This window comes from Bos indicus x Bos taurus, chromosome 23, assembly GCF_003369695.1.
Source record: "Bos indicus x Bos taurus breed Angus x Brahman F1 hybrid chromosome 23, Bos_hybrid_MaternalHap_v2.0, whole genome shotgun sequence".
Classification (NCBI taxonomy): domain Eukaryota; kingdom Metazoa; phylum Chordata; class Mammalia; order Artiodactyla; family Bovidae; genus Bos; species Bos indicus x Bos taurus.
This window is the reverse complement of record NC_040098.1, coordinates 18,311,093-18,381,843: the sequence shown is the minus strand read 5'-3', so window position 1 is coordinate 18,381,843 and position 70,751 is coordinate 18,311,093. Positions and strand designations below refer to the sequence as shown.

Below are 70,751 nucleotides of genomic sequence, written 5' to 3'. Positions count from 1 at the left end.
CCCATCTGCCTCCCCAGCCCTCTGAGGGATGGAACGGTCCCCAGTGCTCATTAAGAACTAGTCAGGTGAGGCGAGTGCTCTCAGATGAGGTCCTCACCTATTGCGTCCCGCCCTGGGCCAGGTGGGCATTGTGCATCAAGAAAGCACCATCCCATCCCTGCCCTTCTGATGCCCTGGTGGCCCCAGGAGCAAGACACAACCTGTCAGCCCAACCAGAAGGTCCCCCCTTCCCAGCACCTAGATCCAGATCCCTATAGTTTCAGGGAATCTCACTACCTTCACTCTCTTTAGGGATAGACATTCCTCAAAGGCAGAAACTTGGCCTTCAGGATGGAGTCCAGCCTCGCCAAGTACAGCAGACACCTCAGTAAAAAAGAGGGCACTGCTTAGCCACTCCCAAAGGCGCTAGCTACTACTGCCTTTCCCAGGGCTTGACTTGGGAAAATAAGTTCCAAAGTGACTGCCATTCCTGCCCACTCATTACTAATAGAGATACAAAGCATACTTTTTAAGCCTAATCAAACTGAGCATTTAAACCACTCATAGCATTTCATATGGGAGAAGGCATTGGCACCCCACTCCAGTACTCTTGTCTGGAAAATCCCATGGACGGAGGAGCCTGGTAGGCTGCAGTCCATGGGGTCTCTAGGAGTCGGACACGGCTGAGAGACTTCACTTTCACTTTTCACTTTCATGCATTGGAGAAGGAAATGGCAACCCACTCCAGTGTTCTTGCCTGGAGAATCCCAGGGACGGGGGAGCCTGGTGGGCTGCCGTCTGTGGGGTTGCACAGAGTCGGACACGACTGACGAGACTTAGCAGCAGCAGCAGCATTTCATATTGATTCCCAAGGGCTCCGAATATGTGTACTTAATACTGAACACAGAATTCATCTTCTGGTTAAATGTAACAGGGTGTCACCCCGGAGATAGTCCTCCCACTTGCCCACATTCTCACCTGGTGGCCCGCCTTGCCTGAGGCCTCATCTGATAACTCTGCACTGCCACTGAGAAGCCTGAAGACTGATGCCCTCTGCAGGGAGGGCTTGGGCCAGCTCCCCCTCCCCAACCCTGGGGAAGCTCTCCAACACTCCTGTCCATCTCTGCTCCCACCAGTCAAGCCACTTGTGTCCCAAGAGCCATTGTGTTTGTCCCCAAATCTGCCTGCCAGTTGCACTCATTATTATAATTACATAATTTAATTAAATATGACACAAAGCAATGCAATATGACTGTGAAAAGAAAAAGTTTTCTTTTTTAATTAAAAAATACAAGTTGAATGCTTTGGAAGGTTTGGTAATAGCAAACCACTGAAAAAAATTGCCATTGAGTCAAGTGGAAAGCAGACAGACGGTAAAGAGGGGAGCTGGCAGGCTGTTGTGGGGGAGAGGGCTATTGGGAGAGCAGGAGGGTCTAAACATCTAGAGGAATCTTGCCCTCAACTGGTTCTTAAGAGGTATGATATTCTAGCTCTACTTTAAATAAACCAGAACTGGAACCCAGAGAAGACAGAGAGTCATGGGGAGGTTTATGCAAGAAAGATCATTCAAGGCTCAGGAGGGCCTGGGCCCAGGGGAGGGACCCAGTCACACATCTAAATTCAGGCCAATGTTAGCGCATCCATGAGTCTCCAATCAGAATGAAATATTTGCCCTGCATTCGTCTAATTATTTTATGATCCCCATTCTAACCAGCCAAGTGTAAGCCTTGATGTTATTAGATAGGAGGGCTTCAGAGCGCCAAGTCTAAACCCTACAGCAGAGGGCTTATCACTCTACGCCTCCGTTTCCTCATGGATTATCATCTGACCCGCCTCAGAGGGCTGTGAAGATTAATTGGGAGAGTGAAATAGCAAATCGCTCAGCACATGGGAAACACTCGATTCACCAGCCAACCAATTAAGCAACTCGGACATTTTGGAGTCTCTCCCAGCACCTCCCTCTCCCTCGGCTCCCAAACTCCTTCAACTCAGCCTATCCTGGTAACCCGGCCAAGTCCCCTGCTGAGAAGGCTCCTGACTCTGTCCTAGGAGCTCCATCCTCATAGCCACCACCCCAGGCTGAGCCACCTCCTCGCTGGAGGAAGGTACCAGGTCCCTACCCAGCCCTGCTGTTTGCCCTCTCAACCCAACACCAGCTCCCTCCGGCAATGGGGAATATTTGTAAAACACAAATCCAATTATGTCACTCCTTTGCTTGAAACTCTTCAATGACTTTGTGAACTCCTTCAAATGACTGCGAAAGCCCTACACACACACACACACACACACACACACGCATGCACACACGCACAGAGAAATCCAGCTGCACCAGCCACCTGACAGCTCCCAGAATGCATTCTGCCCCACCTGCCTCAGGACCTTTGTACATACTGTGGCTGCCACCTAAACAGTCCTTACCCCTTGTTGGCCCGGTAAATGCCTCCTCACCCTTCAGGCCTCTTAAATGCATTTTCTCAGAAATGCTTTCCCTTTCACTTAAAATGTATTTCTTCAGCACCTTCTACATGCCAGGCACAGTTCTGGGAACTGGAAAACAACAGTAAGCAAGGAAGACCGAATAAATGCCTGCCCTCCTCAACATTATATTCTGGTGGGAAAGAAAGATAACAAACAACTAGACTGAAGGCAAAAGGAGAAGGGAGTGGCAAAGGATGAGATGGTTAGATAGCGTCACTGACTCAAGGACTTGAATTTGAACAGACTCCGGGAGATGGTGAAGGACAGGGAAGCCTGGAGGGCTGCAGTCCATGGGGTCACAGAGAGTTGGACACAACTTAGTGATTGAACAACAACAATCAAAACACGAATCATTTTCTTATCAGAAGATGTAAATTATTAGAAAAAATGGTTTACATTTTTAATTGTTCAATGAAATTGTTTCAATATATATCAAAGGCATTTATTTTGATATATAGCAAATATATATAGTATCAAGTAAGACACATGTGTATATATGTGTGTGTGTGTATATATATATAAAATGGGGACTGTTAGTATTTAGTTCTAGAATGCTGTTTCTGTTTGTGTAATTTGGAAAATGTGACTCCAGCATGCTCCCTCAATCAAAAAATAAAATAAAATACTGTGGCACAGCTCATGGGAACACACACCTCAAAAGTGACACACAGAGCCCATCACAGGCCACAGGCTCACACATGTTTATATACACGAAGATAAACCATGCTTGAAACAACACACACACACACTGACACTCATAAACACACAGAAACCACCCCCCAAAAGCCAGCCCTGCTGGCTGGAGGTATGATGACTGAGGGTAACAAGTCTCTCCCCTCCTATGTCATCATCGTTCAGATGATAATCAGCAGCTGGGGCGGGGGGGTGGTGGCAATAGGAGGCCCTAAATTCTACCCCCATTCCCAACAGTTACCCAGCAACCTGACCCCAGCAGAGGCTGAGGTTAAATTAAATTAAATTAAAATAGAGATCGAAGCACCTTGTAATTTTGTAGTCACTCTCTACAGTGACCTCTGCTTAGCCCCCCAAGTCTAGAACCAGTACCAACCACGTTCCCAACACAGACCACCCCACTCACGGTACAGGCACCAGGAGCACACACTCTGCCCACCCTCCACGTCACCCCACTCCTCACATCCCTGCACTTACACTTAGACCACACACTCATGCACAAGCCCGCCCCACTCTCATGAAGATGCAGGTCAGCTACCGGGCTTCTCAGTAGATGGGAACATCTGGGGTGTGAACCCAGGTTCCACACCCCTTCCACACCCCACATACACAGTACCCATGACCTGCCCTCTCTCCTCCTTGCTGCCTGAAAGTTGTGACTCATGGCTGTTACACACAGAGCCACCCATGCAGGGCCCATGCCAGCCTCCAAGCCTCCCCATCACCCACTGGCGCCTGACCCACCAGCCACTCTGCCTACGAGCATCAGAGGAAAGACCAAAGTCTTCAGGCACAAGGTTCCTCCGGAGTGGGGAGGGGCGAGTCACAGGATCTGAGTGACGTCAGGGGACTCGGGACCTCAGGAGCCCAGGGAGTGCTGACCCCTGGGCAGAGGGCACAGCTGACTGCCCAGGTCCACGTGGGCCTGGCATCCTGGGGCTCAGCTGACTGTGGCAGCAGGACCCAGTGAATGGAGGGCAGTGGGGCAGCCCGCAGAGAAGTCTGTCCCGCTGTCACCAGACCTGGGGAAGCATCAAGGCTGTCCCTCCACCCTCACTCTAGGGCTTGGCTCCCAGCTGCCTCCACAAGTAACAACAGTGCCAAGGAGATGATCCAAAGAATCACATCCTGGGCTTCCCTGGTGGCTCAGTGGTGAAGAATCTGCCTGCCAGTGCAGGAGACATGGGCTGGATCCCAGATCCGGGAAGATCCCGGATCTTGCTGTGGAGCAGCTAAGTCCACGCACCACAACTACTGAGCCCGTGCTCTAGAGCCCGGGAGCCGCAACTACCGAGGCCACATACCCAGAGCCCAAGCTCCTCAATAAGAGAGGAGCCCCTGCTCGCTGCAACTAGAGAAAAGCCGGCACAGCAACAAAGACCCAGTGCAGCCAAAAATAAACAAGTCAGTAATATATTAAAAGAGTCACATCCTAGAACCTCTAGAAGGAGACAAGACGTCTTTCAGAACATCTCTTCTCTCTGATTCTCTAGTTCCAAGAGAGAAACCAGGCAGCTGGCAAGCCACACGGAGAACAGGCGTGGAGTGGTTCAGGTCTCTCCATGGGGATAGAACAGCCCTGAGACTGTGACTCTAGGACCTGGGGCAGGGACACAGAAGACAAATGGAGAGAGGCGGCCCTCTGCCAGCCTCCACTCTCGTAACTATCACCCAGTCCACCCGGCCCCAGGCTCCCTCTCTGAAGGACTGAGAACCAGTTTTCCTTCCTAGAGGTCCTTTCCAGGGTGAATAGAGACCAAGACTAAGCTGAGCAGCAGGACCATAAATAACAGGACTAAGAGTGTCAGGAAGATAGCAGGAGAAACTAAGGTTGCAAAGAAGGACTGCCTGGCGGACAAAAGACAGTTTAATTCAGTTAATAAATACTCCACGAGCACCAGCTCTGCGTCGGGCACTGTGCGAGGTGCTGGGGCCACAGTGAGGTAGGGAGTGTGTTCTCTGCCCTCAAATTGCTGAGACTGTGGTGAAGTAATAATAACATCCAGCGCCTGTATAATGTTTATGATATGCTAAGCCCTATTCTCCGGGTTTTACAAGCCATTTGATTCTCATGACCGATCTTCTAAACTAGATACTATTTTTACTCCCATTTCAAAGACGGCCAAGAGATTGAGGCCTAGAAGGGTTAAGTTACTGCAACCAATAAGAGAGGATTCGAACTGGGCACCCAACTCCAAAGTCCGTGCTCCTCACCGTCTTGCTCTCCTCCTGTTGGCAGCAGCAGGCTGTCTCGTGCCTATTTCTTTTCTTTTCTTTTTTTTAATTTCTATTTATTTATTTATTTTTATTTTTGGCCACGCTGGGTCTTCATGGCTTTGGGCCGGCTTTCCTGCTCTGGGGCAAGCTGGGGCCACTCTTCCTTGCAGTATGCAGTTTCGCATCGCAGTGGCTGCTCCTGTTGTGGGGCACAGGCTCTAGGGACCCGAGCCGCAGTAGTTGGAGGACACGGGCTCAGTAACTGTGTCTCACAGGCTCTAGAGCGAGGGCTCAGTAGTTGAGGCGCACGGGCTCAGCGGCTCCACGGCATGTGGAATCTTCCTGGACCAGGTATTGAACCTGTGTTCCCTGCACTGGCAGGCGGATTCTCACCCACTGTGCCACCAGGGAAGTCCTCTTGTACCCATTTCTCCATAAACGCTGGGGCCCCTCGTCTCTCCTGCTCCCCCCACCAACCCCAGCCTGAGTGATCTGTCATCACACGTAGGTCATTTTCACCCATTCACCAAACATACACTGGGCACCTGTTACGTGCCAGGCCCTGTGCTCAATCAGGCTGCAGCTCGGCCCCAGGCAGCTCCCTGTCCGTGAGTGAGGTCAGCAGGTAAACAGGCCATCAAGGCAGGGAGACAGGTCTAGAGGAAGCTTGGATATGGGCTACTCTGGAATGCCATATGAAGGAGCCTACCAACAGCACCAAGAACTACTGGAATTCATGGAATTTTAAAATACTTTGTGTATCAAAAGATACTATCAACAGAATAAAAAGGTAACCCACAGAATGAGAGAAAATGTCTGCAAGTTATATATCTGAGAAGTGATTAATATACAGAATATATATATAGAAAAAAACAGAGTGTATATATATATATATATATACACACACACACACACAGAACTCCCCAAACTCAACAACAACAACAAAATCAAACAACCCATTTCAAAAATGGGCAAGGAGGGACTTCCTGATGATCCAGTGGCTAAGACTCTTTGCTTCCACTCCAGGGAGATGCAGGTTTGATCCCTGGTTGGGGAACTAAAATCCTATATGCCATGTGGTGTGGCCAAAAAAGGAAAAGAATTTTAATGGGCAAAGGACTTGAAGAGATATATTTCCAAAGAAGAGGTACAAATGGCCAATAAGCACATGAGAAAGTGCTCAACGTCACAGTTCGTTAGGGAAACACAAATTAAAACTACAATAAGATACCACCTCACACCCGTTAGAATGGCTGCTGCCCAGAACACCCCAAATCACATATTTTGGGATGATGTGGAGAAATTGGAAATTTTGTGCTCCACTGGGAAGAATGTAAAATGGTGTAGCCACTATGGAAGGTACTAAAAAGAGAATTGCCATATGATCTGGCAATCACATTTCTGGGTATATACCCAAAAGCATTGAAAGCAGGGTCTGCAAGAGATATTTGTACACCCATGCAACCCACAGCAACATTGTTCAGAACAGCTAAAATATGGAAGCAACCCAGGTGCACACGGATGGATGAACAGATAAACAAAGTGTGGTCTATGCATACAATGGAATATTATTCAGCCTAAAATGAAAGGGATTTCTAACATAGCCTACAACAGGGGAACACCTGGAGGATATTTTATTAAGTATTGTTCCATTCATGCAAGGTATTTAGAGTAGTAAAGATCATAGAGACAGAATGTGGAATGGTATTTTCAGGGGCCGAGCAAGAGAGAACGGAAAGCTGTGTAGTGGGTCCTGAGTTTCAGTCAGAAAAGAAAAGTTCCAGAGACTGTGCTGACCATTGCACAACGAGATGAATGCTCTTAACACCACTGAACTGGACTGTATCTTACATGGTAAAGACGGTAAATGTTATGTTATGCGTGCCTTAGCCCAGTAAAATAAGTCAAAGAACTGGAGGCAAAACATAACTGCTAAGCCAGCCAGAATGTGATGGGAAAGTTTCCCCGAGGCAGGGATACAACTGAGGCCACGATGGAAGCAGCAGGAGGGTCAGCTGAGCGGAGGTGAGGGCAGAGCTGACCTCTGCCACCAAACCTTGCTGTGTCCAGTTACTTCCTCGTGCAAAGGTTCAGTTTCCTCTTCTGTCTAGTGGGATTGGAAAAAACCCTGCTCTGCCAAACCCATAGGAAATTGCCTGTGCAAAGGGTTTGGGAAAGGATAAACCGGCAGCTTGTATTTGAGACAGGTGTTCAGCTCAGTTCAGTTAAGTCTCTCAGTCGTGTCCAACTCTTTGCGACCCCATGGACTACACCACGCCAGGCCTCCCTGTCCATCACCAACTCCCGGAGTTTACTCAAACACAGGTGAGAACCGTTGAAGGCCACAGCCCGGCGTGGAAGGCGTTACGTTTACACACCTGGAGGAAGCTTTCCTGAAGAGCTCCGTGAACCAGAGGTAGGACAGGAGTGCGAGTTTGAGGCCGTGCCTTCCCAGAGGTAGGGACAGGCCTTTCCCCAGGGGGCTTTCCTGCAAGGGTCATCTTGTCCATCCCTCTGCCTCCTCCAGGCCTGTCCTACTTGACAAGCCCCTCAGAGCCTCTGTCCCCCAGGGCAGCGGGGAGGCCGCAGCCACTTGCAGCCATGGATCTCAAGGCAGTGCTGAGCGGATCCAGCCCGGCTGAGCACAGGGCGCCTAGGTTCTCACCCAGGGAGGACGAGGAGGAGAGACAGAGGCTGGATGGATAAATCTCGAAAGCTCTCCAGAGGCCTGGTTGAGCCAGACCAGCGAGGAAACAGCAGGCCGCAGCCCATCACCCACAGTGGCAAAAAGCTCTGAACTTTGACACAACCCAGGCCAGGGGTCAAGTCCTGCGCTGCTCCTTGCTCTCCGTGTGATCTGAGCCGTTACATAAGCTCTCCAGGCTTCATTCTTCACGTGGGTAAAAATGAGGGTGATGTTTGGACCCTTTTCACAAACAGGGGGTTGTTTTAAGGAGTACAGGTGGCTCTATAGTATCCCCAGGGTCCCACAAAGTTCTCATTATTATTACTTGCGCTCTGCTTCCCAAGGCTGGGGTGACAGTGTCTGGGGCACCTTCCAGTGTCTGAGGGTGAGGGGCCTGCCTGGCCAAGCTCTGACCACCTGAAGTCTCGGATGGGCCCCTTCTTTTGCTGTGGCTAGGAGCCCCTCCCACCTATGGGCATCCCAAGCCTGGAATGTTTTTTCCTCTCCCCCAAAATTGCTCTCCTGTCAGTGTGGGGTGGGGGGGCAGCACCCTGGACTTTACCCTCCCTTTGGGGCTCACAAGTTCCATGGGCTGTTTGCCCTTAAAGACCCAGGTCCCTCCTTACGGCCCACGCATGGAGAGGAGCCAGGCCCAAGAGGAGGCATTCAAAGGAGACATCGTCCTCCTTTTGGGGCTGCCCTGCCCTGTCCTGGGCCATCACTCCATTCCCACCTTCCAGCTATTCTTACACACCTTGACATCTGGGGCTGTTGGTGACCCAATAGGTAATCATTAGCCCCAGGGAAGTGCTGGCCCTTTAAGGCTGCCCTGGGAAGAGATGACAAAATCACCCCACTGGACTTTGTGCCCTGAGGCAGCTATGGAAAACAAGGTCTGGGAGCTACGAGCAGCCTGCCCAGGCAGGCCCACAGCCGGGCAGTCCAGCCTGGAGTACGGCTTCTCCTGGCCCCTTTCCCTTTCCCGCTCTCTCCCTCTGATAAACTTGCTCTGCCCATGAAAAACGGAGCTGGGCTGTGCACTCAGGTCTCCAGGAGACATATTCTCGAAGATGGGCATCCTTCTACCCAAATTGTGAGGCTCGGCTCATACCCACCTCCTTCCAACAGGTGTCTCAGCCTGGACCACCCTTTCAGTGTCCATCTTTCTCTGTGCAAGAAGGGGAGCCCTCGAGGGTCCGCCCATCTGTGCCCAGCACCCAGCCCAGAGCTCAAGGGGCTGACCCAGCGAAAGCACTGGCCTAGTGAAGACAAGGGCAGGTGGGCATCTAGTGGGTGGAAGTCAGGACACTTGAGTTCTGAACCCAGCTCGGCCTGGAGTCATCCGGGGCCTCGGGAATGTCTCTGCCCATCTCTGAGCCCAGCGTGTCTGCCTGTCGGCGATGGGTCTTCTCTTTGCCAGCCAGTGTCTTTGCCTCTCATCCCTCGGGGGGCAATGATTGGGTAGGGGGTGCTGATGCAGGGCATGGCCTCCACCTTCCTCCTCCTCCCTGTGAACCAGGATCACAGATGGGTTACAAGCATCTCTTAAGCTGACCAAGATGGGCAAAAGCTTTCTTAAACTGCTTACACCAGATGAATGGCTGAGTAAGGATCTTTGAGACTTCCTCAGGGAAGATTTCTCTGACAGCCCCAGCATTTGGCCGCAAAGCTGAGGCACTGTGCTGGTAAACATCTCACCTCTCTGAATGCTTTGTACTCCTGGGGACTGAAAACTGAATCACCTCCGACTCAGAGTCAGAGCAAGCCCAGTGCCTGGCACATGCAAGGCCCCAGGCAAATGTTTTTTGAGTGAATAAATGAATAAATGTCAATGGTTTTAAAACAGCACTGTACATAGAAGGGAACCCCAGATCTGAGTGATGATGTGCAGGTTGGGCCAGGACAAGACCAAGCTCTTTCATCAAAAAGATAGATGAGAACTTCCATAGTAGACCAGTGGTTAAGAATCCGCCTGCCAATGCAGGGGACACTAATTCGATCCCTAGTCCAGGAAAATTCCACATGTCACGGAGCAACCAAGCCTGCCTGCCACAACTACTGAAGCCCATGCGCTCTAGAGCCTGTGCTAGGCACCAAGGGAAGCCACACAGCGAGAAACCCAAGCGCCACAAGTAGAGAGTTAGCCCCCACTCACTGCGGTGAGAGAAAGCCCACACAGCAGCAGCAGAGACCAAGCACGGTCCAAAAAAAGATAGGTGAACTTGATTAATAATCTGACCTTCCTGGTCCCACTTTGGCCCATATCCCACAGGCCAGTTAGTTGGTGAGCATCCATTAGGGGCAAGACGGGAGAATCAGAAGACATAGTCTCTGCCTTTGCAGAGCTCACTGGAGGTCAAATGCAGCCCTCTGAAATAATATGAGAGCAACTGCAAGGAGAAATCAGGATGGGATAGGCAGACCAAAGTTAGGAATGGGAGGGAAATAGACCTGGATGGAAGTAATCCCAGGAGGCTGCCCAGAGGAGGTGAGGTTTACACTACATAACATTAGTCTCATTCATCCAACTGTTGAAAAAGATATTGTTAAAAGCCAGGCTCTGGGGGTACAATGGCAAATGAGCACAGTCCTTACCTCAAGGATCTTACAGCCTTACTGGGAAGCCAGCATCTAAACCCAGATAACCACATGATCTGAGATGTGACCTGAGATATACACTATGTACCAGAAGCTGGAGAGATGGGGAGCCTCTTGGGAAGATCAGTTATGAAGAAATCCCCACCAAAATCTGCCCAGTGGATCTGAACTTCTAAAGGAGCAGGAGACACGGGTGATGAGAAGGGGCAGGAAGAACCTTGTAAGGCCACAGGTATCTGGCCGGTAAACAAGGTTAATGAGGACCTGCTGTTTCTCTGGGTCCTTGGTGACCTCACCTTTGACCAACAATTTCCTGGCACTGGCTCAGGCTGCCAAGGGGGGCAGAGGGGGAGGAAGAGGATGGTAAACAGCAGGTAAGGCCAAAGGTGGCTCTGGAAGGCAAGGGGCACATTCCTAAAAGTCTCCCCAGCCTGAGGCCTGCAGCAGAGCCCGAAGTCCGAGAGCAAATCCACACCTGCATTCCGACCAGCCGAAGAGGCCATAAATACCTGAGAACCCACCAGAAGGGGTGCTTTGGGCTGCCTCGGCATTCCTCCCCTTCCCCACTCCACAGCTCAGTTCCTCCTCCAGGAGGCCTTCTGGGTTCACTTCAGGTCTGAAGGTTCCCACCAGGCCTGACCACCTCCACCTCTTCTCTCTTCTCTTCATTCTCCTCACCCGGACTGGCCAGTGGGAACCCCAGAGGTCTTAACGTGCGCAACCCTTGTGAAATGTGAGACTATCTGTACAAACCTCGCTATCTTTCCAGGTGAAGAATGGAGACAACAAAACGTATACTGACTCGCTTGAAGTCACCCAGATAATCAGTACAGGGGCCAGGCGTTAACCAACTCAATCCCGCAAGCAGGCGCCAAGGACCTCCTGTGGGTTCTGTGTCCTGCTGGCACGGGTGGGGCCGCCAAGAATGGATGAGCTGTAACTTGATTGGCCAAGCAGGCCTAAAATCCTTGGAATGAGAGTGCAAACAGGTTACCAACCTTCTGATTGTGTAAGAGAGCTTGCAAAATCGCTAGAAGTTCAGCAAAGGCAGAATTGGAGCCTTCATCCATTTGACAAATATGTATTAAACCCCAAACACTGGACACGGGCATACAGCGATAACTCACCTGGACAAGTTCCCTGCTTTCCTGGACTCCAAGAGAGAGAGAGAGAGAGAGTAAGACAATAAACAAGTAAACACATCAGATTAATTCAACTAGGGATAAATGCTATAAAGAAAGTCAATAGGGTAATCATTGAATAGCTCAGTGATCTAATTTACATTGTTGAGGGGTGGTATTCAAGGAAGGCCTCTTGGAGGAGGTGACATTGATCTGAGTCCTGAAAGGTGAGGAGAAGGCATCCATGCAAAGGTGTGGAGCCAGAGTGTTCCTTCCAGGAGGAAGGAGAGCAAAGTCCCTAAGGCAGACATGAAACTGATATGTCCAGGAATGGAGAGGTCAGTGTGTGCAGGGGGTGAGGGGCCCCCTCGGGGAGATGGAAGGGGTTGCCAGGAGGCAGATGAGGAAGGCTGGCTTTCCAGTACACAGGGAGGGTTTAAGCAGACGGCAGGACGCTGTGTGTGTGCTGTCAAAGCTCATCCTGGCTGCTGGGAGGGGCAAGAATTGGAGGGGCTGGAGGGGGCAACCAAGAAAGCCACGGAGCCCAGGCCAAAGAGTGGGAAAGGGGGAGCAAGGGATGGAAATATTTTTGAGACAGAACAGGCCCCAGGGTTGCTGATAGAGTTGGATATGGGAGATAAAGCAAAAGCGATGATCAAATATGAACACCAGGCTTCAGGCCCAAGCCACAGTGGTGATGGAGACACCATTCACAGGTTCAGGAGAGTAAGCGGTTCCTAGGGAACCAAGGGTTACGACTTGTAGATCAGGGAAAAGCTCAACGTTCTTTGCTCACAAAATCTGTCCCGTTTGAATGTGCTATATAATAGTGCATCCATATGACAACAAAAGATAGAGCCTTTTAAAGAATTCAAAGGAGGTTGTGACAGATGGGGGAAGCAGAGGCCAGGCTCTGACAATGGCCAAAAATGTCCAGAAAGGTATCAGTCATGAGTAGAATTTCAAAACCGCTTTCCTTCTGGGTTTTCCACACCGTAAGGCAGACGGCCAGGCCTCTCCCCTGGGGCCAAAGGAGAGCGGTCAGGGACAGCGGGCTGGCAGGGAGACCTCATGCCTACTGTGTGTGGTTCTTTAACTCTTGCTCACTCTCTCATTCCATCTCTGTGTTATGGGAATAGTAATTATTAGATTTTGATTTTTTAAAAATAAGAGTTCCTTCCTATTGGAAAAAATATATATATATACATATATATATATATCAGCTGGAATCAAATACAAAACCAGCACTCTGGGACTTCCCTGGTGGTCCACTAGTTAATAATCCGCCTTGCAATGCAGGGGACATGGGTTTGATCCCTAGTCAGGGAACTAAGATCCCACATGCCTCGGGGCAACTAGGCCCACATGCCCCAACTAAAGAATCCATGCCCCAACACAGAAGATTCCACACGAAGCAACGAACATCCCAGGTGCTGCAACTAAGACCCAACATGCTAAGTCACTTCAGTCGTGTCCGATTCTGTGCAACCCCATAGACGGCAGCCCACCAGGCTCTGCCATCCCTGGGATTCTCCAGGCAAGAACACTGGAGTGGGTTGCCATTTCCTTCTCCAATGCATGACAGTGAAAAGTGAAAGTGAAGTCACTCAGTCATGTCCGACTCCTAGCGACCCCATGGACTGCAGCCCACCAGGCTCCTCCGTCCATGAGATTTTCCAGGCAAGAGTACTGGAGTGGGGTGCCATTGTCTTCTCCGTAAGACCCAATACAGCCAAATAAATAAATATATATATATATTTTAAACTTAAAAAAATCACACTCTAGGTGCCATGTTCTGCAGGAAATGTGGGCATGGATCCTGCAGCCAGAGCTCCCACTGGAAGCCTTCTGGATTACAGGATGACACCGCCCCTGTGCCTGTCACTGCAAACCCCAGAGGAAGACCCAGAAAATTCCTTCCTCCAGGGATTCTAGTTGAGAAACTCAGCCTCTTCCTCCACATGTGTATCCTGCAAGGCCCCCCTGTGCCTCAAACCCACAATCTTAACCAGCCACGGCCTCAGGCCCAGGCTCAGCTTGGTCTCTCTCCTGGGCTTCTGCTGACCTCAGCCACATCCTTTGTCTTTCTCCCCCACGCCAGCACCCTGCCGACACATGGTCTTTTCCTTCTGACTGGAAGCATCAGATGTTTTCCCTCCTGGCTGGTCTACCACCAGGCCGCCTACTCCAGAAAGCCCCAGGGGTTAAGTCTGATACCACCAACATCCAGCTAGATGTAGGCCCCAGCTCCCATGAAACTGGCATTCTGGGTGGGGGGGTCAGATTATAAAAAAGGAGGTGGACAGGGGAGTGGAGAGAAGGTAAGAGTAGAGATGGAGAGAGTCAAGATCTCTCTAACAGGGATGCAGTCTGTTCACTCACTTGACACATTGAATACCTATGATGTGTTGGGTGCTGTTCCAGGGACTTAAGATACAGCAGCAATCAGACAAAGAGCGGGACCTCACTGGTGGTCCAGTGGTTAAGATTCAGTTCTTTCATTGCAGGGGGGCAGGCACTTGATCCCTGGTTGTAGATCCTACATATTGTGTGGTATAGCCACAAAACAGAGAGAATTCCCTGGCAGCCCAGTGGTTAGGACTCCATACGCTAACTGCCGAGGGCCCAGGTTCAATCCCTGATCAGAGAACTAAAATTCCACAGGCCACAGGACACAGCCAAACAAAACAAAGATACCTGTCCTTATGGAACTTAAGTCCTAGCTGGGGAGAGCGACAGTACACAGCACACATAACAAATAACTGCATTTTATAATACAAGACTGTTAGTGGTCAGTGCTTAGAAAACACAGTCAGGTAAGAGAAACAGGGTGTGGGAAGCATGTTGCCATTTTGAACAGGACACTCAGGGGAGGCTTTCTTGAGAAGGTGATTTTTGAACAAAAACTTGAAGAAGATGACGTAGAGAATCCTGTAGATTTCTAGAGAAAGAATAAATAGTCCAGGAAGAGGAGAAAGACTGTGCAAAGACCCTGGGGCAGGAGCAGGCCTGATATGTTTGAAGAACAGCAAGAAGGCTGGTGGGATTAACACAGTTAGGAGGAGAGGAGCTGAAGGTGGATTGAGGGAGGCAACCAAATTTGAAAGGGATCATGTGGGACCTTGAAGGCCATTGTGAGGACCTTGGTTTTTACTCTGAGGAAAATGGGGAGCCATTCTAGATGTACCACAGTTTATTTATTTATTCACCTACTAAAGGACATCCTTGGAGAAGGAAATGGCAACCCACTTCAGTGTTCTTGCCTGGAGAATCCCAGGGGCGGGGAAGTCTGGTGGGCTGCCATCTATGGGGTCACACAGAGTCGGACACGACTGAAGCTACTTAGCAGCAGCAGCAGCAGCAGCAGCAAAGGACATCCTGGTTGTTTCCAGGTTTTGGCAGTTATGAATTAAGCTGGTATCTCTGTGCAGGTTTTCGCATGGAAATCATAGAGGTTTTTTTTTAAAAAAGAAGAAAGAAAGAAAATGGGGTGCCATTGCAGGAATTTGACCCTCCCTTTCCACATTTCCACCTGGGGTTTACCAGGTGGCTCAAGTGGTAAAGACTCTGCCTGCAATGCAGGAGATGCAGATTTAGTCTCTGGGTGGGGAAGATTCTCTGGAGAAGGAAACGGCAACCCGCTCCAGTATTCTTACCTGGAGAATTCCATGGACGGAGGAGCCTAGTGGGCTACAGTCCATGGGGTCACAAAGAGTCAGACATGATTGAGCACATACACAGGGAATGGTGTGATTGATGGAAAGTGATGGGGAGGGGTGCTTTATTTATTGGCTAATGAAGTCAGGAAGGTTTCTCTGAGGAGGCACGTCTTAGCTAGGGACTGAGGGGTAGAGTGTGGACACTCCTACCCTTGCGTCCCTCCTCTTCCTCAGTCCGTCAACCAGGGAAAAGCTTTCTGCTGTCCAGCTACCCCTCTCTTTCCTTCCCACCCCCTCATCCTCTTTCCCTCCCTCCCTATCCTCTCCCACCCCTTTGCTGACCCTCCCTCTCTCCCCGGCTCCCTCCTCCCCCTCACCTATTTTTGTTTTTAGCTTCACCCCATGGAGATAAGGGCCTCTCCCTTCCCAGGATTCTTAGAAAACAGTTGTAAAAAGCAGAAGGAAACCCCGCAGCAGGCCCTTGGCAGGAGGGAGGGCAGCAGATTACAGTGTCTGGTGCTGGTCGCTCACCCTGTAATCATCAGTGTGTCTCGGGTGGACAGAGACCCTGGGGCATGGGCCTGCTGGGCCAGGACTCCCCTGCCGCAGCCAGCCCCTCCCCAAGCCCCCACCTCAAACACAGGGGAGGTGGGAGGGGGCATCTTTTGGGTCCTGGCCTCAGCCCAGCCTTCAAGCCCTGATAAGGGATAAGCTAAGAGGAACCGCCAAGCTTTCAAACACAGCCCCTCATAGTACAGAGGGTGGGGCAGAAGCCTCAAGAAAAAAATTGTACAGCTCCAGGTCACGTGATCAGAGTTGACCCCAGGATGCTGTCCACAGCCCAGACTGTCTCATCCTGTGGCCCAGGCTTTGGTCTCAAGGAGCCAGTCGAGGCTTTGGCATTCCTAGTCTCAGACAAAGAAGGCAGGGCTATCGTGGGCAGACAGTGGGCTCTAAGGGCGGGCAAGGGGGGCGCACTGCAGGACACCAGTTCCACACGGCCAGGAAAACTCTCTCCCTTGGAGACTGGCCTTTAACCCCACAGCTCTGGGAGGTCAGCGAAGGCTCGTCCCCACCTGCTCCCACCCCACTCAGCCAGCCAGTGCGTTCAAGGCTGGGGAGGATGGGGAAACCAACAGCCCTCTTGTCAGCCCCACCCCAGGGACCCAGTCTGGAGGCCCAAATGAGAGGCCCCTGTTCTCCCAGGAAAGAAACTCCCAAGGTCAGCCTCCTGGGTCATCTGTCTGTCCGAGAACAGGTCTGGCTCTTCTTGGCTGTCACGTGCCACGCGTGGCAGCAGCCTCCAGCACCTGAGTCATCTGTGACTCATTGCCCTCTGCCCTTGGTCTCAAGAGGGCTGGGCCAGGTGGACTTGGCATAGGGATGGTGAGACCTGTCTGGTATCCCTGGTCCAGCCTGTCCCTCCCCTTGCCTCCACCCTGTTACAGACACAGGAAGAACCAGACCACACGCTGAGGATATTGTGTGAATACACGTCTGCTCACAGAGGACCCAGAGTGGCTCGTCTCTCTCTTTCAGACACACACACGCACACTCACAAGCACTTGCACGTGGGTTGGCCCCACATCCTCCAGAGTCTCCCTCAGACTCAGAGCCGGGGTATGAGAGTTGGGTTCTGCTGTTATTCCCTGTGTGACCACAGGAAGGATTCATCCCCTTGCTGGGCCTCAGTTGCCTCCCTCTGATTCTGGGACTCTCCAATCTCCAAGATCCCTTCTAGTACATAATCTAAGAGGTGAATTCCATGAAGTGATTTCAGACCTGTGGTCAGTCAGCAAAGCGGGAGCTGGGAGGGTGATGGGGGCCGCGGCAAAGGTGGGGACTCCTTCCTGGTACCTTCCTGATCCCACCTAAGGCTACAGGCTAGCAGCGGAAGAGGTGATAATGCCCTGGAGGACTCTTCCCAAACCAGCTGACTGAGAACCTCCAGGGCCCTTCTGCAGCCACCATCCCTAGGGGAAAGGCCCAGAAGGTGGACTTCCACAGACCTCCCCTCAGCCTGGGGCTCCCTGAGGGCAGGGTTGTGTCTCCCCTCAGACTGGGCTCCCTGAGGGCAGGGCTGTGTCTCCCCTCAGACTGGGCTCCCTGAGGGTAGGGCTGTGTCTCCCCTCAGACTGGGGCTCCCTGAGGGCAGGGCTGTGTCTCCCCTCAGACTGGGCTCCCTGAGGGCAGGGCTGTGTCTCCCCTCAGACTGGGGCTCCCTGAGGGCAGGGCTGTGTCTCCCCTCAGACTGGGCTCCCTGAGGCAGGGTTGTGTCTCCCCTCAGACTGGGGCTCCCTGAGGGCAGGGCTGTGTCTCCCCTCAGACTGGGGCTCCCTGAGGTTAAGCTGTGTTTCCCCTCAGACTGGGGCTCCCTGAGGCAGGGCTGTGTCTCCCCTTAGACTGGGCTCCCTGAGGGCAGGACTGTGTCTCCCCTCAGACTGGGGCTCTCTGAAGCAAGCAAAGCTGTGTAACCTTCAGTTTGAAAGCCCCACACGTCAAGAGTTTTTAGTTCCTCCTTTTTATTTCAAATTAAATCTCCCCCCTTCTTGCATGCGTCTGACCCCTCTCCCCTTTCTGCTTGTTTCATGAGAAGTGACTTGGATGCCAGGGTGCTGACACCCACAGGGACAGAGATGAACAGACCTGAGATGCTATTCGCATCTTCCACCTGTTTTACCTCAAACCATCCCAGGAATGTGGGTCACACCTAGATCACATTCCCTAGAGGAGAAACAGGGCAGGGTTTCAGAAAGCCAGGTATTTGCCAGGCCACACAGCAGGGGGTCCCTAGCTCCTCACCCTCTATCTGTTGCACTCCACCCCCCAAGACCCCACCACTCCTGCTGAGGGCCACCTCCCCCACCCCAAGGAAGGGTTAATGAGCACGAGGCCTCCTCGCAGGGTGGAAGGTGGTTGGGAAAGCTAGGGAGGGTCAGCGTTTCTCCACTTGGCGGGCACGTTGGTTTCCTAATCCAGTGTTACTGGGGGGCCAAGACCAGAGCTGGGCCGGCTGGGCACTACCAGTTACAGATCCCGGCACTCTCTCCTGTTTGAGTGGCCATGGAACATGACTAGCCCCTGAAGGCGCTTGGCCTGGAGGGGTCTGGCGTCTGGGAATGTGGGCCCAGGCCCAGGTGAGGCTAGTACTTAGAGAGAAGAACCGATTCGTGTTGATGTAAGGCAGAAATCAACACAATAATGTCAAGGAATTATCCTCCAATTAAAAATAAATAAATATAATTAAAAAAAAAAAAAAAGAGCCCTAGAGAGGAGTTTGCCAGCATGGGGGCCTGGCACCCACGAGGTGGAGAAGGAACAGACACCCTCTCCTGGGTCTCCAACTGTCCCTACCACCCTTCTGTTTCAGCTTCTAAGATATCACCCTCCTGACATTTTTTTAAGAAGCAAATTTTTTAAAGACTTCTTGATTTATTTTTGGCCGTGCTGGTCTTTGTTGCTGCGCACAGGGGCTACTCTCCAGTTGCAGTGGGCAGGCTTCTCATTGCAGTGGTTCCTCTTGTTGCAGAGCTTGGGTTCTAGAGCGCTCAGGCTTCAATAGTTGCAGTTCATGGGCTCAGTAGTTGCTGCCCACTGGCTTAGTTGTCCTGAGGCATATATGGGATTGTCCCACACCAGGGATCAAACCGGTGTCCCCCTGCGTTGGCAAGGGGATTCTTTACCACCGAGCCACCATGGTAAGCCCTTCCTGACATTTATGTTTTACCATAACCCATGTGAAAAAACATACACCCTTCCCAGGACTCCCTGAACATCCATGCACACACACATACCCCAAGAGTTTCAAGAAACAATACTTACCCTTACTATGTTTGAGCTTCTCTGAATATTTTCGACCCTGTTCTCCTTCATATTTTAGAAAAAGCATCTGGTTGGTGGCAAACCACTCATCTGACCTCCTGACACATTGATAAATGATAATTTGCAGTTTGGAAAACACTTCTGCAAGCTCACCAAGCTAGATCCATCACCATTGCACAGATGAGGACGCTGAGTCCAAGAGGGGGCACCGAAGCCTTCCCAAGGTCACTGGGCTGATCAGTGACAGAGTTCCAGCCAGAGCTCAGGTAACTCCCAGGGAAAATTTTCCACTGGAAGTTTCCAGAGCCTGGGAGACTTCTTGAGATAGCTGCCTGCAAAAACAAGGCTGGGGATGAGGATTCCCGCTGGCAGATGGTCAGAAGAGATGAGATGGAGGTTGTTAACAAGCAGGCGCTCCTAGGCCTCCCCCAGGTCACAGTTCTTAAAGCCATATTGAACCTGTGGTGAGGTCAGCCGTATTGAACCTGATGACTGCGGGGCGGGGTGAGGCTCAGCCTCCAGAAAACACCCAGTGATGAGAGAGAGGTAAAAGGGAGGCTCCCCTCCCTCAGGGAGCCCCCATCTGAGGAGGGAGACCCTATCTCTGCTGTGGGCAGAAATGGAAAACATATCCAGAATGAGGGCCCAAATTCCACATCTGCATTGGGAACCTCACTGGCAGAGCAAAGAGAAGGGTGGAGGGGAGAGAAGCATTGAATCACCTGAGTGCAAGGGCCAGCCATTCCCTTCAGGCGGCACTGCCTAACTAGAGGATACTCAGTTACTGTGAATTTCAGATTCACTATGAAAATGAAATGTTAACTGGCCATCCTGTATTTTCATCTACTATATTTGGCAAAATGCCTCCAGGACAGGCCCTTGTCAGACCCAGCAGGTCGGGCTGACAGGGACCATGGGGCCCACCTGAGACTAACAGCAGGAGAAACGCAGGGACCCAGGTACCCAGTGCTGAGGAGGGGGACGCTGTCAGCCCTCAGGAGGCAGTCCTCAGACCCACAGCCACTCCCAGCTTGAGAAGCTGCCTCCACCCCACCCCACCCCACCCCACCCCACAAATGTAGCTGGGATGGGGAAGGCCAGGGACGGCCTCTGGAGTGGGCATGTGGTGGTCGGCAGGGGGACCAACAGCTTCCTCTGACCCTTCTCTGCAGCCCCACTGGGCCAGTCGAGATAAGATGGTCTTCAGGGAGACTTCCTGTTAGGCAAACGCCAACGGCTGGGCCTGGCACACCACCGGCATCTGGAGGCCGTTTCTCTGAAATGATGGGGCCGGGGGTGGGGGGAGGGTTTTACCAGCATTGAGTCAAGCTCTCCCCCACCCTCACGTCTCTTCTGCCCTCCTTCCTCCCTGCAGCCCCCAACACACACACCCACAGTTTTGGCTTTTAGTGTGGCTGCTGGAGTCAGGCAGTGCCAAGGGTGTGGCTATGGTGGCCACAGCCAGAAGGAAAGGGGGCAATCCCACTGGCCTGAGTTTTCATAGCCTTTATGGCTAAAGACGTCCCCTTCCCCAGACCCAGGAGGGGAGCTCGGTGCTGGGTCCCAGGGCCTGCCTGCACCTCATGACTCAGGGGAAAAGAAAGTAGTTTCTATTTCCCTGTGGGTTTCTACACTGGCTGTTTCCACATTCCACACCAACCAAGGGAATAAACCACCTAAACTGCTCAGCCTTCTTTGAATACTATAGATCAGCCTCGAAGAGGAAGCTCCAAGTTTACACCCTCATCCTCAGGGAGTACCCAGGCTGATGAGAGAGAATCCGTATTGGTCCTTGGGGACCCTGGCAAAGTGATGTGACTAATGTCCACTCATTCGTTCATTCAACAAGTACTCTCTTCATTGAGCCCTCGTAAGTGGAAATCACTTTATATTCATTACCTAATTTAATCCACATTAACACCTGGGTGATAGGTGTCCTCAAGCCCATATGAAAGATCATGACGATGAGGCCCAGACAGGTCAAGCAACTTGCCCAGGATCACAAAGCCAGAAAATACTAATGATGTCAGAAGTACAGCCCCTGCTGCTGCTGCGAAGTCGCTTCAGTTGTGTCCAACTCTGTGAGAACCCATAGATGGCAGCCCATTAGGCTCCCCCGTCCCTGGGATTCTCCAGGCAAGAATACTGGAGTGAGTTGCCATTTCCTTCTCCAATACATGAAAGTAAAAAGTGAAAGTGAAGTCGCTCAGTCGTGCCCAACTCTTAGCGACCCCATGGACTGCAACCTACCAGGCTTCTCCATCCATGGGATTTTCCAGGCAAGAGTACTGGAGTGGGTTGCCATTGCCTTCTTCGAGTACAGCCCCTAACTCTGTGTAATTCCAAATCGTCTTTTCCAGACTTCCCTAGTGGTCCAGTGGGTGGGACTCTGCCTGTCAGTGAAGGTGACACAAGTTCCATTCCTGGTCTGGGAAGATCCCACATGCCACAGAGCAGCTAAACTCATGCCCCACAGCTACTGAGCTCATGAGCCGCAACTGCTGAGCCCATGTGCCTAGAGCCTGTGCTCCACAACAGAAGCCACCGCAATGAGAAGCCGGTGCACCGCTACAAAGAGTAGCCCCCACTTGCCCCAACTAGAGAAAGCCCGTGCAACAACGAAGACCCAACACAGCCAAAAGTAATTAAAAGAAAAAAAAAAATCCTCTTTTCCTACTACTCCACGCCCAGTCACAACAGCAACAATAGCTAACCCTTTGGGGCACTTACTACATGCCAGTCACCACCCTTGGTCCATCCAGGTTTCCCCAGGTCTCGTGTATCATGGTACCTGTTAAAGAGACAGCTGAGTTTCAAAAAGACAGTTTTGCCCGAAGACACGTTTAGAAGCTGTCAGGGTTGGGCCTATGTTTAGGGCTTGGGTTTTGGACATCATGGGCCCAGAATTCTCCATCGGGATTTGAACCCAGACTATCAGGCCAGGCTGGACCAGAAGGGACCCAGTGCTAACATTTCTGCAGCTGCCAGACAGCAGGTTATTAATAGCTGCGAGGTGTTTACTATTGCTGAACAGTCAGCAGCTCCCAGAGGGGAGAGCAGGGTCATGGGACTCCAGCCAGGTCAGCCCCCCACCCCCCAGCCCCCGGGAGATCATCCTAAGGAGCCAGATCCCTCAGCTGGGCCCCACAGCCCCCGCCCTGGGAACCCTTACCCAACCAGGCCATCGCCCTGTGACTGCGAGTGCTGACCCCTGTCACACTTGAGAGTGTGCGAGCTGTGCGGAAGGAGACCTGTGACCTGGCGTATTGCTCCGGGTGAGAGGATGCAGCAACTGTCAGGGGTCATCTGCCCCACGTTTCCCAGCTGCAGAGCCCAGCAGGCCCCGAATCCAGGCCCAGCCATCCTGTCTCTTTCTCCAGCCGGACAGAGAAGAGCAAGAATGGAGCAGCTGGGAAGAAAACCCTGGGGAATGAAGCAGAGAGACCTGGGGTAGGGTGGGGAGGTGGAGATTCTTCTAGAAGGCAAAAGCAAACAGGTACACCAACGCCCTCTCTGAATTATTTCCCCAGAAGTCATCTTCCTGCTGCTGCCCCAAGAGACGCCAGCTCCCAGCTCACCAACTCTCTAGGAAAGCATACTTCTCCCCACCATACCGAGCCCCACCCCCACCGGTACCACACACCTTTCCCCCAAAGATTCTGGAGTCTTCCTGGGAGGGCTTCTGAGATGTACACTCCTGTGGGCCTGGCTTGCCTCACTCCTCAGCAGGGGAGAAGGGATGAACACTTGCAAAAATGGGTATAAAACCCAGACATGGTATTTTGGTTTAAAAATTAAAAAACAAGGCGGGAAAAAACAACCAAATTGTACTAAAGTAGGAGAAGAAAAAGGCATTGACGTGAGTACTAGAAACAACAGCATAATTATAAAGACCATTGAGAGCACACCCTACGTACTGGGCACTGTACGGGTATTTTAGCACGTCAACATCACTTCTTCCCCTCAAGTTAAGTGCAGGCAGGATTGTTCCCATTTTGGAGATGAGAAAGTTGAGGCCCAGGGAGGTAATTCAGCCAGTGGCCAACCCAGAATTCCAATCTAGACCCATCAGAAGTCCTGGCAGGGCTTCGGGCTGCCTGCATTGGGCTCTGCTGAGGCAGCAGGCAGGGCATGTGAGGAAAAACCGCTTCGGGCTGGCCTCAAAGGCCATCACCGCACCTCCAGAGGACTTCCAGCCTCAGTATGACTGCATCAGCTGCAAATGGGGTGGAAAGTGGGGACACGGTCTCCCTGCACGGAGTCCTAGGAGGTAACAAAATGGGGTTTTCAGAGGGGTCAGGCAGGGCCCCAGGAGGGAGGTATATGTTGGCATCTGCCCGACTTGGAGCCAGACCTAGGGAGCATCAGGAGATGTGTGGGGAAACATCAGGGCCCAGCCATTGTTGGCTCAAAAACAGTACAGAGAGAAGTCCTGTGGGGACAGTACACACGTGCTGGGAGGCGGAAAGGCTGCAGGCCCTGAAAGGACTCCTCAGGCACCAGTATCCCATGATTCCGAATATCGATCGCAGCCAAAGGAAGGTGGGGGGTGCCTTCCTAAGAATGCTTTCCATCTTTATCAATAAAGAAATGTCTGGACTTCCCTGGTGGTCCAGTGGTTGAGAATCAGCCTGCCAGTGTGGGGGACATGGATTCAATCCCTAGTCTGGGGAGGTTGCACATGCACGGGGTCAACAAAGCCCATGGGCCACAACCGCTTAGGCTCGCTCACTCTAGAGCCTGCACTCTGCAACAAGAGGAGCCACGGCAGTGAGAAGTCCACGCATCGCAACTAGAGAGTGGCCCCAGCTTGCTGCAAGCAGAGAAAACCTGCCACCATCAACGAAGACCCAGAACAGTCAAAAATAAATAAATTTTTAAATGAAATAAATAAATGTCTGACAGCAGGGGTTTTGTCTTCTTCCCGAGACTAGAAACTCTAGGAGGGCAGGGAGCAACCTGAAGGCAAGGACCATGTCACCCCCCCTCAGCCTGGGAGCTCCCCTAACAGACTGACTGCTGCTGCTGCTGCTAAGTCACTTCAGTCGTGTCCGACGCTGTGTGACCCCATAGACGGCAGCCCACCAGGCTCCCCCGTCCCTGGGATTCTCCAGGCAAGAACACTGGAGTGGGTTGCCATTTCCTTCTCCAATGCTTGAAAGTGAAAAGTAAAAGTGAAGTCGCTCAGTCGTGTTCTACTCTTAGCGACCCCATGGACTGCAGCCCACCAGGCTCCTCCGTCCATGGGATTTTCCAGGCAAGAGTACTGGAGTGGGGTGCCATTGCCTTCTCTGACAGACTGACTACCCAAAGGCAAATGCAACCTTTAACACCTGTTTCAGATCTCATGATCCTGAATAGACCAGGCCCAGTATTCCTCCCATAGGCACCTATGCCCAACGGGGCCTTTTCTTTTGACTCCCTGGTCCCCTTGGTTCTAGCTCATCCCCCTTCTGAATGACTCCCATCCCCTCCTCTGCAGATGCTCAGCGAGGCCCTATCTTTGCCTTGCATTTTCCCTTTCCAGGCAGATTATACATATTTACTGATTCCTTCCTTGCCCTCCCCCATTCCCCATGTCCTGATGGATAATGTCCTGTGCATGTAGCTGAATTATCTTCCTCCCAAGAACCCTGAAGCCAATGTGGTGGAGGCTCCCAAAGGTCATCTCATCTGGCTCTATCTTTAGGCTGGTACACGCTAAAACTGGTCCTAGTAAATGAAAGTCCATTCTGCAACAGGGCATAAAATATATGGTTGCTAGAACTAACACCCAAAAAAGATGTCCTTTTCATTATAGGGGACTGGAATGCAAAAGTAGGAAGTCAAGAAACACCTGGAGTAACAGGCAAATTTGGCCTTGGAATACGGAATGAAGCAGGGCAAAGACTAATAGAGTTTTGCCAAGAAAATGCACTGGTCATAACAAACACCCTCTTCCAACAACACAAGAGAAGACTCTACACATGGACATCACCAGATGGTCAACACTGAAATCAGATTGATTATGTTCTTTGCAGCCAAAGATGGAGAAGCTCTATACAGTCAACAAAAACAAGACCGGGAGCTGACTGTGGCTCAGATCATGAACTCCTTATTACCAAATTCAGACTTAAATTGAAGAAAGTAGGGAAAACCACTAGACCATTCAGGTATGACCTATATCAAATCCCTTATGATTATACAGTGGAAGCGAGAAATACATTTAAGGGCCTAGATCTGATAGAGTGCCCGATGAACTATGGAATGAGGTTCGTGACATTGTACAGGAGACAGGGATCAAGACCATCCCCATGGAAAAGAAATGCAAAAAAGCAAAATGGCTGTCTGGGGAGGGCTTACAAGTAGCTGTGAAAAGAAGAGAAGTGAAAAGCAAAGGAGAAAAGGAAAGATATAAGCATCTGAATGCAGAGTTCCAAAGAATAGCAAGAAGAGATAAGAAAGCCTTCCTCAGCAATCAATGCAAAGAAATAGAGGAAAACAACAGAATGGGAAAGACTAGAGATCTCGTCAAGAAAATTAGAGATACCAAGGGAACATTTCATGCAAAGATGGGCTCGATAAAGGACAGAAATGGTATGGACCTAACAGAAGCAGAAGATATTAAGAAGAGGTGGCAAGAATACACAGAAGAACTATACAAAAAAGATCTTCACAACCAAGATAATTACGATGGTGTGATCACTCACCTAGAGCCAGATATCCTGGAATGTGAAGTCAAGTGGGCCTTAGAAAGCATCACTATGAACAAAGCTAGTGGAGGTGATGGAATTCCAATTGAGCTATTTCAAATCCTGAAAGATGATGCTGTGAAAGTGCTGCACTCAATATGCCAGCAAATTTGGAAAACCCAGCAGTGGCCACAGGACTGGAAAAGGTCAGTTTTCATTCCAATCCCAAAGAAAGGCAATGCCAAAGAATGCTCAAACTACCGCACAATTGCACTCATCTCACACGCTAGTAAAGTAATGCTCAAAATTCTCCAAGCCAGGCTTCAGCAATACGTGAACCGTGAACTTCCAGATGTTCAAGCTGGCTTTAGAAAAGGCAGAGGAACCAGAGATCAAATTGCCAACATCCGCTGGATCATGGAAAAAGCAAGAGAGTTCCAGAAAAACATCTATTTCTGCTTTACTGACTATGCCAAAGCCTTTGACTGTGTAGATCACAATAAACTGTGGAAAATTCTGAAAGAGATGGGAATACCGGACCACCTGATCTGCCTATTGAGAAATTTGTATGCAGGTCAGGAAGCAACAGTTCGAACTGGACATGGAACAACAGACTGGTTCCAAATAGGAAAAGGAGTACGTCAAGGCTGTATATTGTCACCCTGCTTATTTAACTTATACGCAGAGTACATCATGAGAAACACTGGACTGGAAGAAGCACAAGCTGGAATCAAGATTGCTGGGAGAAATATCAATAACCTCAGATATGCAGATGATACCACCCTTATGGCAGAAAGTGAAGAGGAACTAAAAAGCCTCTTGATGAAAGTGAAAGTGGAGAGTGAAAAAGTTGGCTTCAAGCTCAACATTCAGAAAACTAAGATCATGGCATCCAGTCCCACCACTTCATGGGAAATAGATGGGGAAACAGTGGAAACAGCGTCAGACTTTATTTTTCTGGGCTCCAAAATCACTGCAGATGGTGACTGCAGCCATGAAATTAAAAGACGCTTACTCCTTGGAAGGAAAGTTATGACCAACCTAGATAGCATATTCAAAAGCAGAGACATTACTTTGCCAACAAAGGTCCGTCTAGTCAAGGCTATGGTTTTTCCTATGGTCATGTATGGATGTGAGAGTTGGACTGTGAAGAAAGCTGAGTGCTGAAGAATTGATGCTTTTGAACTGTGGTGTTGGAGAAGACTCTTGAGAGTCCCTTGGACTGCAAGGAGATCCAACCAGTCCATTCTGAAGGAGATCAGCCCTGGGATTTCTTTGGAAGGAATGATGCTAAAGCTGAAACTCCAGTACTTTGGCCACCTCATGTGAAGAGTTGACTCATTGGAAAAGACTCTGATGCTGGGAGGGATTGGGGGAAGGAGGAGAAGGGGACGACAGAGGATGAGATGGCTGGATGGCATCACTGACTCGATGGATGTGAGTCTGAGTGAACTCTGGGAGTTGGTGATGGACAGAGAGGCCTGGCATGCTGCGATTCATAGGGTCGCAAAGAGTCGGACACAATTGAGCGACTGAACTGAACTGAACTGAGTCCATATGGACAAAAGGAAGGAAAGGAAAGAGAAGACCCCATAGCCCTTTCCCCCAAATCTCTTGCACTTCTCTCTCTGCCAGTCCTCAGCCTCTAGCCTCTCTCCCTCATGCTGTAAGTGAGGCGCACTTTCTCTTAGTGAGACTTCAATAAAACTGAGTCACTCTCCTCATTCTAGAGATCTGGACAATACTTTGTCCTGCTTGAGTCAGCCCTTGCCCTGAGTCTTCCCACCAGGGCAGACTGCTACTGGACTCTGATTTGTTCATAAATGTCCTTCCTGGGACTTCCCTGGTGGTCCAGTGGCTAAGAATCCGCCTTGCAATGCAGAAGATGTGCATTTGATCCCTGGTTGGGGAACTAAGATCCCACATGTTGTAGAGCAAGTACTGAGCCTGCGTGTTCCGGAGCCCGTGAGCCACAGCTACCAAAGCCAGCACACCACAACTAGGGAGTTCATGTGAAACTGAAAGATCTTGCATGACACAGAAAGACCCAACGCAGCCAAACAGATATTTTAAACAAATAAATATCCTTTCTTCCTTGAACCTCCTTCTATACCCTGAGACCATCATGCGTATACTAGAGCCTTATGGATGGGAAGGGACTAAAGTCCTAGACCCAAAGAAATGACCCTTCAGGTGGTTCAGATATGATCGGTGGGTAGCAATTACACCAACACTTCACAGTTTGCGACAACAGCTATATATTTACTCACAACTTTGTACATTTGGGAAGAAGATGGCTTCTCTCCTTTATGTGTCATTGCAAAAGTGGCTCACTTGGGGCTAGAGAATCCAAAATGATCTCTCTCACATGTCTGGGGCTTCAGCTTGGGGTGGTTGGAACAGTTGGGGGCTGTCTGAGTCCCTCTCTTTCTCTCTACATGGCCTCTCTCTCCAGCGGGGTAGCTGAACTTCCTTACAGCATGGCAGCTGCCTTCTAACGTGGGGGGACAGATGGAAACTGCAATGCCCCTTAAGGCTGAGGCCTAAAAGTCCTGAACATCTTATTCTGCTACATCCTCTTAGTCACAGCCAGTCCCAGGTACAACAGAGGAGAAATAGATGCTTCTTGCAGCACTCAAGCCTAGGAGTGGGAAGAGCTGCTGGCAGCCATATTTGGATCCAGGCCGCCACAGCAGGCCTAATACATGAAACCGATCCAGAATCACCAAGTTCTGTGTGGATCTATCCAGCTTCCTTGCAGGAGGGAAAGAGTAGGCTGGCAGGTTCCTGAGAAAAGCAAGTGTTTCTGAGGCCTTTTGGGGCTGTGAGCTGGGTAGGTTGCCCCTTAGGGAAAAAGGGCAAAGGGCTCAGGGTGGGCAGAGCAGAGACGAGAAGGAGCTCTGGATCTCTGGGGAGACAGTACCAGACCAGAGGGGAGAGTGTGAGTCCCACATTGGGGAGAAAAGCTGGGACAGCTCGGCGCTGGGCCTTGGAAGGTCCTTGGGGAAGGCTGCTGGGGGTGCATGAGCAGGTCTGCTACAACTGGGGGGTGCAGTACATACATTTTATCCTTCTTTCCTTCCAAGTCTATTTAAAGACTGTTTCTCTTTTCCGAGGCCGCGTGTTGCAATCCCTTTCGTGCTTAGATTTCGGATCTTCTACTGATGAGCTCCAGCCCCTAGAGAAATCTCTTGCCTTGCCTTACCACACTTGGGGGAATTTGGCTTTCAGCCGTGGGGTTGGCCACCACCACATCCTCCCCCTGTCCCACTTTTCTTGGGCCTGTTTCTATTCGGTCTAGACAATTCGTTTTTATTTGTGGATGCTCTGCCCTAGCCTGGGGCAGCTGTGGTGAGGTGGGAAGAGCACTGGAATTGGAGTCAGAAAAGCTGGTTTAAATTCTGGTTTGGCCATTTACTGGCTGGGCGTCAATTCAGGCAAGTTATTTAGTCTCTCTGAGCCTCATCTGCCAAGGAAAAATAATGAGCCCCATCTCCAGGGTGGCTAAAAGGAGGAGCCAGGGCCTGGCACAGAGAAGAACCCTTCTAATCCCCTCACCCAGCCCTGCTCAAGTCTCCACTTGTTAACAAGCCCCTCTACCCACCACCCCAGCCAGGGCCAGCCATCACCTACCATCCACAGTCCTGGGATGAAGTAAACCCTCCGTCACCCGGCCTCAGTGTCAACAATGTCAGTCAGATTACAAATGTTTATTGAGCATGTTCTACATCCCAGGCCCGTTCTAGGAGCTGTAGATACAACACTGAACAAAACAGATAAAAACCTTGGCGCTGACGTTGCTTGCATTCTAGTAGTTGGGGAGATGGGGGGAGGGTAAATTTTAAAGCTACACTGTCCAAAATGGTAGTCACAGCCTCACGTGTATATTGAGCACTTGAAATGTAGCTACACCCGAGATGTTTGATGAAAGCATAATACATATCAGATTCAAAAACGCAGTAGTGAAAAATGTAAAATATCTGATTAATCATTCTTATGTTGATTCGATGTTGGGATGATATTTTAGATATGTGGGGATTAAGTTAAATGTATGATTAAATGAAATGTCACTTGTTTCTTCTTACCTTTTAAAATCTGGCTCAAAGAACATTTTAAATTACATATGTGGTTCACATCATAGTTTTGTTGAACAGTCCTGTTCTGAAGTACATTGGTGATCACATGTGCCATGGAAAAAAAAAGAGGGATGATGAAAAGAGGACCCCAAGTGCAGAGGGAAGAAGAGATGTTGACTGTAAATGCATTGGTTAAGGTGGCCTTGCTGAGAAGGTAACAAAACTTGAGAAGTGAGAGAGCCCCGCATGTCATGTCTGGGGGAAGAGAACCCCAGGAAGAGGGCAGAGCATGTGCAAAGGCCCTGAGGTGGGAGTGCTCCCACGGTCCCGGGAACAGAGAAACCAGTGTGGCTGGAGCCCAGTGGCCAAAGTGGGGTCAGAGGTCATTGAGTCAGGGAGATGGAGGCAACACAGATGATGCAGGGCCTTTTAAGGCCATTGCATGGACTTTGGCTTTTCTCTCCAAATAAAACAGAGTCTGCAGGGTTTTGAGCCAAAAGGTGATATGATTCAGCTCACATTTTAACAGGCTCACTCTGGCTAACTAGAGTGCAGGCAAGAGAAGAACCTGGGAGGCCAGGTGGAGGCTCAGGCAAGTATCCACTTGGGATGTCAGGAACCTGACCTCACAGGGCCGTTGTGTGGATTGTTAACCAGCAGAAGAGCTGCTGGTGGCAAGTGCTTGGAAAATGAGCACTTAACTAGATCCAAAGCTGCCTGAGGGCAGGGACCTCACCTCCTGTTCCCCCGCCCCCTCCGCCCCCAGTGTGGCCAGAAGAGGCAGGGGGTGCCCTCCCGGATCAGCCACTGAAGTCACTTCTACCCCTCTCAGGGCATCTCCCCTGGGAGGATTACAACAGCCTCCTGTGGCCTCCCTGCTGGTATGCTTCCTCTTTAAAACCCCTCAACTGCTGCTCATCCCCAGGTCTAGGCTCCTGGCACCATGGGCACTGCAGGCAGGGCTATTCCTGCCTTTCTTTCTCACCTTTGACCCCGTACCCACTCCCTTTCTGAGCCCCTACTCTGCGTTTGCTCACACCCCCCATCTGCCTGGGATGTCCGTTTCAACCCTCTGCCCTCCCCTCCCCGTTCTGTCATCTCCTTCCCACCCACCGTTACCTAAGGGTAGTGTCATAAGCAGACCCCCTAGACTCTACCACCCGCCATCCTTTCCCACTCCAAGCTGGATCAGATATCCCCCAGACCCTAAATGCTCCCTAGAGGTCCAGTGATTAGAACTCCATGCTTCCGCTACAGGGGGCACAGGTTTGATCCCTGGTCTAGTCAGGGAACTAAGATCCCACCTGCCACATGGCCAAAAAAATGACCCCATCATCTTTTACGTGTTTTTCTATTTGTGAATTTATAATTCTGTGTCTCTTCACCCACCCTCACCAGACGTATGGGGGTTGGAATTGTGTCTCATTCATAACAGCATCCCAAGCTCTGGCACCATGGCTGGTGGCCCAATAAATAAAAGAAGCTAGAGAAGTGGACTTGGAAGCATTGCTCATAAATGCCAAAGTCCCAAACAGCTTCCACCTTCCCCGGGACTGCACGCAAGACAGGCCTGAGCAGCAAGGCAAGGCAGGGAGTCCACTTAGGGGCAAGCAGAACTTGGGCCCAGCTTCCAGAGGTTCAAGGAACTGGAGAACCACCATGTAAAACTCAATTACACCCTGGGGTCACAGGACCCACATGAGTGCTTCTTCCCACTCCCAGCCTGTTGCAGCCAAGGCTCCAGCACCAAACCCAGACCCTTAGCGTCCGGTGGGAACAAGCCCAGACACATAGCTAGTTTTGTCCCTGACACGGGACACCACCTGGATCACACAGCACCTGAAGGCAGCACTACTCACTGCAGGGACCTTGGCTCCAAAGGAGCTGTCTCTCTCTCCCCAGTTTCTGTAGATGGCAAAGAATAGATGAGCTCCCCTGGGACCAGTCCAGCCAGAATGGAAGGACTCTAGCCCCAGCACAATGAAGTGGGTCACCCCATAGCCTATACACCTGGAACCCCTTTCCCAGACCTCAGGCAAAAACCATGTTTCCCATGGGAGGAGGGAAGGGGGGTGCAGGAGAAAGTCTGGAACAAAGATTCAATGGAGAAGGAGAAACCAGGAGGAGCTTTGAGATCAGAATTAAATTCTTTAATACAAAATGTTTTTTTCTTTAAGATATATCTGTATTCCTTCGTTGTTGTTTAAAAATAAATATGTACTACGGAATATCTCGAAAAACTGCACTAGAGACAAAGATGTGATGTTAATATCTTTTTCCCCACAATTATTATGGATAAACAGTAGCACCAATAAATAAATGATAACAAATATTAAAATTAAAAAAGGAGAGAGATTTAGTATGTAGAATTCTCTATTTTTTCTTGTTTTGTTTTTACATATAAAAAACAGAATAGCAATGTCTATTTTATCAGAATCACATATATACATAAACATATATATATATATATATATATATATATACAAACACAAGTTACCAAATATATATATAGTATGTAGATGTATATTGAAACCTTATTTCAAAGGAATGTGTGGTGGGGAGCCAGGGGATGGGGAGGGCAGAGTTGAGTGTTAGCAAAATTAAATATCTGTTCAGGACAAGCTAGTGACTGTCACCGATCAGAGAGAGAGATTGGAAACAGGAGTTTTCTACACAAAGACCAGTACAAACAAGAGAGAGCGAGAGAGCAAGAAATACATCTCATAAATAGTTGAAATTAAATATTAACCAAGAATACTGAAAAAAACCCTACTCTTTAATTAAATTAACTGTTTTAATTTCTAATTAAAAAGGGATATTAAATAAGTACCGTATATAAAACACTTCTCTTTTCTCTGCCTCCAGGGTGGGCACGGGGATCCTGCCCTGTCTCTCTGCGCCGCGGGAAGGGTTGGGTCGGGTGGGGTCGGGTGGGTTGGGGGACGGAGGTGGGTTAACCACTCACACACACACAGCCAGGTCTCCTGGAGGGGACAGAACTAGTGGTTTCAATGGTCTGAGGACATCGGGCCCTCCTGGGCTGCACCCGGGGAGCGAAGCTGGGAGAGGGCCAAGGCAGAGGCCCTTCCCTCGGAGGACCAGCTGTCACCGGGGTGGCCCTTCCTCCACCAACGTCTCTTCTCTTCGCTGAGACATGTCGGTGGCCTCCTGGGCATCTTGGAAGCGGGTGAGGAGGTGAAGGCTGCCCAGGCTCCTGAGTCTTCCAGGCAGTGCCCCTGGGCGGGGGGCAAGATGCGCACGGAGGGGGTCTCCAAAGCACAGCAGTGTCCCGAGTCTCCCCCAAACTCCTGGTCAGAGCCAGCGTCCTTGTCCCCCTGTACCTGTCAGCTGTCTTTCTGTCCATTTGACTCGGGAAAGAGGCTCGGGGCCAGGGCTGGGTTTGTCGGGCTTCCCAAAAGCAGACCAAATTTGCCCCCGTGCCCTGGCCTTGCGCATTCCCAGACAGGGGAGGGGACCCTGGCTGCCGTAGAGGGATAAAAAGACGATGCCAGACTCTCTCCTTCCGTCCTCCTCCTTGTCGGGATCTGGGCGGGGACATTCTCCTCCCAACTCAAGTCCACAGCAGTCAAATACATCCAGTGAAGACACCAATAACATTAGCAATGTTAATTTTTTAAAAAGAATATATATATTTTATATATATATAAAATATATATATTTATTTTTATATATATAATATATATATATATATATAAATGTATGTATGTATGTATGTGGGTGGGTGTGTCTACAGGAATCCCAGAAATAAAACTCTCTAATCTTCCGGGCTCGGTGATTTAGCAGCAAGAGAAATAAAATGGCAATCCAATTCCAAGAGGAACCGTGCTGGGTCACCCGCCCATGAATGCTTCTGCCGGAGCCTCACGCTCCGGACCCAAAGTGCTCTGCGCACAGCCTCCTCTTCCTTCATGTCAGGTTTCTGGATTCAGGATTGTTCTGTCGATGGTGGTGGTGGTGGTGGTGGTGTGGTGGTGGTGGCGGCGGCTATGGGTAGTTCTGTGTCAGTCTTTCCTGGTGAGACGTCTGGTTCCCGAAACCCTGAGGGAGGCTCCTTCCTCCAGCCCGGCTCACCGCCTCGGCTTGTCACATCTGCGGGGACAGGGGAGACAAAGGCTGGGGGTCAGGGCCAGGGGAGGGGCTCTGGTGGGGAGGCTGCAGCCCCCTCCTTTCTGCAGCCTGAGGCGGCGGTGGAGAAGAAGAGAAAGCACAGTCCTAGCCTCCGGGAGCCCCTGGCCAAGGGCCCCCTCCACCACCGCCTGAGCAGGAGCTAAGCCCGGGGCTCCCAGGCTGCCCTCTGGACTCTACAGCCCAGCTGCGACAAGACAAAGACAGGATGACATCTCATCACAAGCAACAAATGAACACATCCCCGAGAACGGTCCCTGCCTGACATTTAAGAGCTGACGGGTGAGCAAAGTTGGACCGAGTTAATCAGCAAAGCATCCCTGCCGGAGATGTTTCAGGGCGGTCCCTATGGGGCTGGTTTGGGGGAGCGAGTGGGGGAGAGTGAAGGATGGGCCTGTGCAGAGGCCAAGCAGGCCAGCGGGCTGGGCAAGGGAGGCTCCTGAGGGACGGGACCCGGCAGGGCTTGGGAACCCAGGGAAGGTGAGGGACACACCTCCCCTCTCTGTCTGTGCCTCTGCATCAGGCCCCGGGCACCAGACTGCCTTTCCTTTTCAATGTGCTATTTAACTTAGGGTGGGGGAAGCAAAGGGGACTCCTGGAATTCTCCCATCATGCGTCAGGCCTGGGGCAGCTCACCTTGTACCCTCCCCATGTGAGGAAGGACCAGAGCAGACCTTCCCTTCTGAGAACCTAGAAATGGGTATCTAAGCTTCTAATCTGAGGATGGACATTCCCCCATACAGCCAGATCAGAGGAGGGGTTCAGGTAACTTCACTTGGCCCCCAGGTCACTGTAGACATCCCCCAGTCCATCTCTCCAGAATCATCACCATGGTAACCCTAAGACAGCGAGTCCCTTATCTTCTCTGAGGCCCCTGGGAGATACAGAGACCCCCTCATCTAGCCCCGGGGTAAGTCAGAGCCCCCACCCCTCCAGCAGAGTGTACATTTTGGTCTTCACATACTGCCAAGACAGACAGAACCCACAGCAACGCCCCGCGGCCTGGTCCCAGCCTCCTCTGACACTCACAAGCCACAGGAACATGGGGGATGGGGGAGACAGCCACACTCGAAGGACCTTGTTAATTAATGAGGCATCTGGACTAGCTAGAGGGGGCGGTCGGGGTTGGGGGGTGGCCCTGGCCCTGCCTGGGAATCCCCATAAAAGCCTCTCATCCCAGGGTGAAACTTGCGCTGGCCCAGAGGGCTCCCTGCCTTTGAGCACAGGCCAGACGGTCGAAACGCCATCAAAGGCATCAAAAGACTGCCAGCCACCAGTCACGGGCTCCTGTTCCTGTCCTCACCCCTGAAATCGCGCATGTACTCGCTCACCGCCTGACACTTCCCTGGCCCCCGGTGTGCACAAGGGACAGAAGAACAGACAGCTGGGGGTCACACAGATGAATAAAATCCAGGCGTGAGGGACTCACAATCCAGTGTCAGGAGGATGGGTGTGGCTCCTTCCATCCACCCATCCTGAGGAAATAACAGGTGGGCTGTTCTGGTTGCTGCCATGATGACCCGAGTATTGCGGTATCAGTTGTGCCCTGATGGTAATCTCCTCTCTGCCCTAAACCAACAGCCAGGGCCCATGCGCTCCAGGCCCCCAGTCTGAGGATGCACTCAACCCCTGTCCCCATGGAGAGACACTGAGGGGATGAGAAACCCAGCGGTGCAGACCTCAGAGGCGGTGCCAAAGTCCCCCAGCTGTCTGCACTTTGTAGAGGCAGCATGTCCCCCATGCCCGGACGGGCCCTCCCTATTAGTAGCAAAGGCAGTCATCATAACATCAGGACCAACCGCCACCAGGAGCAGGACCACAGGACACAACACTCAGCTTGCGTCCACACCACCACAGGAAGCCACGCAGGCCTGCCCACTCAGGCAACCAGGGCAAGCTCTGAACGGGCCCCGCCAGGCTGGCCAGCGCCTGCCGCCCAGCACCGGGGCCCCCCACGAGCAGAGAAGGCGGCAGTCACCAGGCAGGCAGCTAGAAGCAGAGCAAGCAGCTGGCAACTCTCAAGTGCGCGCTCGCTCACTCTCTCTCTCTCTCTCTTTCTCTCTCTCTCTCTCTCTCCCCATCTCTGAGCAAAGCCCCTCTCTGACTTGCTCGCCCTCTGGGAACCAACCTGCAAGTACGTTCGTTTAACTCAAGCTGCCTCGCCTTGCAACGCGAGTCTGTGTTTTTGCAGGAACATTTACACGTCTGCGGATCTTGTACAAACAAATGCTTTCTCCGCTCTGAGCAAGGCCCACAGGGACTGCAAAAGGCAAAAGGAAAGACATCTAAGCTAGAGCGTCAGCAGAGAGAGAGAAAAAATCCGTGCAACACCCCCACCACGCCCGCAGCTGCGCCCCACCCGGCTTGCGGGCCCCCGCGCCCGTCCACACCCTGGAAGGCTCCGATGCCACAGCGGAAGACAAGAGAGAGCGGCGGAAAAAGAGGCAGCAATAACTAGAAGCCGGCCCGCAGGAAGCGGCGATGTGGCCGGGCAGAGTGCGAGGAGCGGGCTGGGCTATCCCACGGGCACAAGTGCAAGTCTCAGGCCACGGGGCCCAACGGCTACCACCCCTGAGAAAGCACACCTTGACTCTCCGACCTGCTGGGGATGCCCACTGGGGCCAACTTCTCCCTGTGTGAGGGCTCACGCCCCGGCCCCCCGACCAAAGGGCTGAGGCAGGGAGTGATGGCAGGCTAGGGCCAGAGGCAGGGTCCACGGGCCAGGCCACTGGTGGCCAGAGGGCCCCCACCACCTCAAACCCAGAGGAAGAGGCCACCCTGGGGGAAGGCTTCTGGGAGTGCCATAGGTTGGCTGGAATACGGGGCTCCCCTCTGGAGGCCCCACGTCTGCAAGGAGGGCCACAGGGGTGTTTGACCCCACGTCCTCCTTCAGCCAACAACAAGCTGCCTCCTGTCATCTGCGCCCCTTCCTCACACCACATCTGCCCTCCCTACCCCACCCCCCAGCTTCCAGAGAAGTGCGGAAGCCTAGAGCGGTGGAAACCAGTTGGGTGAGCAGGCATCCGTGCCTGGCACCCGTGCCAACATGGGCCCGCCACCAATGCCCAGTGGGTGAGGGAAAAGGCGGTGCCCCAGCCAAGCCAGAGACCCCCTCCCTGAACCCTGCAGGCCCACTCTGCCCACCCTCCCACCTCCAACCCTGGACGGTAATGCCACCACCATGTCTACCCACTCTGTGCCAATTAGTGGAGTGAGAGTGAGAGAGAGACACTGGGAGGAGGGAGGCTGGGAGCCAGAGAAGGGGATGGGGGAGAGGGGAGGAGGGCGGAGCTCTGGGGTCCTGCAGGTGGGAGTTTGACTGGGGGCCAGGAAGGCTCCGGTGGGGGGAATGAGACGGCAGCGGCACCACGTACGCGCTCCAGGATTTATACCGGGATTTCTTGCGCTTTCTTTTTTGCCCTTTGCCCTTTCCTCGAACTGATTTTCTGGAAAATAAAAAAACAGAGACAGACAGAGAGAAAGCGAGGGGGAAGGGGAGAGGAAAGGAAGCAGTGAGGGGCGCAGGATGCAGGACACACACCGGGGCACACGGGAGAGCTTGCACACGGGCACACAGGCGGGACGGGGACGGGGTGGCGGGCACTTTGAAGGCATTTCAGCCACTCTTGGGGGGCAGGGGGGGGGGCGGTGGGTTCACCCACTTTAGCCACACCTGAGCAAGGCTGTGAGTGGGAACCAGAGGCTGGGCGGAGGACACTGGACCTACAGGCCTCCACACTTGTGGTGTCTCCTGGTCCCAGGCTGGGGTGGCGGACAAAGCTTAGAGAGCCAGCTCTGTGCCCAGCAGCCCTGTATAGGTCTGACCCTGAAGGTCAGGGGCTCTGGAAGGCAGGCCAGGATTTGGGGAGGAAATCAGAGACCTGACTGGATGAGGGGCAAGGGAGGGCGTGTGCAGGCGTGGGCTCCAGGCACCTTCTGCCTTCACATCCAAGTACAACAGCGAGGGGTCCCTCCAAGGGGCCCTGCCTCTGTAAACCCCGGTTGTGGGGGAGCAGCTATCTTGGAGCTGGCACAAAACCAAGGGCGGCACATGAAAGGCACCAGCTAGCCCAGCCATAACCTGGGCCGAGAGGCGGGGCTGGGTGCCCTGGGAGCCCCGGGCAGGCGGCAGGGTGGGGTGGGAGTTAGGGAGGCGTGGGGAGGAGGGGCCTGGGCGGCACTTGGCAGCAGGTCCTCTCCCCAGCCTGTCAAAGCCTGCTACACCATCTCACCAGACTCTCTTCCGGGCCCAGGCGAGCCCCCTACTCTCCCTGTGGGCAAGGCAGGGATTTGGGGAATGGGCAGGCGGGGTGGGGGGGGCAGGCTGAAGCCTGTCCCCCTCAAGGGAACCAGCACTCTCTACACCTGCCCACACCACCCCCCCACACCCCCACCAAGAATACCCCTCAGGAGGACAGCCACAGGGGAGAGTGAGGGGGGAAGGGATGGAGGAGAGGGAGAAAATACTGGAAGAGGAGGGTCTGCACTCACTCGCACATTCTCTCTGCGCACCTGCTCTCCCCACTCACTGCTCTATAGCCACAGCAATACTGGGAGCTGGGGGCTTAGGGAAGAGGCAAGGGGTCGAGGCCACTGGGGCTTCAGTGTCACCAGAGCGTTGGGGGGCAGACGGGACGGTGGGTGGGAGGAGGGTGGAGGTACTCTCTCTCAGTCTCTTCCCCTGCAGGCTCTCTCCCGTGCCAGCTGCTCACCCTATCCTGAAGGCTCATGGCCCCCAGACCTCTTCCCACCTGCTCTACCCTGACCTGACCCTCCACACTGAGCAACGGGAAGCCTCAGAAGATAGCCAACATTCACCTCTTTCTCCCTGGCCAACGGGGCTGAGCGGCTCTGGCCTGTCTCACTCCCACAGGAGGGCACGCATCAAGAAAACACCCCAGCTGGCCCCCAGTCCAACTGCACCACCGCTGCAGCCACTGAAAGAGGCCACTTCCTCGAACACACAAAAGCTGGCCTCCCTGCCACCCACTCCCTCTCCCTGCCATGGGTGATGGGACGCTAGAGCAGGCCCAGGAGCCAGCGTCCACGCTGGCCCCACACGCAAATCCCGGCCAGGAATGGCCCGGAGACGCATCGTCTCTTCCAAAGGAAGCTCCAGGCACCAGGCCGCATTTTGTCAGTCATTCTAGAGCTGTCATCCTAGGGCTTGCTCCATCCCACTGCTGCTACCACGAGGCCCCGTGAAACCAACTCTCAGACCCAACTGACCCCCCGTCAGACCCCCACCCCCTGAGAGAGGAAGCCAAGAGCCCCAAACCAAGACAATTGGTCACGGAGAGGGAGAAGGGCGAAAATCGTGGCCACTTACTTTTCTTGCCTTGCTTTATCTTTCTTTGGTCTGCAGTAGGTAGAGAAAGAGAAAAGAACAAAACAGAGAGGCGTTCAGATGGTGATAATAACAATAACAGTATTTATGATATATCAGTACAGTTTTAATCTCTTGACATATAACAACTCACTTAATCCTTGTAACAATGCTAGGCAGTATGTAATACTATTATTGTGCCCATTTCGCAGATGTGGAAACTGAGGCACATTAAAATAAAACCTAAATGCCCACAGTTATACAGCTGGAGGGTGAAAATGAGCTAACATGCTTAACTCTGGAACACGCTTAACTCTGGTCCAGAGCAAGCCCCCTGAAGCTGTTCACTGAATGAATGACTCCAAGACTCCATCCTCACCTGCATTCACATTTGTTATGCTGTAGGAAGCTCATCTCCCCTATGTGCTGGCTTTGGTGAGGTTTGATCCGCATAATCTGAAGGCAAAGGAAGCAGATCACAGAGGTTAGTGACCCAGCCAGCCATACCCAGGTGGGAAACCCCATGGCTCCTGCCACTTAGCACCCAGGGGTTCTACAGAGCAGAAAAGGGTGGTAGAAGTGTGGGGGACCAAGGGCTCTATCAGAAAGAGCCTCAGGCCCACTCCAACTCCTCCCACCCTGCTGACCTCAAGGAGCCCCTGCTTCTCTTGAGGGCAGACATGTCTGCAGGGTTGGCCAGGCTGGGAATTCAGGTCCTGGGTTCTTGCCTCTCCCCCTCCCTCCCCTCCTGTTATCCCCTCCAGGCTTCACCCAACCCCCAGGAGCCACCCAAGAGCCACCCACTCCTCCCTGGGGTCTCAGAGCTCCCTCCAGCCCCATCCAGGCTGAGACACGCCCTGTGACCAGGCAGCAGCAAAGGACTGGCTTTTTAAACTCCCCACAGACCAGACTCATCCAGCTTCCCAAACAGAGCCCCAGGGAGGCAGGGCTGTCTTCCTCCAAGAGAGGAAGGGAGGGGCTCCTGTCACAGGTGTCAGCCCTCTCCTGAGCCCAGCGGGCAGAGGTCAAGGAGGAGGAGGAAGTGATCAGGGGTTGTTGGAAACCTGGGCTCAGAAAGGCAAGCATCTTTTTCTCCAAAGAGGGTCAGACGCCCGCATCTCCCCTTGACTGACTCCGCGGCAGGAGCTGGGCAAAGCAAGCCTAGCTCCTCCCTTTAAGAGCTGCCAGGAAAGGGCTGGGGAACACCTGTGGCCAAAGCCTGAGGGCCCACCCCCGGCCCCACCCCAGCTCCCTGCCGATGCCCACCTGCATGGTGATGTTGAACTCCTCAGTGGGCACACACTCCAGACTTTCGTCATTACAGCAGCCCCCGCACCGCATCAGGGGCACACAGGACGGCTTGAAAATGAACTCAATCTCATCTGGGTACTCCTGGAAGATGTCCACCAGGGTCTCGATGGGACGGCAGAAGCTGCGCTGGTAGACATCCATGAACTTCACCACTGTGTGGGAAGGGGGTGACACGTGAGCCCAGCAGGTCACAGAAGAGACGGCCGGCCCCTCTCTCCACCCAGCTCTGCAAGGCCTCTCCTTTCTGTGAGAGGTAACCACCACGGGAAAGGCCTTCCAAACATAACTTAAGTGTCTCGGGCCGTGGTTGAAGTCCTTCCCTAGCTTTCCACCGCCAACACTGATGAAGACCTGTGTTTATTCTAAAGATTACATGGTGTTGTCAGATCCCAAGGGAGTCACCCTGCCATATCTGGTCCCCTTGCCTCACCATGACAGCCAAGCTGATTCCTAGGTCAACTGTGAGGCCAGAGGGCAGTCTGAGTATGTGTATATCTGCTGGGGGTCTCTAAGCTTCCCGTGAAAGGACAGCCAGCTTGGCAAACCTGCTTGCTCTCCATTTCCCTCCCACCTCCCCGCAGCAGCCACCGCACCATTAGCTGACAGCCACTCAAAGAGCACTTCTTGTGTGCTCTGGTGCTGTGTACAGGAGTCCGTGATGTTATCCCAGACAATTCTCCCCCCACGGTACTGCAAGGTTCTGGTAGGACCCACCCTCCCCCTGGCTTTACAAATGGGGAACTAGAGGCTTAGAGAGGCTGAGTAACTGGCTCCAAGGCCACACTGCCATTAAGTCACACAGTTAAAGTTGGCTCTGAACATCAAAGCCTCCCCAAGCCAATGTCCTGTGAAACAGAAGGGCAGCCTTGGGGGGCACTTTGCCACCTGCCAGACCCCCTCCCCAGATACGGGCTGAGGAGGCAGTGGGCATCGGCCCAGGGGCTGGGTCCGCCTGGAATCAGCAGGTGGCTGTGGGCGGGCACACTGCGCTGGCCCTGCCAGCCACCGATAACCCCACCCAGGAGGGCAAACTGCTTGCATCATGGAAAAAACGGCGCTGCCACTGCAGTCACAGAGAGCTTCTAGAAGCTGATCTGGAGGGAGACCAGGGTAAAGACAACTTCCCAGGCTGGCCGTGGAGCCTGGGGTGCACCAGAGCATGAAGGGGTGATTCTGGGCCACAGGGGCGGGGCCCTTGAGAACACATGAAGTCAGGACTCCGAATGGCTGCCTCAAATTGCGGCCTGGCCTGCTGCTCCCTGTCACCCCTCCATCACCACCACGGAGCAATCCTGTCCCTGAAATGAATTTCCCCTATACAGAAGGGAAGAAGCAGCACCCAGCTAGCGAGGAAGCCTGGGCCCTGGCCAGGACTCGGTGTGACCTTGGGCCAGTTCCTCCCTCTCTGGGCGTGAGGCTCTGCACATCTGTGTAAGTGGGCTGGGCGGATCGCTAAAGACACCGAAACAAGAGGCTGAAGTAGAGGGTTTTGCTTTCCAACTCCAGCCCCAAGAACATGTGCCCTTTTCTCAGCCCAGGAGATACAAGGTTGGAACCCCACCACAGCATCTGAAGTGCATACTCCCAGCTGCCTCCCAGTCAGAGGCCATAGCTAAGTCTCCCCTCACTCCTCTCGCCAGAGGGGTGAAGGAACATGAGCCTGGGGGTGGTGGGGGTATACAGTGGATTAAGGATAATGCGAGGAGCTGAGGGGAAGAAGGGGAGGCTACAAGTGTGAAAATAGGAAAGAGAATAAAAGAGGCTCCTAGACTCGTCTGAGGTTTCTGCTTTCCCCATCCAATGGGCACAGAACTCTCCACTGCTAAAAGGGTTAGGATCAAGCATCATCAGAAAGAGTATAAACCAGAGCAGGGACCTGAAGAAGTCCTTTTCTAAGCCAAGTCTACATTGAAGAAAATGACTAATCAAGAATTCTTGACCTGACACTTCACCCTGGTTGGGAACAGAGGTGGCCAAGACTTTGGGGCCACAAGGACAGGACAGCAGAATGGTCTGGCCTGGGTCATGAGTTGGTAGCTGAGGATAAAAAGATCCAAGCTGGGAATTTCTTGGAAAAGCTCCCTGGGATCCCTGAGGCCCCCCAGGAGGTAGAGAGGGAAACCTCATCGCACCCATCACACCCCAGCCACTGTCTCCAAGGAAAGCTGTCCTGCTTTCTTCTCAGGCGTGGGCACACATACACTCCAACTTCAGACTAGTGGCTTTCCTTATTTCTCGAAGACAACCTTTTTCCCCAGCAGACAAAGACCATTTGTCTCGCCTCTCCCAGACCACAGAGAGAGACCACTGGAAGCTGAGGGGGCTGGGTGCACCCTGGGAAGGGGCAGTGTCAGTGGCTCAGCAAGGAAGCCAGGCCCTGAGTCCAGGAAAGGACCCCCTCCCCGCCAGGTGAGGAAGGAGGCAACACCAGCCAGGCATCGCCAGGGCCTGGGGAGTGCAAACACTGGCCCTGGCCACCACTGGGGCCACCTGACTCGGGTCTGGGAAACTCGCCTGGAGGAAGACCCCAGGGCCTTTCCTTCTCAGAGGCGGAGCACAGGAGTAGAGGCTACATTCAGCACTGGGGAGAGCCAGGGCGTCCCTAGAGAAATGGGAGGATCCGTACTCCAAACCACAGTGAACAAAAGGCAGGCAGACTCGGGCTGGGCAGAGGGGCGGGGCTCCCGGGAGCTACAGCCAGCCCTCTGCTGGACCGAGAGGGAAGTTCACAAGCACCCAAACCTGCTCCTCAGGAGGGCATGGGGAGGCTGTCGGCTTTCTCTCTCTACCCCCAGAGGAATGCACACCAGCGGGGAGGGGGGTTCCATGAGGCTGCACCCTCTGCATCTCCAGCTCATGCACAGCCAGCAATCGGGACAGCAAGGGTCACAGCCCCCACCACACAGACCCCACAGGTGGGACCTGGCTGGGTTGGAAGGGTCATGGACTATTCATCCTCCCCTGGGAGCAGAGGGGAACAAGGGACCCTGCCCTTGACATCTGGGATCCCTGGATACTATTTATCTTCCTGGCTGTGCTCATGACTCCCTCTCCAAATAAATTTTACTGGAAAAAGCAGAAGAAAAAGACCACGAGTTCTATTTCTAGCAGCGGTCCGAGTAGGTCAGAGTCCCCAGAACTGAAGGGTTAACCTCTCGGCACTCACCCTTTTCCTTTCTAGATCCCCTTTCTAGATCTTTTCTAGATCACCGGCCCCACAATCCCCCCCAACAGACCTTCCCACTCATCTGCTGGGGGATCAGGGATCAGGGAACCCCATCCACGTGCAGGCGGGGTGGGGGCCGGGGTGGGGGGCCACTTACCTTCGTGGGGTTTCTGCCCTCCTTCTGCCATGGGTGCAGCCTGGGACCACTGAGGACAAAGCAAAGAGCGAAGAATGGGCAGCGGCAGGGGCAAGGGTGTGCAGGCCCAGCCAACCCGCCCCTGCTCCCTCCTGGAACCCCTCCCAGCCTGCAGCCTCTGGCTTCTCCCGGGCTTCCGAACCGAGCAGGGCACCTCCAGGGGCTCCCTACAGCACAAAGCACCCCCTCTCCGAGCTGCTCCAATTCTGAAGTCAGGGAAGATAATGAATGACCAGATATTGGGGGTGAGGGGGGCTCAGAACACAGGAAGAAAACACCAGAAGGCAATGCTGTTCAGGTCCCCACCCCTCCCTGACATTTCCCTTCCCCAGCTCTCACCGGCCCCTTGCTGAGCTAGGACAAGTGAAGTCTCTCAGCCCCCCTGACTCCCGGGTCCAAAGCCATGGGCAAGTCTTAAGGTCAAACAGGAGGACGAACATGGACGGGGCAGGAAGGAAGGACTGGGGGTGAGAAAAGCAACATGGGGACCTTCCCCTGCTGACATGACAAATACCAGGGTGAGCTGGTGCTGGGGCGGGGGGTGGTGCAGAGGACCGCAGGGCGCCAAGCACCCTCCCCCACCCAAACGCTTCTGTTCTCAGGAATACCTAGTAAAGCCACAGGTTGCCTAAAGAGTAAAACCTGGGAGGAAACCCTGGGGGAGGGGAGGGCCCTGTTTTTTCCTATGAACCAGTCTCCCCAGAACCTGAATCTATCTCCAAAGCCCCGAGGCTCGCACTGTCATCTCATTTTCTGGCTTCTTCTCCCTCCCAGACTGAGGGGGTCGCCGAGTCCCTCTCACCTGCTGGGCACCTTCCTCAAAGGCAACCAGGGAAGCCTTTAATGCCTTAGCACTGCCCAGCCCCTAGGGGGCCCCCTACACTCCCTAAGCCTGAGGCTTCTGGTTGCTCCCCACCCCCACTAGATCATTCCTCCCCTCCCCAGAAGCTGTGAAGGTCAACTAGTCCGACCATGCCGACCTGACAGCACCGGACAGGCCGACCTGACAGCACCAGACAGGCGAAGCCTTCTCCCAGCCCTTCCAGAGAGTCTCCAGTCATGGCCACCTGCCCACCCCACCTGCCCTTCTTTGGGGCAGATCCAGAGCAGCAGAGTGGCACTCTAGCACACAGAACTGCATACTCTGCAGACAGAGAGTCTGTCTGCCTCTCTCCCCACACCCTGCTGCAATACACCCCAGACCCCCAGCCTTGCCTCCAGGGCCAAGGTCAGGTAACAGTTTCCAGGATCCCAGATGGACAGCCTGCCACTGCAGCTCCCTCAGGGACACCCATGCCCAGGGGTCTCTGCCTGAGCCCCTTACCCATCTCCATGGCACCCCTGTTACCCTCTGCTAACATTCCTCCTATGCCCTCCGCTCCTCCTGGGCCCCAGAGAGCAAAGGGGTCAGAAATTTCATACCCCCTCCAAGGCTGGGGGCACTGGGAGGGGCAGTTCTGGGCGGGGAGGGGCCAGGTGCCCTTCTCTGGGGGCCTCTGAAGGTCACACTGTGGCCAGGCAGCCTCTCCTCCCCCTCCCCCCCCCCCCTTGGAGGCCTGGAGCCAAGGCCTTTGTGCCAGGGTCTGAGGAACTCCTGGTAGCAGCAGGGACCCCAGCCCGTTTCCTTCCTTCTGCCTCTCTCCAACGGCGCTCTGAGCAGAAAAGGACCCCTCAGGTGGTTTGGGAAAGCAAGCTGGGTGGGCAAGTTTAGAGTTCCCAAAAACCACCTGCTCCTACTCCAACGCCCATTTCACCAGAACAAAGTGTGTTTGCAAAGCTGGCAGGAGCTCCCTCCAAAGGTTCGGGGAGGGCTAGTCCCACACCGCCCATGTCACAGCAAATTTCAAATCATTTTCCCAAAAAGTGCAACGTGGAATAAGGACACCCTTTAAACCCTCCCTGCGGTCGCCCCCAAAAAGCTAAAGCACAGCTCACTCGGAAGTATGGGGGAGGGGAGGGAAGCAGACTGTCACCGAGTCGGGACTTTAAGTAGAGTCTCGACAAAGCACCGGGCTGGGCCCGGGTAGCCCGACTCCTGACAGTCATCTTTCTTTCCTCGGAGTCTGGGGCTGGAGAGAGGTTACGTGGGTCTTCTCAGCAGAGGGGAGTTAAAAATAAAGGGGTAGCGGGGGCTTCTATTCGAACAGGCGAGGAAACTGGGAAGGGGCGTGAGGAAATGCCTCCTAGGAGGGGTTTAAGGACTGGGGACAGTGGGAAGGCACAGGGGTGGTTCTCCGGGTCCTCGGCATGGGGCTACCTCGAGAGGTCACCTTCCCGCGGAGAGCCGGCGGGGGGAGGGGCGCGGCTCGCCGCCCCGGGTTCCCGGCTCGGGCCGCCGCGGCTCCGGGAACACGCGGCCGGCCAGGCCCGGGCTGATGTAATCGGCTCCGCGCCGCGCGCGCCCGGCCGGGCGGGGGAGGGCGGGCACCGAGCGGGACGCGAGCTGGGACGGGCGGGGGTTGGTGCGGCGCAGGTGGCCCGGCGGAGAGGGGGGGTCCCAAGCAGCAATCCACCCCAAAACTTTTCCCCAACTCGCGGCGAGGGCCGCAGAGATCGAGCGGCAGTGACAGCAAGCCCCATCTCTCGCCTGCCCCCTGCCCCCTCCACGCTCTCTGCCCTCCCCCGGTCCAAGGTCCGAGCACCCCCACCCCCGCTCGCCAGGGCTCCAGCTCCCGCCCCAGCTGCCCAGACTTCCAGTTCGTCGGGGACCAGCGGCCGGGAGCAAACTTCAGCCGCCGGCGGCAGCGCAAGCCCAGCCCCCTCAGCCGCCTCCTCCGGCTCCCGCCCTCCGCTGGTCGGCCCAGATCGTACGTGCGGTGACTCTGGTGGGTGGGCAGGGCCCGCGTGGGCGGTGAGACTCTATCCCGGTGCCCTCCCACCTAGCGCGCGCCCCCTCCCCCTACACCTACGAAGATAGAGGGGAAGCCGCGAGCCCGGTGCCCAAGGACCCGCGTGGGGCACGGAGTCCCCCACGCGCGCGCTCGCACGCACGTCCCCAGCCCTTACCTTGGCATGGTGAAGGTAGAGCAGCAAGGCAAGGCTCCAATGTACCCAAGAGAGCAGAAAGTTCATGGTTTCGGAGGCCTGGCCGGGGCCGGCGCGGCTCGCGCTCCCTCTCCGGCTCGGGCTGCGGGGCGGCCCGCTCTCCTCGGCGCCCAGGCGGGCTCCTCTTCCTCCCGGAGCCGAGGCCCGGGCCAGGGCCTGGGGCGCGCGCGCGGCTGGAGCACTGTCTGTGCACACAGCTGCCTCACCCGTCCATGAGCCCGGCTTCCGAGAGCCGAGTCGCCACCGCGGCCCCTTCTCCTCTTCCTTCTCTTCTTCCTCCTCCCCCTCCTCCGACTGCGGCTCCTCCCGGCCCGAGCGAGCACTTCTCCCGGTGCCACTCGGCTCGGCAGCCCCGGCACGGACCACGGCTCCTCCGGAACGAGAACAGCCCAGAAGTTGGACGAAAAGTTTCAGGGCAACGTCGCGAGCCCCGACCCCCTCCACCCCGCCTCCGGGCGCGGGCTCCGGCTCCTGCCCGCGGCTCGCCGCCGCGTCCACCGTCGGCCGCCGGCCGGGGAGGAGGTGGGCGCTGGGGCAGGGGGCGGTGTCTGTCTGTCTGTCCGTCAGCGCTGCTGGTCCGACGCGGGATCCTGAGGGGGAGGGCTCACGCTGCGCTCTGGCGGTCACCCCCAAAAAACAGGTCACTCACTTTGCCCCTGTCCCTCTCGTGTCGCTCGTCAGCGCGCGCTCTCTGACCGGTCTCTCTTCCTTCACTTCTCTTTGGAGCTCTTGCTACCCTCTTTTTTCTCTGCTTGTTTCCAGAATCCGAAGTGATTTTCGGGGGGAGTAAAAGAGCAATCTCCCCAGACGGTCGGCCCGATTTAGTGGGGAATGGGAGGCAAAAATAAATTAAAACGGGAAAGAATACGGTTAAAAAAAAAAATGTTTCAGAAAAAAGGAGGAGGGTAAACCCTGGATAAATGAATATCAAATTCCAGTGCGGAGACCCCTGGCCGGTGACCCCGCCGGTCCGTCCGCCTCTTCGATGCGTCTCCCGACCGAGCGCCGCTGCCGCCGGCTCCACTCGCCCCCCAACGCCGCGGCCTCGTCGCAGCCCGGCTGCCCCAAGCCTCTGCGCTCCTCACCGCTACGAGCCGACTAAAAAGAAGGCATGGCCCCGCCCCGACACGCCCAGGGGGCGGGGCCATGCCCAGCCTCAGCTCCTGGGTCCGTCCCCTCTGCGCCTCTGGCCACTGCCTTCCCCTGGGGACACCGACCGAAGCCCGGGCCCCCACCCACCCCAGAGAAGGGAGTGCTCGATCCCCACCAAGGCGCACAGCCTGAACATTACCTATCGGCCGCCCTCTTCCGGGAGACACACACACCCGCGCGGTATTTGCGGGGAGGGTACAGGAAAGTGAGGTTATGTGCGGTCAGGGCTCCAGAGCTATTCTTCCTCTATGCTGGGAATATTGGAGGGGGCAGGGGTTTGAGGGAGTCGGACAAGGACGGGTGGAAAGAGAGACACACAGATCCGTTGGAATCCTGGGGTGACCCCTGCCTTCTCCACCCCCCCAAACACTCTCAACTACCCGCCCCTCCAACACACACAGTCACAGGCGTCCTCACTCTCACGCAGACGCTGCATCCCAAGTTCACCCAGCTTCCCTGTGGTGGCTGAGCGCCCCCTAGTGACTATCGTATGCACACCCCATCTCAGGTTCAAGAGGCCTCAAGACGAGGGTTGAGGGAGATTACCCCGACATCCCCCCTCCAACCCCCGCCCCCGTGTCTGACCTCTCAAACAGTGGCACGTCTGGGACTCGAGTGGTCCCACGTGCACAAAGCCCAGTGCTGGGCACAGAGGGCATGATGTATCCATCTGGACTCTGTGCTCATCTCCGGGCCTCGTCTGGCCTGCTGACATCAGAGTTAGCTGCAGCCAACAGGCCGGGGTGACTGGGGTCCTTTGGGAAGTGTTCAGGGAGGCTCCCCTGGGGAGAAGTATTTGGCACTACGTTTGTGGGGCTGAGAACAAGAAGCCGTGTGGTTCTGGGCTTAGTCAGTGGCCCAGAGAGAAGAGGACCTGTTGGAGCCCACGTATGCACTGTGGAGTCTGGCAGAGCCCAAAGGGAGAGGCAGCTGGGCAGACAGAGGCCCTTGTTTCTGCTCCTCCACCCCCCTCCCCCAGATGTTGCCAGGGAACTGAGGCCAGGGGGCTGGTGGGGGCGGATGGAGGCCAGTGCCCGAGTGATGATTCAAACCTACTCACCAGCACTAAGGAACGTCTGTAGGCCAGCTGCCCGGAGCTCCCACCAGGCCGGAGGCCAAGGCTTCTATCAGTCCCAGTTCAGGCTCACAGCTCATCTTCTGAAAAGAACTGGGGCATTCTCCTCAGCAGCCCCCAGACCTTCAGGAGTCACTGCCTACTTCTTGCAGCTAGCAGCCTCTCCTCCCTTTTCCCCAAGTCCCCTCTGTTTCTTCAAAGCCCGCCTCTTCCCCAACTCCCAAGTCTTCCCTAAGTGCCCCCCAAGACCCCCCACCCCACCCTTGCATATAGGAACCAGCCTGGAAAAAGTCCTGGTTGGGCTTGGACCCAGCAGCTCCCAGTCTCCCCCAGGGAGGAGGGGGGGTGCATGGGGGTGATACCTGTGAGAAGAGAGGGACTAACCAGTCTCATTATTCATCTGGATCTGGCCTGGGCCTGCCTGGGGCTGATGCAGCCTCTGTGAAGGCCTGGGCTGAGAATGGGAACTAGGCTGAGACTAGAATGCACGACTTCCCTCAGGTTGACCCAAACAATACAAGGAGGCTACTCAGCCAGCCCCTGGTCTCAGCACATGGTGCTGTGCTTGGTGGGGGTGCTGGGTTAGCCACTTAGTGCCATAGTTCCCCAGAGTGGTGTCCTGAGGCCCTTATGGGCAGAGGGCCTGGCTCAGCCTCTACCCCATCTTACCCCCTCCATCATTCATGCCTCCAGTCCCGTCTCCACCACCTGGCAGGCTCCCCAGCAGCAGGGACAAGGTCTTTTTACAGTTAGTAAATGTTTATTTGCTGGCTCAGGGCCTCCTCACCAAAGCTCCAAGCTCCAAGAAGCCACGTGGGTCATGGAAGCGAAGTCACTAAACTTCCTCCTTGCCCAAACTGGTCCATGTCTAGCAACCTCAGAGCACAAGATGTAGACACCTTACCAGGGATCTCCTGCCTTATTCCTGCCCTGGGGCCAGCAGAGCCCAGGACAGTGGCTCCCAGCTTTACCACCAGGGATCACCCTGGCCCCCCTCTGCATCCCTTCTCATCCCAGCTTCCCTTGGTCCCTGGAGAGGCCTAAAGAGGGCTTAATAAAGGACGCTGAAGTTGGGAGGAAGATGGAGGGGTTCCGAGGAGGGAAGGCCATTAGTTGTCATTTAATAGCCACAGGTCTCTCCCCCACCTGAGTCAACCATTTCCCATTCAGCAAACTGTGTTACAGCAACCTCTGTAGTCTCTGCCAAGGAAAGCAGAGGAATGAGGCCACAGAACTGCAGCCTTGCCTGAAGGGTCCTGAGCACCCTTCACTGGGGTGAAGAGGGGTCTCCTGTCTCCATCCTTCATTTCAGAGCCACAGCCTGGGGGTGACTCGGGGGAGGGGGAGTGATACCACCCCCAGCGTGGTGTCACCAGCTTTCACGATAATACACTGCCATGGACTCAACCCCATGGGTTATCACCAAATTGAGAGTCCCATGCACCTGGATGTTCAAGAACGGGGACCAGAAACACACGAAACAAGAACACAAGTCAGCAACCATAAGACCAATCGCATCTCTACAGCCTCTTCTCCTCCCATGGACGTAACTCCCTCCAACAAACTTGATCCCAGTGATCCTCCCTCGGCAGGCCGCTTCAACCCCGGGAATATCAGGGCAGACTGTCACCCCAGAGGGACCCAAGGTCACCCAGAAGCATGGCAGGGAGGAGGGTGGGGGGCGCATGGAGCAGAGAGCAGCCCAGACAGAGGTGAGGCCTGACCCTCTCAAGGGGCGACCTCAGCCCCACTCGGAGGACCCCACCTCATGGCCAGGACAGCCTCGGCCTGTGGCTCTGAAGCAGTTCAGAAGAAGCCAAAGAGGAAGAGGAAGGTGTTCCAGGGGAGGGGGAAAGAAAGGCAGGGGTGGGTGGAGAAGAGTGTGAAAGGTGGCCAGGAGCCAGCAGGAGCCCCAGACAAAGGGAGTAGTGATCGGGCCCAAGGCACAATGGTTGTACTTTGTCCTGCTGATCCTGACACCTCTGAGGTTCAGGGTCACTCTCCCCGTGTGGGTGGGGGCGCTTCCCTGCAGGAATGAAGAGGTAGAGCCCCTCCGAAGCCCCTCCAAAGGGAGGTGGGGGAGAGAGTCGGTAAGCCTTACTGTTGTCTAAACATTTCTCAGTTGGATCCTCTGTGATGGAAGAAAGGTTTCTCCCTCGCTCCATCCCCCAAGCCCCAGGCGCCTAGCAGGACCCAGAGCTGATCCTCCACAAGGGCAGGAACAGAATATGTTGAATTGGAGAAAGAACTGGGTTGGTCTGCTTCAATTCTCTATCTCTCCTCTCTCTGTCTGTCTTCACGATAAAAGCAAGGAAGAGAGCCCTCTTTTCCCAGTGCCAATGTTGTATTCCCATCTGGATCTGGAGGTCTGACTCAGGGTAATGATGCCACTTAGGAAACAAGATTAGAGCAGAGAAAGCCCAAAAACAGAAGCCAGTCAGGGCAAGGGGAGGCGAGAGGGAGAGGGAACTGGGACTTCTCTGGGGGTCCCATGGTTAAGAATCTGCCTGTGATGCAGGGGGCATGGATTCAATCCCTGCTCTGGGAACTAAGATCCCACGTGCTGCAGGGCAACCAAACCCGTGTGCCCCAGCTACTGAGCCCCTGTGCCCTAGATCCTGTGCTTCACGACAAGAGAAACCACCGCAATGAGAAGCCCCTGCACCACCACGAAGAGCCTCTCGCCTTAACTGCAGAAAACCCGCCCACAGCAACGAAGAGCCCCTGCCACAGCAAAGACCCAGCACAACCAAAAATAGTAATAATAAAAATAAAATTTTTTAAAGATGGAGAGGGAGCAGAAGGGACAGGGAAGGGCCACACTCTGGGGGAGCCCCAGGCCCCATCTGCTTCTCCTTCACAGGCCTCAGTCGAATCCCCAAACACCAAGCTCTCTCCCTGGATCGCTGCTCCCCAACAGTCCCAGGCATGTTCACTTCCTGATGCTCCAATCTTTGCTACCCCCTCGGCGTCTGACCCCCATCCTGCCCACTGCTGCCCCTTTTTCACACCCTTACCCAGTCTTGGAGGGAGTCCCTCTGCCGGGAAGAAGGTGGTGGCAGAGGTGACAGCTAAGGTTCTAAAGCTGCATTCTCCCTCCCGACCTGGGGGGTGCCTGGGAGCTGAGCTGGGTTCCAATCTGTGGGACTTTTTCAAAGCCTTGGGGGCACCAGGCTGTGCTGATATTATAGGAGACCCAGGGCCATCTAAGTAGGGCAGTGGAAAGCGCAGGGACTCTGGATCCAGATGCAGCCAAGTGATACTTCCACTCTTTGACTGTTTTTCCTCAGGCAAGTTACTCAGCCTCTCGGATCCTCATCTGCAAAACAAGAGCAGCACTGTTTATAATAGCCAGGACATGGAAGCAACCTAGATGTCCATCAGCAGATGAATGGGTAAGAAAGCTGTGATACATACACACAATGGAGTATTACTCAGCCGTTAAAAAGAATACATTTGAATCAGTTCTAAGGAGGTGGATGAAACTGGAGCCTATTATACAGAGTGAAGTAAGCCAGAAAGAAAAACACCAATACAGTATGCTAACGCATATATATGGAATTTAGAAAGATGGTAACAATAACCCTGTATACGAGACAGCAAAAGAGACACTGATGTATAGAACAGTCTTTTGGACTCTGTGGGAGAGGGAGGGGGGAATGATTTGGGAGAATGGCATTAAAACATGTATAATATCATATAAGAAACAAATCGCCAGTCCAGGTTCAATGCAGGATACAGGAAGCTTGGGGCTGGTGCACTGGGATGACCCAGAGGGATGGTATGGGGAGGGAGGTGGGAGGGGGGTTCAGGATGGGGAACACGTGTATACCCGTGGCGGATGCATGTTGATGTACGGCAAAACCAATACAATATTGTGAAGTAAAAAAATAAATAAATAAATAAGAATTCTGGAAAAAACAAACAAACAAACAAACAGGAGTGAAACACCTGCCTTGGGGAGTTCCTGCCCACCAACAGCTGCCCACAGCTACCCAAGAAGGTAGGATGGGAAAGAGGCCCTGAGAGAGGCACAGAGAGTTAGGAAGGTGCTGAAACAGGGTGGTCAGAAGAGCCAAAATGGGCATCAAGAAGGGCTTTGGGCGGGAAGAAGCTCAGAACATTTATTCCACAAGAATTATTGAGGCTTCCCTAGTAGCTCAGATGGTAAAGAATCTACCTGCAACGCAGGAGACCTGGGTTCGATCCCTGGGTTGGGAAGATCGCTGGAGGAGGGCATGGAAACCCACTCCAGTATTCTTGCTTAGAAAATCCTATGGACAGAGCCTGGTGGTCGCAAAGCCTGAACAACTAACGCTTTCACTCTCAAATATTAAATTCAACCTATGAGCCCTGTTTCGGTCCAGACCCTGGGGCTACAACAATGTAGAAGGGGCTTCTTGTGTGGAGGAGAACAAAAGAGTACACCGAAAATAGAAACTCTCCAAAGGGGTACTCTGGGAGTGGGAGAAGGCTTCCTGGAGGAGGTGACACTAGAGTCTTGACCGAAGAGCAGGAGTCTAGCCAGCTGAATGGAGTGGGGATAGGGAATAGGCAGGAAAGAGAGATCTGGAGGATGCGGCCAGCTCCTTCAGCTCTCCCAGCTCTCCCCTGGGTGACAGAGCTTTTGCAGAGCAGAGGATTAGGGCTTCTTCTGAAACATTCCCAGCCAAAGCACATAGGGACAATGCCGCTCCCTGGAGGGGTGGGGAAGTGAGCCCCACACTGGTTTCCCCCAGCCCTCTGGGACAGCATGTCTCTGCCCCAGTATTTAACCAAACAAGCAGACGCTAGAGGTAGGTCCAGCTTGCACATCAAGCGCTGCCGTTGTTTGCCCAGGGGCGACAGGAGGTGGGCAGAGGACACCAGCCTGTGACAAGCACAGGTTACTCAGCTGGGGCGGAGCTCAAAGCACAAAGACCTTTCCTCCAGTTCTGTCCCCTTCCTATCCCCACCTGGTGCCTAGAGCCTTCCCATCTGCCTGCCACAGACATGTGGAGACTGGAAACAGCACTGGGCAAAAAACTCAAATAGGCCGCATGCTGTGTGACCTCCACCAGGTCAGCCCCCTCTTCTGGACCTCAGGCTTCTTCTAGGTGAAAGCCTCTCCCTAAGCTTTGAGGTTCTGTCACAGCTCCATCAAACACTCCAACTGAGATCACTGATATAAAACGTCGTATCTTGGACTTCCCCAGTGGTACAGGGGTTAAGAATCCGCCTGCCAATGCAGGGGACCTGGGTTCAATCCCTCCCGGGAAGATTCCACCTGCTATGGAGCAACTAAGCCCATGCCCCACAGCTACTGAGCCTGCACTGTAGGGGCTGTGCTCTGCAACAAGAGAAGCCACTGCAATGAAAGGGTGGTCTAGGCACTGCACCTAGAGAGTAGTCCCCACTTGTCCCAACTAGAGAAAAGCCCACATGCAGCAATGAAGACCCAGCGCAGCCAAAAAAAAAAAAACAAAAACAAATGTCACATATCCTAGGGATTTGTGTGTTTCTAAAGTTTCCTGGAGAGGGCAAGGCTTCACTCCAAGAAATTTAGCACGAATGGTGACATCTGGAGCACAGCGCCAGTGGTAGAGGGGAGATGTGATTGCAAGAAACCCCTGGAATCCCAGCAGATAGAGAACTGCTTCTGCTCTTACCTGGCAGGCCAAGACCTCTGTCGTTTTTGAAATGACACACCAGCTTGGAGAACCCTCACTGTGAAACACCCCGGCCCTGGCTCCCTAACCACACCCTCCTCGCGTGTAACATGCAGTGGAAAAAGCCAGAGAGACTGGGCTCAGTCTTCATTCTCCATGTCCAAGCCATGAGACTTAGGACAAGCAACTGCATCCGTCTGAGCCGCAGTTTCCCTATCTGTAAAATGGGAGTCCTCGTGCTTACCTTCCAGGGTTATGGGGAGATGTACGGAGACAGCGAATATGAGCAAGGCTCTCGGCCTAGATTAGATCTCATGTAATGTTACTTCTCTTCCCTTTCTCCTGTCCCTACTGCCATGTGTGAGCAAACCCTCGGAGAATGCAAACATACTATCATTTGGCTAAAGTCAAACAGAAAGGAATAGGGAAATGGATGTATCCCATCCTTCTGTTGGGGGAGGGAGCAAAGAAAGGAAAGAAAGAAAAGGAAGAAATCACACGATGCCTGCCAAAGATGACTAGGGCTTAGTTCCTGCTTTAGCCTCTCTTTGGAGCAACTGTGTCAGCAGGCAGTCACTGAGTTGGCTGTAACGTAGTTTCCTTCAGGGAAATCCTAGCGGGGGTAAAAAGAAGAAGCAAGTGCCCCCGACCTCTTTGCAAGAAGGGTCCCTTCTCTCCTCCTCCAGTGACGCCCTGGTCTGGACTGGAAGTCTGACCCATGACCCAGGCCCCCCAGGACGGTTCACAAAGATAAAGCCAGTTAATGACTGGCCCCCTAAGAGGAGTCGCCCCACCGTCCTGCCTGCCTTCCCAGACCCAGAAGTGCAGGGCAGGCCATGGGGAGTGGAGGAGACTTCCCCTCAGCTTCCAGGAGCAGCCTGGCCTAACATCCTCGAGATAATTAGTGAAGCAGACAATTAGTCAAGGGGTATCTGTGTCAGGAGGACATGGGACGGATTCCTGGAAGCCTGAGGGGGCGGGGGGTGGGGGTGGGCTGGGGGCGGGTGTGGGAGTGGGCAGACACAGCACACTCAAGTTTCATCTGCCCCGTTGATTGGAATTTCACTTGGGATTTCTTTTGAAAAAGGCTCCACTGCTAAAGAAGTATGAAAATCCCTTCACTGGCCAGAGGACCTGAAAGAGGCCCAAGGCCATCTGAATGAAGTCATCCACATCTCTTGACTCACAGCTCAGCCTCCCGGCCGCCTCTCCACAGGCCACTTGAACACTTCATCAGGACCCAGCCCTGAGCCAGGCACCTTGGGGTGCATGGGACTTCTGCCACCTGGAGAGCCAGGCAATGCCCGGGAAGGGTGCTGGCCCTAGGTGTGCATCTGGAGCAGGTCAGCTTCTGGGCCTAGGGCTCATTGTCAGCTCCCCCTCCCCACAGAGAGAGGCTGAGCACGCCCTCATTCCAGGTAGTGCCCTCCAGAGGGCGCTGCTTGTGTGAACCATGCCCCACTGGGGTCCCCTGGAGAGATGGCTCTTTGCACACATCCCTATCTGCCAGCCCCCTCGTTCAGACTCAGCTCCTTCCAGAACACAGGTGGAAGCATCAGGAAAAGTGAAGCAGGGTACACTGCAGGCTGCTGTGCTGGCTCCAGCTTCCCTGAGTCCCAAGACCCGGCCCTGGTCAGCTCCAGCTTTGGGGCACCAGCCCTCACCCCCTTCTGCACCCCCCACCACCACTGAGGCTGACTGCCAAAGTAGCTAACACCCATGACAGCCCAGGCACAGCTTACATGGAGCTGGGGGCAGGTGCTGAGCCAAGTGTAAATCCCTCAGTTTCTGGATGGTGGGGAGGTCCAGAGGACGAAGGAAGGGACTGGGGTGGCCAGAGAGGCATACGGGGATCTCAGGGGCTGGAACAGCAGCTGTTTACCAATCAGGTGGCCGTGCCGGCCTGTACCAGCTGAACGTCTGCCCTGCCCCAGTCCCCTCTCAACCCTAGGCTGGAATGTGTAGTTCCCAGCCGAGGAGGCCTGTCTGGGGCCATGGTGAGAATGCCTCCATATATCCTCCACTCCCGGGAAGACCAGGGCACGACTCCCCGCACGCTCCATCAACAAGTGTAGCCCACGTAGCAGAGACCCCACTGCTCACAGGTTCTAGCTATGGTTGAAAAATGGGCAGGTACCCCAGCCAGGATTCCCAAGTGCCCAGATCATGGACGATTACAAGTAGTCAGAGCATTTTCCTTCCCTTCTGGTCTCTCTTCCCTTGACTATCTCACCCCACCTCATCTCTTTCTCTCCCACCTCTTTCTACTGCCTCCCATCATCCCAGGGGACTTCCTGACCAATCCTGTTGGCCAAGTGCTCCTCCAGCCTGTCAGAAACCTCAGCTTCTCTGAGACCATCCCCCGGGGAGGTGACCACTCCCCACTCCCCACTCACTGTTGGGGGTGGGGGGCAGGCAGGGCAGTGGGGGACTCGCTAGGGGAAAAGATGGTCTTCACATGTCCCCCTGCCCTCCAGGGACTAGGGGACAACCTGTAGAAGGGACAGCTCTGAGGAGATGGGACGTGCCCTTGCCCACCAGGCACCAGGGGTGTTGGGGTGGCAATCCTAGAGAAAGGAACAAGCACAGAGAGGGTGGCCAAACACCCCTCTGCCAGGCGCTCAGTGTGACCTGTGCTTTCAGAGAGGACAGGGGTGGGCACTGTGAGTCTGCCCTGCCCCAGCCCCTCACCATTGCCCTGGGGAGCTGACCCACCCCCCACTCCGTGACCCTCTCCCCACCACGCATCTGCCAGTCTCTTCCTCTCCATCGCTCCTCAGATCTCCAGGCTGAAGGCTGAAGGGACTGAAAAACCACGTGTGCACTCCAGCACACACACGCACACACACACACACACACACCGCCACCACCGCCCATGACAGGGCCCCACAGAGAGGAGAGGAGTGTTCCCAGAAATGCAGCTGCTCCAGAGCCGAGCCGATCTGGGTCACGGCGCCCTTCCCACAGGGGCTGCGGGGAGGCCGGGCGTCCCCCGAGCGGCCCCTCAGTACGGCCGCCGCAGGAGTTACCTTGAAAGTCCCTCACACAGAGTGTCTCTGAGGCCCTGCAGTTCGCACTGCTGCTTCCTGAGCAGACCTCCTCAGAGACGCCTGTGTGGGGCCGCGACGGGGGGTCCGGATCCCTGAGTTCACAACCAGAAACTATCACAGTCTGGCTGTGTGACCTGGAGCCCACCTCTGACTTCAACGTCTTCTCTGTAGAGTGAAGATGCAGACTGGTTTCTGACGCCTGTTAGGGCTTCCAGTCCAGGGGTGTAGGGGAGGCGGAAGAAGGGGTCAGGGTGAGAGCTATGGATACTCAGGCCTGTGGCCTGGCAGACTGGAAGAGATGCAGGGAGAACCAGGGAGCTCCACTCCGGCACCACCTCTTAGAGGTCACAGAAGGGCTCCCCAGGTGGTGCAGCCCTCCCCAGACGCAAGAGACGCAGGTTCAACTCCTGGGTCAGGAAGACCCCCTGGAATAGGAAATGGCAACCCGCTCCAGTATTCCTGCCTGAGAAATCCCCTGGACAGAGGATCCTGGTGGGCTACAGTCCCTGGGGTCACAAAGAGTCAGACACAACTGAGCATGCACGCATGAAGATCACAAGAACATAATGTATGGGAGACAGCGAAGGGCCAACTCTGCAGTCTGCGATCTGAGCAACAGCCTGGGTTTGCCTGTTGCCATTGACCAGAACAGCTGGGACTGCAGCAAGAAGGATCTGAGTTAGACATGCTGAGGCCTACCAAATTCCTCTTCTCTAGAGGGAATTTAGGATGAGAGCCGCGGGAGGTCTATCTTGAGACTTCTCACTGATTGGTAGCCTGGGTGAAATGCCAGGAAGTGGGAGAGAAGGGGAGAGACAAGAGGAGAGGAAGACAAGGTGTTAGCTCCCATCCCCTCCCAACCTTTTAGGAGAGGAGCTGGGTGGGGTGCCCGTGCCTCCAGTCTTGGAGCTGAAGTGGAGGAAGGAATTTGTCAGGGGTGTGGTGGAGCTGAGCACAGGGCAGCAGGGAATGGAATGACAAGGCTGTCAAGTGGCGAAGCAAGTGTTTGTGGGAAACAGAGAGAAAGCCCCTTCTCTGGTGGGAGGGGGTGAGAGGGAGCCTCAGCCCGGGGCTCCCTGCCCAGGCACCCCAGCCTTACTCCAGGCTCACAGAATCTCACTGGGGCAGAGCCTGCCCCTCCGCTGTGACTGCGGCTGGGGCAGGGGAGCCCAGAGCCACTGTTTGAGAAACAGAGTGACACCCGTGCAGCCTGGGCCCAGGTACTAGGGAGGGAAAGGCTGGGGGTGTCCACAGGGCAGACTGAGCACAAGGGGCCCTCCTTCCCCCGAGACTGCGGGACACTCAGGCCGGCTCTGCCTTTTCTCTGGGCGTCATGCCCACCCCTCCCCTGGGGGCAGCTGGGCGGGCTCTAGGAGAAGGTCTACCCTTGCTCTCCTCCTGGCCCGGCCCTCGGGCAGGTGGGAAAATTCTGAGACTCATTCCAAAGTCCCTCCGTCTCTGTCCCATACCTGGCATCTCTGGTCTCCTGAGGGGATGGAGGCTGAAAAACCACCCATGAAGTCCATTTTTTCCCTCTATCCATTTTCTTTTTTTGCTGCAATGAGGGCCAGGTAAGGAGAAGTTTGAGCAAGGCTGCGCGGCCGGGCCCTGCAAATACCTCAGCCAAATAATGAACAATCCGAGGTGAGGCCAGGGCATGTGGATGGTGGCCAGGTGAGCAGATGAGCACAGATGCAGTGCATGTGTGTTTCAAGGAGGCTGGTCAGCCATCCAGCCCCCTCTGGAGGTCCAGGTCCCCAGCACCTGATCTTCCAGCCTGGAAAGATTTATTAAAGTAATTCCATACCTCTGTCCAGCCCACCCCCACCCTCCCAGGCTTTCTCCACATCACCGTCCTCCTTCTTCTCTGTCTCTTCCACCCAAGCAGGAGGAGTTGAAGATTCCCGCCCCCCCCACCACCACCTTCCCAGGTCTCTCCCTACAAAGTCACCTGGGGACACACCACGCACACCTGGTGGACCTCACCCCACCTCCCCTCCTGGCCTAAGGCTCTTCTGGAGATTCCTGGTTGCCAGAGAACAGGGACACAGGTGTCCCCCATGCACCCCAGGGCTGGCAGAGGCAGCCTCCAGCTTCATTGAAGCTGCCCACGGGGAAGGTGAGAAGTGGAGCAGGGCTATCCTGATGAGCTGGCTGGGTGCTGACTAGGGAGCCCCATCTCTGGCTGTCTCTGACCCAGACAGAAGTGGGGGGGCCCTGAACCCCCTTCTACCTGAGCCGGCAGCGAAACCCCACTGGGCACTTCCAGCAGCAGGCTTCAGATGAAGCTGTGGTCTGACTGCGGACACCTTCCAGACGTCCTTGGAAACCCAGGACCCCCTCCTCAACCAGAACCCCTCCTGAGTGCCTCACCCACCCTGAGCCTCTAGAGGGCGAGGGAGAGCAGCGCTGGACTTCCCGCCCTTGGGGCATACCCCGGTGGCCCTTGGCACAGGCCCCTGGGACCAACCAGCTGTCCCCACTCCCCTGCCCCTGGGGGAAAGGGGCCCACGCTAAAGGCCGGGCAGCCACACTCGCCATCTAGGGGCAGGAGAGTGTGGGCCAGGTCTGGGAGGGGCGCTGCTCGGAGGACTCGGGCACAAGCAGGCTGTGGGGGGTGCTGAAGAAGGATGAGTATAATCAGAGGGAAGATTATCTGGGACCAATCCGAGATTATTCTGCTATGCATCTGGGAACGGAAAGGAGAGCTGTGCCCTGGGCCCTGGGAATTTCTGGTTATTCCCTGATGTGGGAATAATGAGGGGCTTCTTGGCCCCCAGAGCAAAGCTGCAAAGCTCCCCCACCCTCCCCAGGGTCAGAACTAGAGTGAGGCAACAAGGGCACGGTTTAAGGAGGGCTCATTGTCAAGTGCAGGGCCGGCCCTGCCCGTAAAGTCTGCACCCTCGTTCCCCTCATCTTAGCCCCAGCCCTGCCCTCTGGGTTGACTGTCCTGGGGACTAAAGCCACAGGCATATGGGAGGCAGAAGTGGGGTGGGAAAGCAGAAGGGTCCCTTTTTCACACTGGATCCCTCAAAGGAAAGAGCTAACCCCCAACTCAGCGAGAGGGGAGGGGATGAGGACGAACACAGCTGTTTGTTAACTGAGCCTAGGTCCCTGTGTTTATCTGTCTGTGTCACTGTCTGCATGTATATTTGTGCATCCGGATTGTGGGTCTGCCAATTTTTAGCTGTGAGTCCTTGGGCAAGTTACCCAACTTCTCTAAAGTTCTGTTTCCTTGAAAACTTGTAATAATAATACCCATGCCACAGGGTTATAGTAAGAACTGAATGAGAAAATATATGCAAAGGATGAAGCGTAAGCACCTGGCCTGCACACAGTAGAAACTAAACAAATGGTGATTGCTACTCCCCTTGTCAATGACATTATTGTGTATGTGGCTTCAGCTTACGTTGCAGCCTTATTTCCCACTGTCGCCCTGTGTATAGGTCCCATTCCAGCCAAGCAAGTCTTCTGATGGCCCCAAACACACACATTGCTTGTTTCTTCCTCCTGGTCTATGCTCCATCAGTTGAAAATGCTTCTCTTAAAACAAGACTTTCAGAACCACTTTTGTTCCGTGGTCTCCCCAAAGCTCTTACAGCATGAACTGTCTATGCCTCTCATGCCAGCCTCATTGTGCTGTTCAATGCAGTTAGCTCTCTGGGGTGTGTGTGTAAGTATGAACTCTCTCCAAGCACACTTATACAGGAGGGGCTGCACTCTCCAGTGGTCTGTATCTCCCCGACCCGAGCCCAAGGACTAATACAAGCCTGTAGGTGCAGGGAGCCACGCGTAGGCTCTTTGTGAGTGATGACGATGATACTGGTTAAGACTGCCTTTGACTGCATTCCTACTGCGTGCCTTACATGAGCTAATTAATCCCCGTAAATTATCACTGTAAAACTACAGTTTGGAGAGTTTAAGTAACTTGCCCAAGGTCAAACCGCAAATAAACAACAGAACTGGGATTTAAACTGTCTGGCCCCAAAACCTGCACTCTTAAGAGTGCAAACCACTATGGTTTGAATAAAAGAATGAACTGAAAACCAGAATTTCCTTTTCATACTCTAAGAAGGAAATAACAGGAAAGCAAAATGATATCAAAACTTCAGTCAAATGCTTTCAGGGTTTCAAACCAGAGTCCAGTGGAGGGGGTGGGGGGGTCCTGATCCCACACCATTCAGAGTGAGGCCAGAGACCTCAGATGTTGCCTTACTCACTATGGTTCTAGGAAAGAAAAAAAAAATAGCAAATGAAGTTGAAAAAATATTCATCCCAGAAAAATCATTTACCTTGATCACCAGAATATTCAAGTTGATCCTAGTTCTATTTTGTCTGTAGGAGAAACTTAACTTTGCCTTTGTTGATCATCAATTTAGCACCTTTTTTATAATTAAATGGGCAACATTGGCCAGTCAGCAAATATTACATGGAGTAATCACCAGAAAACCTTTCACTGACTGGTTTTCACACATACCCCCATGGGTCCCCAGCTGTTATAGTAAAATTTGGTCATGGCTCTGTTCTCTTTTGCCATCTTCCTTTTGTCGTTCCGGGGCTGGAACACCTTGGAATGTCTACCCTACATTCCTCTCCTTCTGACTCAGTTTTCTTACCTAGAAAATGGGGATAGGGCTTTCCTGGCAGTAGGGTGGCGGAGAGTCCACCTGGCAATGAGGGAGACATGGGTTCCATCACTGATCAAGGAGGATTCCACATGCCACAGAGCAGCTGGGCCCTTGCTCTTGCGCCGCAATTGCCTGTGCTCTAGGGCCTGGGAGCCGCAACTACTGAAGCCCATGCAGCCTGGAGCCTGTGCTAGGCAGCAAGAGAAGGCACCACAGTGAGAAGCCCGAGCCCGGCAGCCAGCGGGTAGCCCCTGCTCTCCAAAACTAGAGAAAAGCCCTCGCAGCAATGAAGACCCAGCACAGCCAAAAATAAAAAAAGAAAGAATCTATTTTAAAAAAGAAAATGGAGACAATAACACTACCAATTCCACAGAACTATGGCAAGAACCTAATGAGGTGACACGTATGCATAAAGCACAGGGGTGACTCCCCTGGCGGCCCAGGGGTTAAGAATCCACCTGTCAGTGCAGGAGACTAAGATCCCTCATGCCACAAAGCAACTGTGCCCTTGCTCCACAACTGCTGAGCCTGTGCCACAACTAAGCCCTGATACAGCCAAATAAATAAATAAATATTTTTAAAAATAAAGCACAGGGGTTGGCATGGAGTGAGTGCTTATAAACACGTCAGGCTATGGTGGTGTCATTCTGAGCAGGGTAGAGGTTCCCGGTTGCCAACCCCACTCTGGCCACAGGGAAGCAGCTTCTCCCAGCGCTTCTTCCCTCCTGTCTACTAGGATGTGCTCCCGGAAAGCTGCCTTCTGCACTCTCTTAGCCAGCCAGTCACACCTCAGCCACCCAAAGACTTAGAATCATCTTTGAACCCTGAGACCTCTTCCCGTCCAACTTTGTTTTTTCTGACTTGGAAGGCAAAACCTTCTGCCACCTACACAGCTTGCCCCAAATCGTATTTGCTTCCAGACTACCTGCAAAATCCTATATATCCCCAAAATGGAGCTTTACACACCTTGGCCAAAAAATCAAGTTTGCTCAAAACACTGTGGACTCTATTTCTTTTTGTGAATTGACCTCAGACTTCATTGTACACCAAACAAGGAAATCAACCTCATAATTTGGTGCCACACCTTGTCTTGAACCAAAAAAAAAAAAAAGGTGTTGTTATTACCTGTTCAGTCTGCTCACTCTTCTGGGTCACACATCTTGGCATTAAATAACTTTTGGCTATTTCCACATACTATTCAGTTCCCAAAGATGAAATCCTGATATCATTGAGGAAAATTTTGAACGGAATAAAGGTTCTGAAGCCGCTTCATTTGCTCATTTGCTGATACATAAATTCAGTAAATATTTCTTGATACTTTCTTACATGCCAACCCCTGGATGAAATACTATGGTAAAACAGACTGACACAATTTCTGTCCTCTTGGAATGTACAAGTTAACTCCTGAGCAGAACATACATGGCCTATGATTATGTGGAACTGGTAATAATAAAAAAGCCTCTAATAATGAATTAAAGGAACTTCTAGGAAAAGATGCCAGCCTGAACACCTGCACCCACTTTTGCTCTTTCCTGAAACTCCACTAAATCAAAGTGAAAGGCTTTCTAAACTTTTCTTTCATGATTTTGCTTCTTAAGGTATATACCCACAAGGACAGGAAGGATGGGAGAGAACAGCAACAAAATTTTGGAAGCTAGAAAGCAGGTGGAAGATGAGTAAAGAATATGAAACAGGTGGTGATGAAAACCATTACCACCTAACCTGTATCCCAGAATCTCCCAAAGGCGCAGGAACTGGTGACACCAGTTACCCGGAGAAGTGAGCGTGAAGTGGATTGAGTGAATAACGAGGACTGGGAATGTGTTTTTTAAAAGCAGTCAGAGGGACTTCCCTGGTGCTCTAGTGGTTAAGACTCCAAGCTCCCAATGCAGAGGACCTAGGTTTGATCCCTGGTGGGAACTACACCCAGGATGCTGCAACTAAGGAGTTTGCATGCCATAATTAAGACCCGACCCAGGACAGTCAAATAAATATTTTTTAAAATAATAAATGAAATAATTAATTAATTAATTTAAAACAATCAGATTCTTTCCCTACTGAATATAGCCAGTCAAAGGATTGAAGCGGTTGCCTGGTGAGAGAAAACAGGTCTCTGACAAGGAAATTCCAGGAAACACTGAAGGAAGGAGTACCTCACTGAAAATGTTCACACAGTGGATGCTGAGACCTGGGTCCTCTTACCCGCTGAAATTCCCAGAACACTGGCCATTGTCCTCCAGGATGGAACCTGAAGGGTGTACCTCTGGGAAATCTGAACAACCTGAAAGGAAGAAGAGACCAAGGATACTAACATCAGAGGCTTCAAAATGAAATATTCCAACCAGATCACCCTAGTGTGAGGCTCACAGACCACAGGCCACACACAGTCATGCATACATACACACAGAAGAACTTCCAACCAGCTTTTCAGACCCTTATATTTAAAAATAAGCAGACAACCAAGGCTTATGGCACATCTGAGGAAAGCTATGACTTGGAGGAAGCTGAGCCTATGTAGCAAGAAGAAAGCTTAAAAATAACATTATCATTATATCCTGAGCATGATAAGGAAAAAATACTGCAAAAATGAAACAAAAATAGAATAGTGTTTTCTAAAAAGAGAACATGAGAGAGGTTTTAAAAATCAAACATGTCATAGCAGATAAAAAACAAACTCAGTAGAGGTTTAGAAAACAAAGCTAAGGAAATGTGTATAAGGTGGAGGGAATATAACAAAAGGACGGAAAATTTTGAATGACTGTGCAATAAAATTGGGGGACAAGATCAGGCAATAATAACCAAGTAACAGGAGAACTACCAAACAGCTGGAGAAACAGAGAAACTAAGGGCAAGACATCATTAATGACATGCTCTAAGAAAGAACTGAAGAACTTCTGAGATCCCAGTGCAATGGAGAATCATTTTTTTAAGTATTATTTCAAATTTCAATTTCCAATTGTTCATTATTAATATATAGAAATACAATTGATTTTGTATATCTGTCTCGTATCTTGCAACCTTACCAAATCCATTTATTAGTTCTAGCAGCTTCTTTGTATATTCCATCAGAGTTTCTACATGGATAATCATGTTGTCAGCAAATAATGACAATTTTACTTCATCCTTTCCCATCTGAATGCCTTGTATTTATTTTTATTGGCTTATTGTACTGTTAGAACCTCTGGTACAATGTGGAATAGAAGCAGTAAGAGTAAACATACTTGTCTTATTACTGATCTTAGAGGAAAAAAGCATTCAATCTTTCACTGTCACAGGTTTTTGTCTGTACAGGCTCTTTATCAGGTTGTGGAAGTTCTTTTCTATTCCTGGTTTGCTGAAATTCTTTTATCAGTAATGGTTATTGAATCTTGTCAAATGCTTTTTCTACATATATTAAGATGGTCATTTTTTTTTCTTTTTTAATTAGGTAGTACAATGAATTACATTAATTTTTTTAAAATTTTACCAATCTTCATTCCTAGGATAAATCTCACTTGGCCATGATGTGTTAGCATATCTAGAAAGATAGAGTTAAATTAGATTTACAAAAGTTTTGTTAATAATTTCTGCATCAACACTCATGAGGGATACTGGTCTATAACTTTGCATTCTTGTAATATCTTTGTCTGGTTTTGATATCAGAGTAATGTTGGCTTCATAGAATGAGTTGAGATTTCCCTCCTTTATAATTTTCTAGAAAACTTGTGTAGAATTGATATTTTTTTCTTCCTTAAATGTTTGGCAAAGTTCATCAGTAAAGTCATCTGGGCCTGGAGTCTTTTTTTGTGGGAGAGGTTTCAACAACAAATCCAATTTTTTAAAAAATTGATGTAGGTCTATTCGGATTATCTGTTTCTTCTTGAGTAAACTTCTATAGTTTGTGTCTTCAAGGAATTTATTTACTTTATCTAAGTTATGGAAATTATTAGAGTAAAACTATTTATAATATTTTCTTATTATCTTTTAAGTGTCTGTAAAATCTATAGAAGTAACCCCTTTAATTCTTGATACTGGTAATCTGTGTCTTTTCTCTTTTTTTCTGCTCAATCTGACTAGATGTTTATTCATTTCATTGATCTTAAAAAATGGTTTTTGGTTTCGTTGATCTTCTCCAATCTTCTATAATGTTTTCTGCTTCATTAATTTTTCTCTGATATTTATTATTTCCTTTCTTCTGCTACTTTATGCTTAATCTGCTCTAGTTAAAATTTTTTAAGTTCGGGAATTCCCTGATCATCCAGAGGTTTAGACTTAATGCTTTCACTGCCGTCACCCAGGTTCAGTCCCTGGTCAGGGAACTAAGATCCTGAAACTGTGAAGCACATGCAGAAAAAAAGTAAAATAAAAGTTTTTAAAGTCATTAAAAATTTTAAACTGTAAAACAAGGACTTCCTTGGTAATCCAGTGGCTAAGACTCCATACTCCCGATGCATGGAGCCCAGGTTGGATTCCCTGGTCAGGAAACTAGATCCCACACACACTACAACTAAGAGTTTGCATGCTGCAACTGAAAGGTTCCACGTGCTACAATGTAGATGGAAGCGCCCATGTGCCGCAACTAGGAGCCTGCACTGCCAAATCAATTAATTAATTAATTTTAAAAAATGTTTAAAACAAAAATAACACAAGAACAAGTTTTCATCTGTTTTGTGCTCTGGAATAAAATTTCCATTTCAAAAGCTCTCAAGAGGTACGAAAACACATCCAATCATTCATACAACAAATATTGAGTCCCTGAAAGTGTTGAACACTATTCTAGCTGCTGGAGATAGAAGAGCAAATAAAGCAAAGTTAACGCCCTCAGTGAACTGACTTCTAGTTGAAGGACACAAGGCGATGCCTAAGTAGGCAGATACATGTATAAGCTGTCAGGCAGTAACAAATGCTGAGCAGAAAAATAAAACAAGATGACAGGGGACAGAAACTGAGCAGGCTGAACGGAACTATTTCTATTTCAAACGGGCTCAGCAAACAGCCAGCTTTGAACAGAGACATGGAGGAAGTGCGGGAGGCCACAGAATGTCTGAGAGAGCAGCAAGCCTGAAGTACCCGAAGTTGGAACTTGCTTCTTTTTGAGAGAAAGTGAAAACGTCTAAATGGCTGGGGAGAGAGGAAGCTAGGGGGTCAGAGCACGTGAAGTCTAATTGGTGCTGTAGAAACTTCGTATTTAATTCCGAGTGTGGTAGGGAAAACTCTGGGATAGCCTCCCAGGATTCCTCACCTGCTGTGCACACCCTCTGTGCAATCACAGGACGGGTCTCACTCCTGCGATTAGGTTCTATCACATGGCACGGCTGACTCTTGAAATGAGAGGCTGTCCCAGGGAGCCGGACCTAGTCACATGAATCTTTTTCTAAATTTTATTTTTATTGGAGTATAGTTGATTTACAGTGTTGTGTTAGTTTTTGCTCTACAGCAAAGTGAATCGGGTATACATACACACATACACACACACACACACATATATATATATATACTCGTTTTTTAGATCCTTTCCCACACAGGTCATTACAGAGTATTGAGTAGAGTTCCGTGTGCTATACAGTAGGTTCTTATTAGTTATCTATTTTATATATCAGTAGTGTGTATATGCCTGGAGGACGACATGGCAACCCACTTCAGTATTCTTGCCTGGAGAATCCCCATGGACAGAGGAGCCTGGCGGGCTACAGTCCATGGGGTCGCAAAGAGTAGGACACGACTGAGCGACTAAGTGCACACACACAGTGTATATAAGTCAGGCTTCCCCAAGTTTCGTTAGTGGTAAATAACCCATCTGTCAATGCAGGAGACATAAGAGATGTGGATTCGATCCCTGGGTCAGGATGATCCCCTGGAGGAGGGTACAGCAACCCACTCCTGTATTCTTGCCTGGAGAATCCCATGGACAGAGGAGCCTGGTGAGCTCCATAATGTTGCAGAGTCAGACACAACTGCAGCAACTTAGCACACACATACGTTATATGTTAGCCCCAATCTCCCAATTTATGTCTCCCTCACTCACCCCTTGGTAACCATAAGTATGTTTCCTACATCTGTGACTCTATTTCTGTTTTGTAAATAGGCTCATTTGCACCTATTTTTTTAAGATTCCATGTATAAGTGCTATCATATGATATTTGTCTTTGACTTACTTCACTCAGTTTGAACATGAACCTTTTAAAAGTAGTTTTCTCAACAATGAAAAACCAACAGCCCGATTCAAAAATGGGCAAAAACTTGAAGAGACATTTCTCCAAAGATATACAAATGGCCTGCTGCTGCTAAGTCGCTTCAGTCGTGTCCGACTCTGTGTGATCCCATAGACGGCAGCCCACCAGGCTCCCCCGTCCCTGGGATTCTCCAGGCAAGAACACTGGAGTGGGTTGCCATTTCCTTCTCCAATGCATGAAAGTGAAAAGTGAAAGTGAAGTCGCTCAGTCGTGTCCGACTCTTAGCAACCCCATGGACTGCAGCCTACCAGGCTCCTCCGTCCATGGGATTTTCCAGGCAAGAGTACTGGAGTGGGGGGCCATTGCCTTCTCCGATACAAATGGCCTATGAGCATATGAAAAGGTGTTCAACATCACTATTCATTAGGGAAATGTAAATCAAAACTACAGTGAGATACCACTATACATCCATTAGGATGGCTACTTCATAAGAAGTTGGGAGGGAGGTTCTAGAGGGAGGGGACATTTGTATATCTACAGCTGATTCATGTTGATGTTTGGCAGAAACCAACACAATTCTGTAAAGCAATTATGCTTCAATTAAAAAAATAAATTAATTAAAAAAAAAACAGAAAATAATAAGTGTTCATGAGGACATAGAGAAATTGAAAGCTTATGCACGGTTGGGGGGAACGTAAAACGATAACAGCCACTGTGGAACACCGTATGGAGATTCCTCAAGAGATTAAAAACAGAATTATTATATGATCCAGAAATTCTATGTCTGGGCATATACCCAAAAGAATTGAAAGCAGGGTCTCAAAGAGATATTTGTATACTGTGTTTATAGCAGCATTATTCACAATAGCTAAAACATAGAAGTAACCAATGTGTCCATCATAGATGAATGGATAAGCAAAATGTGGTATAAACATACAATGCACTATCATTCAGGATATCAGAATCCTTTAATATGCTACAACATGGATGTACCTTGAGAACATTATGCTTAGTAAAATAAGCCAGTCACAAAAAGCCAAGTACTATATGATTCCACGTATATGTAGGACTTAGAGCAGTCAAAATCATACAGGCAAGGGCCTTCCCTGAGGGCCCAGGGGTTAAGACTCTGCCTACAATGCAGGGGGTGCAGGTTCAATCCCTGGTTGGGAACTAAGGTCCCACACGCCATGGGATGTGGTGAAAAAAAAATTTTTTTTAATCATAAAAGCAAAAAGTAGAATGGTAGTGGCCAAGGGCCAGGGGGAGGGGAGGACCAGGAATTATTGTTTAATGGGGATACAGTTTCGGTTTTATAAGATGAAAGAATTCTGGAAGCATACAGTGAAGATGTTTACACAACACTGTGAATGTATTTAACACAGCTGAACTGTACAATTGTAAATGCTTAACATGGTAAGTTTTATGTGTAGTGAAGTGCAGTTGCTCAGCTGTGCCCGACTCTTTGCAACCCCATGGATAGTAGCCTGTACCAAGCTCCTCGGTCCATGGGATTTTCGAGGCAAGAGTACTGGAGTGGGTTGCCATTTCCTTCTCCAGGGAATCTTCCCAACCCAGGGATTGAACCCAGGTCTCTCACATTGTAGACAGACGCTTTACCACCTGAGCCACCAGGAAAGTAATCTACCACGATTGAAAAAAAAAAAAAAAATGGGGGAAAAAAGTGGAGCTTTCTTTGGCTGGTCAAAGAAGTCAGAGATTTAAGGCATGAGGCGTTAATGTTGCATTGCTGGCTTCAATATGGAGGGGCCCACATGGCAAGGAATACAGGCAGCTTTTAGGAGCAAAGCACCATCCCTGGTTGACAGCCAGCAAGGAAATGGAATCACAGACCT

At 52.3% G+C, this 70,751-nt stretch overlaps 1 protein-coding gene across 3 annotated transcripts; it reads right to left on the bottom strand.

The window, feature by feature from the left end:
* Positions 1-32,135: 32,135 nt before the first annotated feature.
* Positions 32,136-48,273, bottom strand: VEGFA (vascular endothelial growth factor A). Of its 3 annotated transcripts, XM_027523959.1 has the most exons (8): positions 47,152-48,273; positions 44,107-44,155; positions 40,739-40,935; positions 39,852-39,928; positions 39,476-39,505; positions 37,521-37,592; positions 36,275-36,406; positions 32,136-34,110 (listed from the first exon to the last, which is right to left on the bottom strand). In XM_027523959.1, exons 1-8 carry the CDS (start codon positions 47,215-47,217, stop codon positions 34,089-34,091), a joined length of 645 nt encoding a protein of 214 aa, XP_027379760.1. In that variant the 5' UTR covers positions 47,218-48,273; the 3' UTR covers positions 32,136-34,088. The 3 variants fall into 3 exon arrangements, with proteins under 3 accessions (XP_027379760.1, XP_027379761.1, XP_027379762.1); XM_027523960.1 differs by lacking the exon at positions 37,521-37,592 and having other exon boundaries at positions 47,152-48,271; XM_027523961.1 differs by lacking the exons at positions 36,275-36,406; positions 37,521-37,592 and having other exon boundaries at positions 47,152-48,272.
* Between the last annotated feature and the right edge of the window lie 22,478 nt (positions 48,274-70,751).

What these genes read in the sequence shown, in the direction of transcription:
- VEGFA (XM_027523959.1), bottom strand. Translation starts at nt 47,217, where the DNA reads ATGAACTTTCTGCTCTCTTGGGTACATTGGAGCCTTGCCTTGCTGCTC. An exon ending in AGGGCAGAAACCCCACGAAG is followed by an intron (nt 40,936 to 44,106) that starts GTAAGTGGCCCC and finishes CTTCCCACACAG; the next exon opens with TGGTGAAGTTCATGGATGTC. An exon ending in AGTTCAACATCACCATGCAG is followed by an intron (nt 39,929 to 40,738) that starts GTGGGCATCGGC and finishes CTTTGCCTTCAG; the next exon opens with ATTATGCGGATCAAACCTCA.